The following is a 69,135-nucleotide window of genomic DNA, read 5'->3' on the forward strand; positions in this document are numbered from 1 at the left end:
AGAGGCTGTCACAGCACTGCCAACAGCAACTGTGCAGCCAGAGCTGCAGAATCTGTCACTGCTGGCCTGAAAGTGCCAGCCCTGGATGGAAATATCAGCAGGAGCTCATGCTCGTCCTCCCCGTGCTGACAAATCCCTGCAATCCCTCCTGCTGTGCTCTGTGGCAGCACTGCCAGAGGAGGCAGAGGATGTGACACATCCTCAGGGACACCTCGGGCTGGCTCTGGGCAGCAGGACCTTCCCTTGGCCCATGCTCACTTCTGCAGACAGCTATGGCCATGAGCCTCACACACTCCTTGCTTTTTGGGGCAAATGCCTTCAGCTTTGCTCATTTAAGGCTCTGCAAGGGGCCAAAGACCCAACCCTCTTTTTCTGAAAAAGCAGATGGTGGGCAGTTCTTCAGCCCACAGAATTAAAAATAAATTCTTTTGACCCAAGTAGCCTCCAAGCACATATTTTCGGAAGGAATTACTTTCCCACACATAGTGCACTTTCCCTCTTTTACTGCTAACAAAATCCCAGTGTTTGATGCAAACAGCCCCAGGATATGTTCATGAATAGCTCATCAAATAGCTCACAATCAGCCCCTTGAGAAAAGCAAAGTGTGTTTTCTAATGTAACCAGTTAGTTTGAGTTTTGAATGTTTTGCATTTGCAACTGAGACCCTGTAAGCAATTCTAATTGTTGGCAGTAGGTGAGATACTTCTGAACAAAGAAATCAGTTTTACCTGGCATTTACCTGGTCATACAAAAGAATGGATGTTTGGAGAGTGTGTTTTTATAATGTCATATGTTTAAGGTGGGACACACACAGTGTACAACATCTCTCCTTTATACTTTTCTTTTATAAATACATAGTTCTAAGAATTTATAACTTTTATTTGGCTTAAAAGATCAAAGACTCAGTAGTAAACACCTGTCAAGCCTCCTGGACCTCCGTTCTGGCCACCCAGGGCCATAGGGTGCTACTGCAATAGTTATTTTTCAGGCAACAGTAGCAAACATAGGCCCCAAGGCACCAACCTGCCCCCTTTCTGTATCATCAGCAATAGAAATTGGTTTTAAATTATGAGAATTTCCAACTCCCAAATGTCAAAAAGTATGTATTTTCACATGCAAACTATGATGGCTTTTGCTGATGTTTATAACATTTCACAGGGCCAAAGATGACTCAGATTTCTGAAGTTTTACAAAATAGAGATGCAAATGTCACAGGAAGCACAGCAAGGATAAAGGTTTAATCACCCTGAAAAAACCTCTCTTGCTGAAGTGTCCATAGAATCACAGCTTGATCCAGAGTGCACCAATAGCACCTTACCCTGTCCATGAGCCATCCTAGAAATGCAGAGCATGCCAGCCCCAAGTCTGGTTCTAGTGCCCGTTCTTATGCACAATTGTCTCCAAAATCTGCAGCAGCACAAGCCAAGGTGAGGGCAAAGCCCATTCTGAGGATGCCTTGGGGACCCTCCACGCCTGTTCCGAGCGCAGGGGACAGCAGGTTCTGCCACAGCAGCAGAAATTACATTACGTGTTAGTAAATGCAGCATTTAGAGTAGCAACTAAATAGTCCTATCTCAGAGTTAAATGTTCAATTCTTCATAAATGCAGTACCTAAACCAGTTAAATCCCACCTACACCCCAGACATCCACCTATACCTGCTTGTGTAAATTGTATTTTCCACTCCACTCCCTGGCCCTTCTCTCGCCACAGTCCTCAAGCCCTCAACCAGGCACAAGCCAACTTCTCACCATGCTGTTAGTAATCACCTGCCCCACCCACAGCAGCTGTGCAGGTCCCTGACTGCTGGGAGAACAGACTTGAAATGCAGACCCCATCCTCCACCACAAAAAAAAAAAAAAGAAAAAAAAAAATTCAGATTTTTCTAAATCATTTCAGACTAGTGAAAGATCAGGACATTGAGAGACTTGTTTATTACCTTCAGGCCAATCAAGATAAAGTTTATGTCCTTCTGTATCAAGGGAAGTCATGGCTTCATTTTGAAGCCCAGTTTTATGTTTTGTCAGCCCACTTTCCTTCCTCGTTTGTCCCTGCTCCCCAGGAGGCCACTCACTAGGCATATATAGAAATACCTGTGTCTGAAAACACATCTACATGAGTGCATGACTTGCACTGCAGCAGTTGAAGGCGTTGTTTTTATTGCACAAAGATCACAAACCTCTTCTAGAAGAACTGTAGAGTTCTTACTATGGAGCTGTAAGAACCCTGCCAGCACATCTGCTGCTAAAGCAACAATTCCAGCTTTGCAGTGGCTTAAGCGGGCTGAGACAGAAGTGTTGCTCCATCAATGCATAAACCACAACAAAGCAGTGGGGACAAGCCTTTGTTCCAAGTGTGACTGAAGCTTTGGGAAGCAGGTTTGCCTGCAGAGGGCACACAGAAGCATGACACCTTTGCCTGCTGTGCACCTACAATTTCTACACCATCATTATCACTGCTTGGGTGACTGAGCAAGCTGACAGTGTGTGACAGATTGTCTGTCGTGTACAGAAAGTCACAGAAAGAAGAAGGGAGGGAGAAAACAGGGAAGATGACAATGCAAAAGATGTTGAAGGAGTGTGGCAAGGATTGAGGATTAAGAGACAGAAATAAAAAGAGACCATACCCCTAAACTGTCAAGTGCTGAGGAGAAACTGCAAGTACTTGCATACTTCAGCTCACCACCTGGACTTGCATGCCTTGTCCACATTACCATAATTTCAATAATTTTGATTCCTGGAGAAGCTGCCAGGTCCCCAGTACCAGTCCTACCTCCCTTCCAGCAGTCTCTGTCTGGGCAGAGTTGAAAATAGATCAGGGATTATCTTTTACTCCATAAGCATTCAAGACAGCCAGAGAGGTTCCAGGAAAAGGCCATAGTGAGTGCCCAGAACAAAGAGATTTTAAGCAAGTGGAAGAAGGGAGTATTAATTGAGGATCACAGTTATATGTTGGGGTATAACCTTTCAAATATTTGTTGCTTTTGAAATAGAGATTTTTGGAGTTCACTTGAGTTAGCAATATGAATTAAGCATTTAAATTTTAGCTTGTAGAATTAAGTGTTGATTTTTTTCCTTTTACTTAAGAAATCATGGATGTAATTATCATGCCAGGCAAGAACAGGCGGGGCCAGGGGTTGGATATGCATGAAAAGGTTGAGCAATGTCATCTATATGGAGCACCTTTGTGAATAAAAGATTGAGCTCAGACCAGGGCTCAGGGCACAAGTTTTCAGGAGAGCTATCTCGCTTGTGCCAGGTGCTGACAATACAGACCCACTTCATAACTACATCAGGTTGTGGAGTCTATTTATTCCACCTATGGCTTCACTTTTCTACTGAAAACTGCAGGTGAGAAAGCCCAGGCAGAAAAGGGAAGGAGAAGCCACGTAAACAAACCCATAGCTCTATACAAGGACAGAAGCAGATTTCATCTTCACCAAGCTGAAAAGAGTGGTTTTATTAGAAAAAAAACAAAAGCAAAAATACCCTAACATCATATATATTCTCCCACCACATTCAGACATTACAACAATAAAAATGCACTATAAAACCACTGCATTAAATTGGTGAGTTAGGAAAAATAAACAGGGCACAGGTTAATCTATATAGATCTTTGGAAAGATGAGCAATTACAATCTGCACCCCAGCTCATGCTCAGTATTTACTATAATCTTAAATAACAATAAAGTCAAACACAACAGAAGACTGATGTTCCTACCTTCTGCTTCCAAACACAGCCACGGGTGGCAGCAGCTACCATGAGCTCCATTCTCCTGAGCTCACAGCGCAGCACAGCTGTTCCAGCCACACCAGCACGGGACTGGCCGCAGGTTGTACAGCCCGTGCCTGAGCCAGGATCAGAGCGCGTTTCCTCTCAGGTAAGGGGAGCCCCGTGCTCTTCCACAGCTTCTCCACCTTCTCCAGGAGCAAAGCAAACCCCACCACAGCTACAAAAGCCGATGCTTATCAAAGTTTTCCCTTAGCAGCTTGGAAGAGCCAACTCCCGCAGACTCCGCAGAGCGTCCGTCCCGGAGAGCCAGCCGCAGCTGCCCTGCTCTCCTTTCATCAGATCCGGGTGACACCCACCCACAGCCATTGAAAAGGGTCATTCCCAGCCTGGGAGCCAGGCGGGTCTAAGCAGCGAACAGTGATGATCATTAGAATCACCTGAGTAACAGCTGAGGTGACTTAGCTCCCTGCTTTGGACAGGCCCCTTTGGTGTCCTTGTGCAGTGGGGCAGTCCCTGCCCCGGCACTGGCAGGGCTGGAGGGCAGCTGGGAGCCTTTCCCAGCGCCTGGCAGCTTCTGCAGCTTTGGCAGCTGGGGCATGTCTTGTGTCTTCTGGAAACCTGCCACCACAGGGGGATCCTCAGGTAGCCTCGGGCTGGCATCTCTGATTTTTTTTGCAGTTCTTTTGTTTGTCTTAGGTCTGAGATCAACAAAAGGGCTTTTCCCACAACTTGCAAGCCGCTAAGTGAAATAATCTCGTTAATTCACCAAACACAATATTGCTGCCCCAAAGCAAGAACACACAGGCCAGAAATATGTCCATGCATGTGAAAAACACATATGAAAACTGATAAAGTTTAATAAAGGACAACAGGAAACAAGGACCATAGCGCAAAGGTTATTATGGCTGGATGCATCTGGGCACTCAGCCAAGCCCACGCTGTGTGTTGCATGAAGATTGCTGCATATGCATAGACCCTTATGCATAGCAAACTTTAGTTTACATGTTCCAAGAATTGTTTTGCATGGCTCCTCCTGTGTCTTAGAGCATGCATATTCCTTGGTTGTGGTTTTAGTCCATTCTTACCACCTCCAATTTTTGGACCTTGGTCCGCACCATCTTCAGACAGTGAGTGCTGACAGTGGGCACATCTGTAGCAGGTGTCTTCTTTCTATGTTCATTGGATGTTATCCCATTTAAGTAGGCATTTGAACACAAGCATACTTCTATCAGCTATTTCACTACTATGTCTAAGCCTAATTAAGAACTGAAATAAAAACTATATCTTTATAAGAAAGTTACTTTAACATCACACATATAAAATCTATTTTAATATTTGCAAAAAGCCAATATTAGAATATTATAATATGTATCTATAACAATCTATTGATAATATTGCTGAAAGAAGGAAAACTTTTCTAAATACCTAGTGCCTTTGGTAATCGCTAAAGGTAATGTAGCTTGGGCTCTACTACTGTTTACTCATCTTTCTATTGCACAGAAATCTTGGATACTTTAGTGTGTAGATCTGTATTTATGACATTCTCTGAAATGGAAGTGAGAGGAGAAATGGGCTAAATTCATATATCTGAAGTTATGTCTGAACATTTGCTGAGGTAAATCAAAGACTAAAGGACAGCTACTCTTTGTGAAGAATGCCAGAGCAAGTTAAAATATGTATTAACAGGCATAATCAACACACTAGAATTAAAAGAGCATCTCCACCAGAAGAGAGAGTCTATAAAATCACACTCTGCATCAAGAAAACATAATGTCTATCACTACATGGATTTGTCGCTTTGCACGCCCCTCTGCCAAGTGCAAGGGGCCTCAAGGACTGAAAGCACAGGGAGCCAAAGGGAGACAGCTGCACCTACGTCACTGGGGGCTCCTGGGGAAGCAGTTTCCTTGAGAATCAAGCTCCTCTCCTCCAAAGGCACTTCCCCAAATGTCTGCATTTCCCGGGAAACACCAACACACACTTCAGAAACCCTGGCAAGGCTGAATTCCTTCTGCTCCTTGCAGCACAGGCACTCCAGCTCGAGCTCATCTTCCTTCCCCCGGCTCTGTGTCACTTCCTTCCCCACGCCCACGTGTCGCTTTGGGCACGCAGCCCCGGGCCCCTACAAACACGAGCTGCCCGCTGCCTCTGCACGTGCCTGAACTCCTGCCTGCACTCATGGCAGCAAAACCAGGCTGTTCCCAGCCAGGGAGCGGAGCCCTGTTCCCACAGGAGGCTCTGGTCAGCCCCTTGCAGGACGCTCCGCTGTGCACGCAGCACTTCTCTTGCCCGCCCAGAACTCTCCTGGCACAGCAGAGCACAAGCTGGCCGGCTCTGGGCTCAGCGCTCACCAAACACGGGCACAGGAAGAGGCAGCGGCTGTTTTGCAGCCATGTCCAAGACAGCTGGGAAGGGTCCCCTGCCTCTGGTCTCACTTGGTTGGCTTTCTGAGTGGGCCTGAGGCAGGGGCTGCGATTCCTCACTTGTGGGGAGAGCAGAGCTGCCAGAAGCGCACCCAGCCTGCAGGCACTGCCTGACAGCGCTGCGGCCACTGGGACGCTCGCGCCTCTGAGTCACAGCCACTGCACTGCTGCTGCTGCTGCTGCTGCTTCATTTGCTTTGAGGCACACCCAGAGCTCACTGTTAGGCCACCATGGTCTCTGGTTCTGCCCTCTTCCTGTCCCTGTGTATGCATGGAGCCTTCCTGTGCTTTCAGCAAGCTCTTGGGGAGAACTTCCAGCATGGCAAGCTCCTCTGCCCTTGGTGGATGCTTGCCATAGAAGAGCATACTCAAGCTGGCTCTTCAAAAACCCAGGGTCCTTGTTCCCTTCAGCGTGCTCAGCACGACCTTCAACTCCATGGTGCTGTGCAACTGGAGCAGCAAGACAGGGACCTCTGCAGCCTGAGCTGCCCTTGTTCCTCTCTGCCCGTGCACAGACGATGGCGTGGAAGAGAACGGCAGCAGGGCCCTGCGTGTCCCCGGGCTCAGGATTTGTGCTGCTTCAGCTCCACAGAGGGAACCACGGGTGAAGTGAAAAAGCCAAAGTGTTTATTAAGGGAAGGCAAAGCAAAGGGGTGAACTGGGAGGGAAAAACGTGGGTGGGCAGAGCGTGGGAGCTGGAGGGAGGGAGCTGCCAACAGGGAGGGAGATGGCAGGAGCTCCTGGAGCTTGCCACAGGCTCAGCTGTGACCAGCAAGAGCTGGGCTTGGAGCTGCAGCTGGTCCCCTCTGCTCTGCAGGTGGTCCCGTCTTCAGTGGGAACTGGGGGTGGCCAAAGGACACTGGATCTTCTGAGCCTACAGATGAAGTTCGGCAGATCTTGTGCTGAACATCAGCTGGACAAATTGCTTTATAAAGGAGGGGCTTTATTAGCTCAGGGCTTGAAGGGCTCGAAAAGGGAGGAACAGAGAATAAAAAAGTCTTGACTAGCATTGATTTGTTTGTTGTTTGTTTTTTAAAATTTTCTGGTCTCTTGATAGCTTAAGAGTTCCAGTCTATCTATTTTTTACATTTCTTTGTTTTGATTATTTGTTTTTCTGATCTATGGAAATCTATAATATCTTCTCAGCTTTTTTTTGTTGTTGTTGTTGTTTGTTTGTTTGTTTGTTTGTTTTGTTTGTTTGTTTGTAATCTACATCATGACTGCCATGGTAAGTTACTTACCAGACAACAAAAACTTTATGCACTTTGTGTTTGCACTGCTGGAAGCTGTGTCAGCTGTGTCATGCTCCTTGTGTGCCCATAAGATGTGACAAGGAGCAGCTGTAGTGGATGTCAAAGGAGTGCAAGGAGGGGTGGAGGAATCAATTTGCATTCCTTAGAAAGAAGGGAAACAGAAGTACTGAGATGCTTTACACTACTTCTGTGATGGGTTTCTGGCATATTGTAATACAATTATCTACAAGCAGGAAATCAGCAGGCTGCTAAAAAATGACAGCAGAGAGCTGAATACCCCTAGTGCTGAAGGGCAAGGGATTTAATTTGTTCCTATGTTGGTAGGGATCTCATTCTGTGATAAGGTAAAGAAACAAATTGCAAGTAAAATAAATCTGTGCACATCCGTATTGAGACACTCTGACTGGCAAGGTGTCTGGATGTTGTGTGCATAAGAATCTCTAACCAAATACCAAATTCTAATTGATTTTCACAAGTGAATTCATACTGGATTTCACAAAGGCAGTTGTCAATGCTCTGCAGGTGAGCAGCTTCTTGAATTAGGAGAAACTCGCTCACTATTCTGAGCAGACTGCATTCTGAAAGTGCAGGTGAAAGAGTTAAAAAATCTCATCAAATACCACTTAGCAGAGAAAGGATTTCTAAAAATTGCATTGTAAATAGAAGCATATTTTTCTGATTTTACTTTCATTGTTCTGTAAAATTAGGATGACTTTTATGAATAATGAAGAAATGAATTTCTGTTTATTGAACATAAGAAATTCTTTTTTTCTTTACAAATGCCAGCATAGATTAAATACTATTTCTATATTTCAGAAAGCTGTGGGAGAGCTGTGGAGAGTTCTGTTTAAATCACCCCAAGTGATTTCTAAATAACTTCTAAATTGTTTAAATCATCTCCAGCCCATCAGAGAGGAAACTCTTTTTGTTAGAGAAGCAGCTAACTCTGTCTTTTCATACTTGAAATATCTGATGCTTTGAATAATACGTGACATTTGAATGCTGATTTTGCACTTGGGACCCAGATCATCTACCAATCTTTAGGGATATTGGGACCTGACATCCATCTCAGCAGCTTGCTTTATGCAGTAACCAGCTGCAAGCAACTTAAAGAACATCAGCTGTGAGAGTCACTCCTAAAACTTCCTGTCTCCAAAGTTAAATTATTTAAACAAATACTACAGTTTTTTAATAAGATGTAAAATGTATAAGGAAGCTTTCAGAATGGCTTATTGAGATATAAATTGTCTGTGATTGACTGGAAATACACCTAGGTGCTGTGATGGTACCTTTTTGCTATGGAAGTGTGAGCCTGTTGTTACTCAGGAATGACAGACTTCATTGTCAGGAACAAGAGGTTCCATAGAGCAAGGAGTTTCCAACAGTGCAAACCAGCACCAACCATTTTGCAAGTCAGGACAGCCTTCAATCATGTTTGTTTCTGAGTTTCATATTGGATGCTCTCATGACTGTTTTCTTTTCACGGACCCATCTGGAAAATGTGGAGATCTTGAGCTGTTTACACCGACTAATCCCTCAGGCTAGAACTACAGCAGAAAACAATACATGTGACAGACTCCTTAATCCTTTTATGATCTCCATCTTTAATAGGCATCCTGATGGCACACAAGAAACCTGACTGCAGAGTAGTCATGCATACAGAGCACATGTCACTAGTTGCTCAAAAGTGGGCCTGTGGGTATTTCAGAAGGAGTGGGTGGGTGTTTTCTATATCACATGCATGTGACAGCTCTCTTCATGTAGTAGGTGAATGCAGTAACTGATGTTCCACCACTAACATTTGTTTAATGTAGTCAAAGAAAAGCGTTTTTTTAACATTATTTGTTTCTATGTATTCTACTCTGTGTCGTAATGGATTCTGAAGGCCATAGTGACTTTTTGGTCTGTTTTTTTTTAAGAGGTCCAATAGCACAGTTAACACAGTTTAATTATTTCTCCATGTAAGAAATTTCACTCCATTTTCCGCTTTCCACATTCATTCAGTTTATTTTCATCAGGTGCCAGCTTGCTGTCCAGCAAACCAATCTCATTCCATATTGGTTTGTGATGAGGCCACAGGGCAAAACAATGCAAAAAGAATAGGAAAAAAGTGGCCAAGAAAAGAGAAGCCCTTGACCTCCTTCCTTTATGTGGCAACCTCGTTTGGCTGAAAGAGAAGTGTTGTAGTATAGATGAAAGTAATTGCTCTAGTACAAGAAGTATAAATTTATTTCTAGCTCCTCTCAGTGTGGAATTTGTGTGCTAGATTTGTATAGTTAACACTTTGTGACAGGAGTCATGATTAAGCAGAGAATATTTTCTAGTTGAAAAACTCGCGTGACCGATAGCTGGTGAAAACCCAACACAAGCAGAAAGTTTGTTTGGCCACCCTGTCTTAATAGTCTCACTCCTGAGTGAAATTGGCAAAATGAAGCCAAGATCTTTCCAAAGGCTAGGGCCTGTTTATTGAAAGTCATGACAAGCTCAGAGGAGAGCCCAGGGTGAGCCTGGGACCTGGGCGGCAAGTCCGAGTTCCAAGCTAACAATGCTGCGTGCTGCACAGGGTGTTTCCTTGGACACGGGCTGGGCAGAAAGACCCAGGTGCTCAGCACCCAGGGCTTTTAAAGTCTCTTAAAGCCACAGGAGTGATGCGCTCTCAATCCACCTGTTGCTTGCTCCTTGTCTTAGTTGTTGCTTGCTCCATAAGATGGTGCATCTCTGGCCAATCATTCCAGAGTTCCGAGGCTTCATTGGCTGGCTGGTCTTGCAATCATGTTTCATATTAATGTCATCATCTCATGAGGCAGTTTTCTAGAAAATTCCCTCACCCAGATCTCACCACCCCCACTCTACTGGGCATGCATTCCTATTTCAGCACATTTAACTCCATAACTTATTACTCTATAACTTATTACGTAAATTAAGTGTAACAATTTATTGCATTAATTAACAATTCATGGCCCCACCTACAAAAGCTAACTTTATTTATAACCCTACTGCAAAGAACTTGGAGCTCTGCTCCTGTACCTTTCTTGGCAGGGCTCCTGGGGCAGCTGGTTACTGTGCCAACACTACCTGTTCTTCTGTATCAGATACAGGAGTGATGAGAGAAAAAAAGAAAACACAGTCTAAAGCAGAGCTCCTGAAGAAGGGACAGCCACAGTGTGTCCTTTTGTTGTTCAGAAGCTTCTCACCATCGGGGAAGGGAGCAAACCACATCAAAACCTACCACTTTAAAGCTGAACTGGAAATCCGATCATCCTCTTGTGGTATTCGCATATTCTGTGGACAGAAAGAGACTTCATTCTCTGCCAGGATTTTCCTGAGAAGCTGTGAGAAAGCTCAGAGAAAACAATTCTTCTCTTAATCTTTGCACCTGTTGTTGTGCACATGTGGAATGTGTTCTGGAGGTTGTTTACCAAAAGGTAGTTTCCTAATTGGACTCTAGTGCTGGTGTTGGATTCCTTGACCAGTTGGATCCAGTGTGTTGGACTGGCTGGGAATGGAGATGGGTTTTTCCTAGTAGTATAGTGTAGTAGTGTAATATAATATAGCATAGCTTAATAAAGCAATTATTCAGCCTGTACTATACTATAATATAGTATAGCTCAATAAAGCAATTGCTCAGCCTTCTGCAGTCATGGAGTCAATGCACATTATTCCCCCCATTCGAGGGCCCCCTGCCACACAATAATCCTATAAGGATTGATCAATGGCCTTTAACAGAGAAAAAATTAAATATCCTTAAGAGATTGGTAAAGGAGCAATTACAGGTCCAAGATCACATCACACCCATGAATAGTCCCTGGAATTCACCAATATTCCTCATCCACAAGAAGACATCGGGCTCCTGGAGGTTGCTTCATGACCTGAGGAAGATGAATGGAGTGACTGAAGACATGGGACCTCTTCAGCCTGGACTTCTTTCTTTAAAAATGTCACATTAAAAATGTGACTTTATGGTCTCATTTTTCAATGGGACCTTTCTGAGAGATATCCTTTGTTGAGAATAGAATGGGTTTTTCTTCCCTACAGGTTCCAAAGACTAGTTTTACAGTGTTAGGGATGATAGCACAAATTGTCATTAAGGCCAGAACAAGATTGTTCAGTTTAGCAAGTCAAGAATTTGCAGTTATCTATTTACCACTGAAAAAAAGATTCTCTTGATTGGGCAATGCAAAATTCTGATGATTTACAATATGCATTATTAAATTTTACAGGTATTTGTTCTGTTCCTTACGTGGCTCACAAATTATTGCAAGCAAAATTGAGTTTTAGAGAGGAACCTATGTTAAGTGAGGAACCTTTAAATGCAATAACTCTCTTCCCTGATGGATCTGGGAAAAGTCATAAATCAGTTGTAATTTGGTTGAACCAAACATCTAAAACCTGGGAATCAGATTTTCTAATAATAGAAGGATCACCTCAGATTGTTGAGCTTGCTGCTGTGGTTCAGGCTTTTCAGCTCTTCCCACAACCTTTTAATTTAATCAGAGATTCTGTTGCTAATGTGGTTAAAAGATTAGAAGGATCAGTTCTAAAGGATGTTAGTAATGACACTTTATATTGTTGGCTTCCCTGTCTTTATACATCATTGCAATATAGAACTAATCCATATTTTGTTTCTCACATCAGGGCTCATTCTTCACTTCCTGGATTTTTAGTGGAAGAAAATGCGAGAGCAGACAAACTGGGAATGGTTATTTCAAACACTCTGCAAAACATTTTTGAACAAGCAAAACTGAGTCATGTCTTTTTTCACTCAAATGTGCAAGCACTTGTGCGAATCTTTCAAATTTCTAAAAGTCAGGCTAAAGCTATCATCAGTACTTGCCCTGACTGCCAGCTTGTGCAGCCTCCTGTTTCTACAGGAGCAGTCAACCCGCAGTGTTTGCAGAGCCTGCAGTTATGGCAAATGGATATCACTAAATACCTTTCCTTTGGTAAATTTAAAAATACTCATTTTTCAGTAGACACATTCTCTGGTGCAGGTTTTGCTTCTCTTCACACAGGTGAAACAGGTAATTGTGCTTGTCAACATTTTTTGCAAGCTTTTGCTTCATTGGGTGTGCCCCAAAAAGTAAAAGTCTGCAATGGTCCCGCATACATATCTCAAAAATTGGCCACATTTTTAAAGGATTGGACTGTTTGTCACCATTCTCCCACAAGTCAAGCAATTGTTGAGAGGACACATCAGACATTAGAACACATTCTTGATCAAGAATGAGGGGGGGAGTAGAGATCACACCACAGATGAGATTGAACAAAGCTTTATATATTTTTCATTTCTTGAACTTCTCTGTTGCAGAACCTGATCCACCAATTTTTAGGCATTTTTCAAATAACACTCAGGCGCAACGAAAAGAAAATCCCCCTGTTTTAATTAGAAACCCTGGGACAGGACAAATTGAAGGTCCTTTCTGATTAACCACTTGGGGCAAAGGATATGCTTCTGTCTCTACAGGTACAGGAATTAAGTGGGTCCCAGTGAAAAACATCAAACCATATCACACCCCAGAAGGTGTTGATGAGTCCAAGACTGTAGAAGCAAGTACACAGACGTGAGCTGAATAGAGGGATCACGTGTCACACCTGACATTCCTTGTTCATTGCTGGGACCTGCAAACTCTGATTTTATGCTGTTTATAAATGTGTCAATTGTTGGTTTTGTAGAGCTTTTTTGGCAAAAGTGTGGTTTTTGTTTTGTGACGTTATAGATCCCCTCTATTGGGTTTTCAAAAGTGAAGTTTTTATTAAAGGTCAAAAGCAAAGTTTTTAAATTGAGGAAGATATGGGAGGTTCTTTTGCCAAAAATTAGCTCACGAAAAGAATGGAGCAAAATTGAATGATACACTGATGTTGGTTGTTTTTAATTGTTTAACAATTTAACAAACTAATGCCAATATCACTGCAATAACACAGTGATATTAAACAGACGTTAACATCTGTTTAATATCACTGTTAAACAGATGTTAAGATTGTTGGGCATGCTACCCTTTGAAATAGAACAGCTGTTGATTTTTTCTTTTTCCTGGCACATGGACATGGTTGTGAAGAATTTGTGGATTGTGTTGCATGAACCTGTCTGATCATTCTGAATCCATCCACAAAAGTATACAAAAGCTGAAAGACTTGACAGCTCCAATTAAAGAAGATGCTGGATCCTGGTTAGATGATTTGTTCCTAGGATGGAGCCTTGCACCTTGACAAAGGGAACTTAGTAAAATAGGTCTATATGTGTTGGGTGTTTTGGCAGTGATACTGTAGTAATACCTTGCATACCTCATTGTTTGCCACAAATGATGGACAAAACTATCAAAGAAGTGTTTAGCATATAAGAGACATAGGTAGGAAATGGATTCACAGAGAGTTCGCAAAATCTCACAGAGATGGTGGATGAAGGTATTGACATAGAAGAAGGTTTTGAATTAAGACCTTGGAACAGGTGAGACTTCTTCTGACAATGACTTGTAATTGCTATCAGACATGACTTATGCCCTTTGAACTGACTGGACTTTCACAACATTAAAATTGCTGTGTTGTAAAATAGCAAGGCTTAATGTGAGCAAAAAGGATGCTTTAAGCAAGTAAAAAGCCGATATACTATAGTAAAGCTATGAAACGCAAGGCAGTTAATAAATGACATGGTTTTGAAGGGTTTTTTTTAGTCAAACTGAGAGGGAGAATTGTGGGAATCCTTAAAATCAGAAGGTTTTGGGAAAGCTGCAAAAGGCAGGGCTCAAAGACATAAGAACTGCGATTAGAGCTAATCAGCAGCCATAAGTCTGCAGCAAAATTACATAAGACGTAAAAAAGTAAGGACAAATGGAACAATGGTCTTTATAGTAACGCTTGGCTAGAATAACTCCCTAAGCTACAGAAAAGTATATCTAGTGAGATATTAGGAACTTCTGAGCTTAATAATGGAGCTCTGTGCATTGTACTTTAAGGCTTACAATGGGTATTTCATTCCAAATTAGCAAGCATTGTTTGAACAAAAGGTACCTGTGCTTCTAGGGGTTGGATAGAACTATTGTCAATATGCTTTTGCTTTGTGGGATTGGTCAAAAAAGTTTACTTTTTTAAGGTAAAGTAACATTAAGTTCTTTGTGTGCTGCCGGGGACATGAGCTGCTGGCATCTTCCCATTGTCATAACCATGTAATGAGAGTGGAAACCAAACAGCTGGAAAACAAACAGCTCGAGGTGCGTTCCTCAGCATTCCCGTCCCGTTCATGGATTGACACAGACCCCTGGCCAGCAATGCTCTCCTCTCAGGAAATGTGGAGGGACATGGAGTTATTCAGCTTTGTGAAGAACAGGCCCCAGGAAGACTTTAGCTCCACTTCCCAAAACTTCAGGGTGGCTTTGAAGAAAGTGGGAGACAGCTTTTTTAACAGGACCAGTTACAATAGGATGTGGTCTAATATTTTAAGGAATAGATTGTAAACAAATCAAGTTCTTATATGAACTGTCCATGAGGTGGGTAGACTTCAGGATGCTTGTCTGTGGTTTCCACTGAAGTGTATTTTAGGCAGCTGAATATCATAGGGTTATTTTACTGTTATATTATTTACTTAAGAATCAAAGACGTACCTTCACAACAACCCCTTTTTCCCCTTTTTTCTTTGTATAATAAATAAAAATAAGGACAAAACATGGGTTTTGAGCTCTGCCTGAGTCTCTTTTTCACTATGAGAACCTGAGAAAAACCTCTTCTGGATGAGGCTTTTTTCATTTCTCTCAATGGAAAAAGAGAATCTAGGTTTAATAATATATTTTTCTTTACCAGCCAAGTTCATGGCTTGATCAGGATCATGAGCTTGGTTGGGGGAGGTTTTTTGTATTTATACTTTAAAAACAAACTTTTACTAATATCTAGTGCACAAAAACTTTAGACATGAATAACAGTGCAAGCAATCCACCCTTCTCCCCTTGTTAAAAGTTATACATTTTGTTAGTGATTTAATAGATGACTTTTAACTTTTAAAATGTGTCTTGGTTTGAAATGACAGATGTCTGCTGACGAAAGGCAGAAACCTCCACTGAAATGGAAAATGTGAAACCCCTCCTTACAAATTGTTGTAGTTTTGAAATTAAGGGGGCCTCTCAGGCAAAGATGCGGGAGCAGGAACAACAGTTCTTTATTAGGGAAGAAAATAAAAGTCAAATAAACAATGCAGTAATACAAAACAACACTGCCAGAGTCAGAATACAACCTGACACCTGTCAGCGATGGAGAGAGACGGAAGACTGACTCAGTGATAGAATCCAATTTTATTGTGGGATACAAACACTTTTATATTATATACTACTTCAGGGAGACTAGTCATGTGTACTACAATGATTAGGTTAAAATCACATACACAAACTTATGCATATAACAACATCTCCTGCTTGCAGAGTTTAATGGGATTTTCTTTTTCTGGTAAACCTCTTTGATTTAATCTTCTTGCAATCTAAGTCTAATTTTCAAAGTTCCATTTGCTTTTGCCAAGGCATCCTGTTATCAAATCTCTTATGTTAACCCGGTCCAAAGTCCATCATCTGCCTTGTGTCCTCCAACACTCCAACAGACACCCTGTTTGTCAGGGGTTTGGTAGCAGTCCAATTGGAATGGTGGCTGCCATCCTCCTGGAGTGTCAGGTGTGGTTCTGTTGAAGCAGTGATCCCGTAGAAAGGTGTAGTCATCCTCTGATGACCCAGTGGTGGTGTGGATGGGCCTGGTCTTCCTCTGGGAATCCAGTGGAAAAGGCAGCTGCTCCTCTGGGAATCCAGTGGAAAAGGCTGTCCTGGTGTCCAAAATCTCAGATGATATCCAGTTAGGAATGCTTGGCTCCTCCCTCTGGGCAGAGCTTCTCACAGTGTGGGATGATGTAGTTTTATCAGTCATGCTGTGGCACTCAATGGCCCGATGTTGGGGTGCATTAGTTTTAAGTTGGTTTATTCCTGTACCCCCCATTCCTGTTTATGGTTTTGCCCGGGCTCTCTCTCTCTCCCTCTTCTGAATTGTCCCGTCAGTTACACTTTTATCTTTCCTAAATTCCTCCCTGACTGTCTGTCTGTTATTCATGGTCCTTGCCCACTCATCCAGAACATTCTGTCCTGGACATTGAATGATTGGATTAGAGGTCAGGGTTCAACCCCTAATTTATTTACACTGGACATCCGAGCTGTTTGTTACGCGTTATTCCCTCCTCTCAAAAATTTAGATTGGTCGCTGTGTTCTAGTTATAAGACCTTGCCGGGAAAGCTTTTTTGTCCGCGCCCGACGCACCTTCAATAAAACACCTCCTTTTTCCCTGTCGACGCGGTCCAAGCCTTTTCTCCTGCGGGACGCAGCCCAGCTTCTCTCCTCACGGCTCTGGGGGTTTCTCGCCCTTCTGAAGGCATTCCGCCTTAAATACTCTCCCTAGGAAGTCTCCTAGCGGGAGAGTGCCCTTCCCCCCTCACTGCTGCCGGCGGTGCAGCTTCCCCCCTGTGCAGCCGGGCGAGTCAGAGACCAAGAGGTCAGCAGTAGCCGCTGCAGCCCATTAACACAGATGTGTCCCCAGAGGGAGGACTGGTCATGGAAGAGATAAAGAAAACTGCCCAATTAAGAGAAGATAACAGAGCCACACCTCTAACAGATGGCAAATAGAATACACACATTATCTTGCAATCTAGGACAAAATGATGACAAGTGGTAGAACTTCAGTGAAAGAACTTTGCAACAGTAATTTGGTTATGACAAATTGATTTTTTTTTTTTTAAATGAGTATTTTAGTGGATATCCCTTGGAGCTTAACCATCCTTCTTGAAACAAGGCAATAATAATTAGTAGGAATACTAGGAAAACACATATTAATAGACACACAAGGAAGTGTGTCTATTGATGCACAGCAGTTATTGCCTGAAGAAGAAATAGCACATTTTCCCAATCATAGACCTATTGATTTTGGTCCTAACAATCGCAAACAGTCATAATGAGTATTGTACTATGAACTCTAAGGCATATTTTACAAACAGTTGTACATTTTTCTAACTTTTGTGTGATAACCCTTCAGTGTGTTTATTAGAGTTTTTGAAACATGACAGCCTTGATTTGAAAAGCTTTGTAGGGCAATGTTGGCTTTCTCTTGGACTTGGTGAGAAAGTGGCCCTCTCTCAGCTGCTGTGAAATGGCCATAGCATGTGGCCAGCAGCATCTTTTCAGGACGGCTTGCTTGCTATTGCTGACACGGCCCCACACCCTCGCATGCTTCTTTCCACTGTATTTTGTTGGTTGGGCCCCCACAGGGGCTTTTCCCACACTCTGCTTCTGGCTTTGGTGTCTGCAGCTCTTCTCAGATCCGACCTTGGAGGCAGGCTCGGGGGCAGGGCCACTCCCGATGCAGACACGCCGGGCTCCAGGGAGGGGTGACTTTGAAGCCAGCCCACTCGGTTTCCGTGGTGATGGGAATTGCGGCGGCCCCGGTGCGAATGGTGGGGGGCGATCTCAGTGGCCGCGTGGCACGGTGTAATGGCTGCGGAATTCCCCTGTAACCCGGGAGGGCTTGGAGCGGCTGCATGGTATGGTGTCCCCGGGGGGGAGCAGAAGCGTTCCCCACATGGTCTGCTCCCCCAGGGCAGGGCGGCGTGGTGTGCCCGCCCGGGTCGGCTGCCGGGGCTGTGGCGGCCGCCGTCTCTCCACGTGTCTGGATTGTGCAATCGGCGCCACCGGCCCTCTGGACGACATCGGTGTCCTTGGCTCGGGCAGCCCCTGGATGGTCTCCATTTTCTGGGATTCCCCCACTCCCTGGGGCTGTGCTGGTTCCCACACCCGCTCCACATTGGTCAGCCACAGTCCCAGTAGCAGAGCACGTTTTCACAGCAGCCGGGGCCTGCCGGCTCCCGCGGCAATGCCAGCTCACACACAGGGTGGAACGAAAAGGCGGCTGCACTGCTGCCCTTCCCCGTTTGCCTTTCAAAATCCAGTTCTTTAATAAGTCCAGAACAAGTGTCCATGGTTTTATAATACCGATGGCTGCATCATCGCCAAATGAGAATGCCTCAAATATATTTTGTCCAGCCCTCTCCCAAAAGGGCAAATCTAAAGCATTGCCTTTTGATATGTGCAGCTCATGGTTTTCGCACCATGTGAATAAAGCTTGTAGAGCTCGCTCATCGTGGTTTATTTCTCTTCTTTGAAGGAAGAAAATCAGTACCTTCGTTACAGAGTTTTCTGGTCCTGACATCCAAGCTCCCATGGTCTCCTAAGTGATTCCAGTCCACAAATACAGGGCTAGAAACCTCGCAGCACTTTATGCTACTTAGCAAAGTCCCAGGTTTTCAGCATATCAGTTCTGTCACCATTCCCAGCTCCCAGGCTGTATTTCTCCAATTCCAAACACCAATTTGGGCCTGTTGCTCTTGTAATCTGGTTCCCACACCATTTCCCAGCTCTTACGCTGCTTGCAATCTGGTTGTACACCGATTTCCAGCTCTAACGCCATGTGTCTCCTTTGCTCTGTGCTTCTGAGTTCTTATCACTCTGGGGTTCACCACGTGTTAGGTCATGTCTGGGGATTGTGGGTGCAGGAGACAGAGATCACTCAGCCTCGAGGTTTGTGTGGCACAGAGGGGGTTTATTTCCCAGCCTACCCCTCATACAGAACATTTGAAAGACCCAGTCTGCATATTCTCATTGGTCTGAACTGCACACCCCCTCAGCATCTGGCCGGTGAAATGCTTGCAGCTTCCTAAGAGATCTGACTGGGGGAAGCCCCTGGCAGTCAATCCCGGGGCTTGGCAGCAAGCTCATCTCTGACATTTGGGAGCACCAGCCAATGGGTGCCTTCTTTCTGTTCAGTTCTGTTAGGTCTCGGTTTGGTTTCAGTTATGTCAGGTTGAGACTAAAGGCATAAAAAGTGTGCCATGTTTACAATAAAGGGATCTCCTTTGGATGCATGAGGGGGTCTGTGTCACTTTGTTCCCCACTGCTGCATCCAAATCTGTCTTTTGGGAGTGCTAATTCACTAAACAGTGCTAATTCACTAAACAGTGCTAATTCACTAAACAGTCACTATACAAACAAGGCATGGGCTATAATTATCAAAAAACTTCGAATTGTCTCAAGCCGTTTTGTTTTGTTTTGTTTGTTTGACAGAACACCTACTTTATGTGTGAGGTAGAGAGTTCTATCTTACAGACTGCCTGAAAATAAGAGATACTGGAACCCCACCAGATCAGATCAATCAAAGCACTCCTAATCTATTAGTAAGTATTAACAAGGTCTGAACTTATATTTTCTGTCTCAAGACTTTGTATGTACATCCATCCACACAATACCACTGTGATTAACTACACTGACACACAGGTTTGCATAAAGATTATTTTCCCAAATACATTGGAGTATGGTAGAGCAAAAGAAAACCTTGATTGCAGTGTCTAAAGACATTGCATCTGGTTAAATATTCTCTTTCTGTTCACAGCTTTAAATTAAAATTTACACCTTTATAACTAAAGGTACTATAAATAAAGGCACTAGAGGTTCCCATGAACTCCACAGATCTTCCAGAGGTGTTTGAAGGCTAGGTCTGTAGACACAGAAGTGCTTCATCAGCAGGTTTTAAGTTGCAGAGTTTTCTGACTATTTGCCACCTGTCACTTCTGTTTACAGTGTCTATAAAATAATTTTCATGCTGAAAATCACTAACAACTACCTTCCATATTTATTCATGGTTAAGCACTCATGCCAGCTCCTATTGAAGTCAAGAGCAGGTTTCTGAAAATAGCACGAATAGGATTAAACCTAAAAGGTCTGGCACTGCTATCACTGAAATATTAATTTGCATGTTTTCTTATTTTTCAACCAAAATATGACCATGGCTTTTAATGTTGGGTTTTTGCAGCTAGTATGCAGATGTAATAATCACAGAACTGAGGTCATTTGATATTACAGAAAGGTTAAAAACTAGGCATGGGAAGGTCATAATGAAAATTTTTAACTAACAAAAACTGGTTTGTCCTGCAGCCTTGAACTCATGTCCTTATACCCTTCCCAAAAGAAAACCTATTCACTGAAGATGCATCATCATCCCAAAAACATGTTGAAATTAGGCTCATGATTCCCTCAGAAAGCTAGGAGGTAATATTTTGCTGCAGCCAAAAGGTTATTAGAAAAAAGAATGAAAGCTGTTGGTGCTAGGTGGTGTTAGTTCTGGTTTGCATTTGTTCCAGTTAATTTCTTGGGTGTTGCTGTGAGCTGGAAAAGGGTCAGGGTTGAACACCAGAATAAAAGAGAGGTAGGAGAAGAGGAGAGGGGACAGAAAAGTAGGCTGTCAGGAGAGAATGTAAGTTGCCTAGCACCCAGCCAAAGGGGAAGGGGACAGGGATCACCTGAGGCTGGGAAAAGCAATCAAAAGCAGCATTGTGTTGGTGTGTGTGTATGTTCAGCTCTCAGGAGACAGAGATACACAGCCGGCTCAGTTGAATCCTTACTAAGAAGAAGGTTCTCTTTTGCTTTAATGACTTTGTCTCCACTTAGTGGTAACTAAGAGTTTGTTTATTTCTAACACCTCTCTCCCAGCAGCTCAGAGCGGCACTGCACAGTGCTTGCTGTGCTCCAGAGAGCACAAAGCAGGCTGGCCTGGTGGGCCTGAATATTTCTGCAAAACACTCTGCATTTCACACCTTTGCTGTGGCTCAGGGCAGAACTGCAGGCCTGCAGGCGCTTCCTGGCAGAGCTGTGGGAGGCACTGGCTCCTGCAGATGTGAGCTGCCAAGCTGTCAGTGCCTCAGGCTGGCCTGGGTTGCCCTGGCAGAAGTGCCGTGCCTGAAGGACGCTGCCCTGTGCTCCAGCCTGCCCAGCAGCCCGGCTCCCTGCGCCGCTGCCCAGAGTGCTGCACACACTGCTGCCCTTTGCCAGGAGTCACAGGGCAGCCGGCACAAGAGTAGGAATCCTCAGCCAGGCCACCGGCCCTGGGCTGCCCCTGGCCTTCCTCTGCTCCTGGGCAGACTCCAGACGGCCAATGCCTCCAGTCTGGGCTGTGCCCAGCACGGCTACGCTTCCCCTCGGGAGCAGCCAGCTGCCACCTGGGCTCTGAGAGCGGAGGATTCGCCCGCTGCCAGGAAGAGGCACCCAGGGCCCGGCTGCTGCCTCCTGCAGCTCCAAGGGCCTCCTTCCAGCCTGCCTCTGCCCAGGCTCAGGCTGCTCCGGGCTCTGCCAGGCCTCTGCTGGGGCTGCACCCCGGCCAAGGCCGGGCCCGCTCTCACCTCACAGGCGCTGCCAGCTCTGCACCAGAGGAGACCTTTCAGAGCCCCCTCTCTGATCCTTCTGCTTTCTCACTTGAGCAAGGCTCTCCTTCCGCCAAAGACATTGCACTTAGGGATACAAATCCAAGTGGCAGGAACTCAAATGCTCCTGAGTCACAGCAGAGAGCCTGTATCCACATAGAGTATTTGGGCTGTCCCATTCCTCCTTTGTTTTTTCATGCAAATGCCATTGCCCTTTCTACCTCAAATAGAGGTACCACAGCAGACCAAAACCAGACACGTGGGTCATATTCCAAAAGCAGCATGGTCTGGAGAGGATAAATGAAGATGAGCATACCCCAATTTCACACCATGCCAAAGACACTGTAGGGGTGACTTCCACCTTTAAGAAACAACAGACAATTTACAAGGAAATCATGAGCTTATTCACAGAGTAAGAAGGAAGGAAATTACAAGGAGAGTTGTGGTTTTAAAAATTTTATTAATTTCAAATCCTACTCAGCAGACCTATTAGACAATCATACCCTAACCCTAAACCCCTAAGTTCTAACCCTAACCCTAACCCTAACCCAAACTCAAACCTAGTCATAACACTAACTCTAACTGTAACCCTAGTCCTAAACCTACTCCTAAACCTAGTACTAAGCCTAAGCCTAAGCCTAAACCTAAGCCTAAGCCTAAACCTAAGCCTAAGCCTAAACCTAAATCTAAGTCTTCTAAATGAGTTGATGTTCCAGAAACTTTATTTAAATCCAATCCTAATGTATACTCTATTCTCTTCAACAACTCTTCAACTCTTCAACAATCCTACTCTACATTTCTAATCTAAATTTCTTATGAAGATAACATCTTGAAATTATTGTTAAATTCTCGTCTCCTAATACTTCTTTTTCTTCTTCTGCAATTAAATGATGAGTGGTGCCAGGATGGAGGCTGGCTTGGATGATGTTACAAATGGATGCTGTCCACAGGAAAAAGAAAAAAAAGAAAACAACAAAGAAGAGTGGTGAACCATGACTTTCCAAGCTCAGTGCTTCACTGGCTCCATGAGGATTCCTCTAGTTCCTACAAAGACCCACAAAGTAGAACAATGGGACCATCTGCACCTCCATCTTTATGTGCAGGACCTTGCCATCACAGGCAAACCTGGCCCAGAATCCCACTCATCCTTTTATCAAGGTGTTTTCATCTTGCTGGGATTTTTGCCCTGCCAGTGCTCTAGAAATGGTGTTTCTGCCCTGAGGTTTCTTCCTTTCAGGAAACTCCAATTAATCACATAGGTCCCTGTATTTGAAAGACAGGCACTGTGCTGATTTCCACAGGGAGACAGAGCAGTGCCTACCTTTCCATGCCCTGCCCCTCCTGTGCTGGATGGCACCTTCCTTCCCAGCAGGGACAGCCCAGTGGCACTGGCTGCTGCACTTCCCTCTCTGCCACACAACCTGGCAGTAACCCTGGGGCAGTTCCTGTCTGCTTGAGCGTGCCAGGCAGCAGATGGGGCTGGGACAAGTCCCTCTCAGCTCTCCCTGTTTGCGTGCCAGAAACCTCCAAGGGTGGGCTGGGGGCACAAACCAGGGCCCCTCAGAGGCTGACAGTGAGCCCCCCACAGCCCCTCCTGCCCACAGCCAAATCTCTGACCACTCAGCCAGCCTGGCTTCCTTGGGTTCCTGCACCACCTTTGCATGTCTCTGTACCCTGCATTGCTCTACTTCAATTCTTTTGCCATTAGATAAAATGGGGCACCCCACCAAATTACAAAACAGGGCAACAGAAACCAGTCAGAGGACAGAGCACCTCTCCTCTCAGGAAAAACAGAGAGGGGTGGAGTTATTCAGTTGTGTGAAGAACAGGCCCAAGGAGATTTTATAGCCATTTTCCAAAATTCAATGTGGCTTTGAAGAAAGTGGGGGACACCTTTTTTGAACAGGGCCAGTTACAACAGAATGTGGGAAAATATTTCTAAACACAAATGGGATGCAATCAGAGTAGATCTTAGGTAGAACTTGTTTACTTAGAGCATTCTGCAACACTGGCACACGGGTCCCCAAGAGCTTGTAGGTGCCTCATCCCTGGAACCATTCCAGGTCAGGTGGCAAAGGGGTCTGAGCAATCTGATCTCTTTAAAGATGTTCCTGCTCATGGCAGGACACTTGCACCTGATGACCTTTACAGGGCCCTGCCAGCCCAGCCCAGTCTAGGACTCCTCACCATTTTCATTTGAAGAGCACCAAGAGTGCAGGTGAGGAGGAAGGGGGCTCATCTGATGCCTTGGACTTAAGTAGAGGAGGAGCCCATCCCTCACACCCGGTTTCACCTGTGGTCCCTTTGCATTTTACCTGCAGGAGTTCCTTGGCAGACCAGCGCTGCTCCTTGTCTGTCTGCAGGCATCAGCTCAGGAGGTCACACAGCCAAGGTGAAAACAGGTTGGGCTCCTGCAGCTTTTCTTTCCCTCCTGTGCCTATCAGGATTTGAGGCTGGGGAAAAAGGAAACAGGGAGGTTCCACCTGCTGCTTTGCCCATCTGTAACTTTGCCCATCTCCCTGAGCCCATTGTTTAAGCTTCATTCTGCAGTGGCAGTTTCTGCCCTGGCAGAGACCCAGAGATGACTTTCCTTCACCTACAAAAAACCCAAACCCCACATTTTTTCCAACATCCTACAAATCTTGACTTGGCAGCTGATTTCATTGACTGACCTAACAAGTGGGAACTACATCAGCAAAGCATGTTTGATTCTCTGAGAATTCACACCAGCTTGATAGGGTTTTTGGAAGAGGGACTTTGCTATACTAACTCTGCTATTTCCAAGGATTAGTACAAGAAAGGCATCTCTGCCATGCTTGTTGGTCCCTTAAGCAGAGCTGCCATAAAACAAAGCTCATCAAGTTCTCTCCTTTGTTCTTGAAAACCATGGTAATTGGAAGGAAAGAAAGGAAATCCACCAGGTATTCCTCAGGTAAGGAAACAAACATTTAAATCTCAAATTCCACACAGACACATTAAGATGCCTGCACAAATGTGTTGGGATGAAAATGCCTGCTTGGGCACACAGGAAACACCTGCAGCTCTGTCTCTCAGCAGTCGGAAAATTTCAGCTTCCCTTATGCAGCAAAAGAAAACTTTCCATGGTCAGAAGAAGGAGAGGTGCCATCCCTATGGTCACTCTCTGCTCATTTGGCTACTCAAGTCAATGCATTAATGGTAGGCCCATCCCAGAAAGTGCCAGGAAACAAACAGGGGGTTTTGGCAGGCTCTCCACATCACCAGGCTCTGGCTTGGTGATGAGGAGAACGTGGCTTGGGCTATGAGAAAAAACACGGTCACTAGGTGTTTCAGCATTACTGGAAAAGAAGCAGAAGAGACTCTGAGCCATTTACACCCTCATTCCCAGGCTTCCAGCATGTTTCCCAGTGAGAAGACACTGCACAGGGAATTAAGTTCCTCTCTAAAAATCATTGTTTTAGAAACTTTGTTGGCTTTGGGTTTCTTTTCTTCATTGCTGGAAATGTAACACCAGTTCTGAGAGGCTTGACTTGTGGTTTTAGGGGCATCTTCACAGACAGACAAGTGGGAACAATTTGAAACCCAAAGCAAAGTGTTGCCTCAGAAGAGTTGGGGAGTGTTTGCCTGTGTTAAGGCTTGAGCTGTCTGGCAATCCCCTTACATCCATGTGCAGAAACACCCAGCTGCTCCCCAGATCTCAGTCCCTCTGGGCACACAGGCCTCAGGAAAACGATTCCAGCCTTTCTCCTGCTCAAGAGCATCTAACCTAAGCTGAGCTCCAGTTTCTTCAGTAAAGTCAAGGACGTTCTCTTCCATGCAGCTGACAGTGTTCATGGAGCTCAGCAGGTCTTCCTGATATTCCTCAGGCCAAGGAATTACAGTGGAATTTGGCCAGACATCAGATGAACATTATCCAGTGTGGTTCATGTGGAACCAAGCTCTAACGCTGACAAGCCAAAGGGAGAGAGCTCATTCTGCTTTAGAAAGATGTCAGTTAGAAACATAAGACACAGACTTGGAACTACTCAAACCTCAGCGTGCAGAATCCATCTAAAATAGACCACAATCATAATGGCAAGGGGCGTTGGAGTCTTGATAAAAACGCCCACCACGATAATAATAACTCTGCCCTAGTGGCAGTGAAATCAATGGTGGCCAAATAGACTTTATTACTTTCCTCTTCAAACCAAAGGAAAATTTCCAAGCCTAAAATAGCCAATGTACTCTCCTTGATTAAAAGCAATTATAACAATTCATTCAAGTACGCAGACGTGAGCCAAACAGAGGGATCACAGGTCACGCCTGACGTTCCTTGTTCATCAGTGGAACCTGCAAACTCTGATTTTATGCTATTTATAAATGTGCCAGTTGTTGGTTTTGTAGAGCTTTTTTGGCAAAATCATGGGTTTTGTTTTCTTATGTTACAGATCCCCTCTATTGGACTTTCAAAGGTGAAATTTTAGTTAAAATCAAAACCAAAGTTTTTAAATTGATATATATGGGAAGATCTTTTGCCGAAAATTAGGTCATTAAAAGGATGCAGCGTTCCTCAGCAGTCCTGTCCTGTTCCTGATTTGTACACAGCCCCTGGCGGGCGATAATTCCCTTCCTTGCTAGTCAGGGAATAAGGCTCTATGATCTCTTCTGAATTGGCCATTCGTTCTTAAAGATGGAAAGTCCCCCCTTGTCGGAACCCAGGACATCCCTCTGGCAGCTCTGGGTGGCTCAAGCCCCTGGCAGGGGGCTCAGAGACCCTGGCATGAAGGCAAAGACACCTGTGCCTTTGAGGTGTCTTTGATTTTGACCCATGGAGTAAATTACCAATGTTACGTGAAGAGCTACAAGTCACGAGAGTTTAAGCAGAATAATAATTTGTCTCAGGGTGAAAGGGTAGAAGTTTGGGGTTTTTAGAATGGGGATTCTGGAGGTGACACAATCCGTCCTAAGGACGTGATTCATGGAGGTTCTTTTTCACTGATCTCAGGGTGCAAAAACTGACACGACAAGGGGATTTGCAGTAAAATCAAAATACATGTACTTTTATTAAATAGCCATAGCAAAGATGCGTTAGAGAGAAGGGGAATGAAGAAAGGGAAAAGAATAAGGAAAAGAAAAAGAAGAGAGGGAGGGCAAGGAGGTATATAGCTACCAGACGTGCAGATGACAAAGTCCCTCGAAGTCCGGTCGACGAAGAGGCCTGTCGTCCTCACGTCAGGGGAGATCTCAAAGGTATCAGTCAGGTCTAACCTTTTTTATAGTCCTTTTGAAATGGGGGAAGGGGACCCAATTTCAAAACAGTCTATTGATAAAGGGTACAAGGAGTCCATCAGTAGTCCATCAGGAACAGGTGTCGTCAGCAGCAGATGTCATAGGCAGGAACCATTGTCTTCTCGGTCCAGTGGTCGCTTGCAAAACTTGCTCCGGTCCCCACGCATACCTTCCCTCACCCTACGGTGGGGATTTCAGTCTTAGTCCTTTTGGGAAAAGAGGGGAGCTTTTCCAGGTAGGGGTCGCACGTCTCAGTCCTTGAGGGGAGAACCTTCTCCCATCTCAGTCCATCTGTCACGGTGGTTGATGTACAGTGAATGGAGGGTCCTTTTGTGGTGACCTCTGGGAAGGTCATTCCAGAGAGAAAGTCCAGCCAAGTCAGAAGGGTGGAGAAATTCCAGCACTAGCGTTGCTAGGTGATGCAGGCGAAGGAGAGCACACTGCCCCTTCTTGGGTGCAGTGTTCCATGAGTTGAGCAAACACACCCGTAGGCAATAATCTGGCTTGGTGGACCAGACAGACCTGGATTTTCAGAACAGGATCTTTCCCTTTCCCCGGTGGTCTTGGCTTTCATGACGATCGAGAGGCAAAAAATGAGGGAAGTTTCGGACAGACTCTCACACGACCCCGTGACTCACGATTGTCTTGAAAGGATCTTCATCAGCAGGTCTTCAAGTCTCCTTCACGCTGGTAGCACACCTCAGAAAATAGGGACAGTATGACAGAGGGAGAGGAAAAGAGAAAAAAAAAGATAAGAAGAAATAAAAGAAGGGCGAAAAAGAGAAGCAATTAGCAAAACAAAATCAAAACAACTTTTTTAGCAAATGATTAAATAATAATTGAAAATGATCAAAATAATAATTGGAACAAAATCACAAATTATTGTCTTAAATAATTGAAAAATCACAAATGGTAATCAAATAATCAAAATAAAATCACAAATGGTCAAAAGTAAAAGCAATAATAAAATGGATATAAATTTAACAAAGTCACAAAATGGAAGATAAAAAGTTATTTCAAAACACATCTACTGATTCATAATCGTCTTGTGTCAATTGTCTTGGGGACGTCCATAGTAAAAAGGACATCAGCCAAATTGTGTGCATTAATTATGGACGTCAGTCTTGTTAACCGTTTCATCATTCTCCAATTCATGACAAACAAGATTGCTGACAAAACAAAACCAATCGAAACCAGGATCAAAAGGACAACAATAGGATGACACATGGTGTTCAGGACACTTGTGGCAGTTGGTGACCACCCAAAAAGAGTATCCCACCACTTGTGCTCGGCATCTCTCTTTACTCTTTCCCATGACACGGTGTATTTGTTTTACATTGTGATGAACAGTTACTAGGGTCTTCTGCCCATCTTTCTTGATCTTTCCCAGAATCTCAGCCAAGTCTTGGTGGAGCAGCAACTGCTTTACCAAAGTGAGGTTCATCCCAATTGGAGTAGGTATCAATTTGTGAATCAGGGTGTAATTAGATTGCAAAAGTTGGTGAGAGGTAACTGGAGCTACATAAGAGAAATCACATCCTACAATTCTGGTAAAATTACAAGCACAGAAATTTGAATGATTCTTAGTATCCACTACTACATTTTCTACAAATACAAGATCACAGGCAGTTCTAATGCATGCACATCCATTGCCTATGTATATGAGAACCGTTTCAGAAGTCTCGTTAGGATGTATTTCAAAGTGACAGATATTCTGCTCTGTGTCCACACAGATGTCCTGGGCTATGATTCCATTGCTTTCACAGATGAACCCTTGTTGTTCACGGACAATACAAGATTCCAGATTGACAGTTTGCCATTTGTTGTTAATCTGACGGGCCCATTCCTTATGCTCCGAAGGATAGAGGATAGCTCCGTCATGATTTATCCCTAATGCTATAATAGGAAAAACCAAATGTACTGAAGCACTACGTATGGTTAACACAAAAGCTGTGGCCGTGTTTGAAATGGGGTTATAAGTGAAATTCACCAAATTCCACCAGGATTGGAATTCTCTTTCAAAGTCAGTAGCACTGTCGCAGATTATTTTTCAAATTTCAGTGGGAAAAGTGCCTTCTTCACCTTCTTTTATAATTGAGGCAGCAACTGACTGCATCCACAATTGAGCCTGAATACAGCTGAGAGCCAAAGAAACATTATTTTGTGTGGCATTGAGTGCATCAATCACCAATTTGTGGTCGTTTACATTTACCTTTTCCCAATTTGGTAGTATGTTTGATAGCAGCCACTGATGTGTTAAGGATGATTGCAGTGGTTGCTGTAATTTGGTCAGATTTTCACTCATAGCGGCCAATTTGTTCAAGTTTACTTAATTTACATGTTAAGTGTAATATTATCACTTTGTGTTACCATAAAGGGAAAGGAAAACAATATATTTGTTGTATAATGCTAGTGTTATCATGGTTTCTCAGGTCTTCATGTCCCACGGAGTTCTTCTGTAAAAAATAAGCACAACAGAATCTGCCACGAAGAGGCAGAAAGAGTTAGAACAATGGGATTGTCAGAGAGGTTTTTAACACCAGTGGTACTTCCCCTACAATAGGGGGTGGTCCACCAAAAACAGGTTGTCCAGGGTAATGTGCGGGGTTCTTGAAATCATCTGGTCTGTGTAGTGAAGGAATTATGCTTGGAGCTGTCAGGCAAAAAGCAGTGATTTTAGGACACCCATTTGCCCCTGATCTATCGTAAGGGGTGTGAGAAGTCCATTCAATCCCTTCACCTTTTGCCCAATCCTGTGCACTTTTGACTGTAAAGTGAGAAACATTATCAGATTGAATTTCTTGTGGGGTTAGGAAAATTCCAAACCATCCCTGTATTGCTTTAACAGTATTATTTCCTGTAGCTCTTTTAAAAGCATCGGCCTGAAACAACACAAATACAAGTGCGGCATAGGACTTGATGTTAATACTGACAAGAAAATAATTCTGTCCCTTACACTGGAAAATACTACAAATGGTTAACAGTTCCTCTACCTGAGCACTGCCTTCTCCCTCTCTGTTAGCAGAAGTGGGGAAGAAAGGAGGGGTTGCTTTAATCACAGAGGCAAGCTTGTTTTGGCTGCTACCCAAGCTCTCAGTTTCTTGTATTGCTAAGTTTTTTTCTACTCCTGTGAGAGTTAAGCCAACCACAGACAAACCTCTTTCCCAGGTAGAGTATCTTCTCTCAGCATCTTTGAAACCATGGGAATAAAAACCAACAGGCCTTGTCGGACCCTCGGGACCCCGCTGCCCAATGTGTACTGATAACCCTGAGGAGGCAAATCCCCACTCTACCTGAAAGGGATCTGTAGGATGGATAGGGTCCAGTGCTTGGTGAGCTGTTGCTTCAAAAATCAGCGATTGCAGTGCTTTCTCTTGAGAAAGACTCCAATCCCATTTTATCCCTTTTCTCGGCAAGTCATAAGAGGGAACAAATGGGTTATTCTGGTTACTAAGAAGTTTATCTGGTGTTTCTATAGGGGACATAGCTGCTATGGGTTTTTGAGGGAAAATTGCTATAGGTTTAAGTGTTTCTGTAAACCTTTGAATTAAAGAGGTCATAATTTTAGACTTTACAGGTGATTGCATTGGTGACTAATAGCTTGTAGCTGCTTTTCTTTCATGCATTATTTGCAAGCAGGCAGCTTTGTGAATGTTTTCCAGGAGCTGGTTAGGGGTACCAGCTATGGTTAAAAGGTTTCCCCTTTCCGAGGGGTTAAGCCCCTCTGTCCAATAAGCTATATGCTGAATTAGGGACCATGGGATGCGTCTGTCTCCCGTTGGTAAGAACACTCCATGTCCCCAGTACCCACCGGCTTCTTGTTCTGACAAATGTGTTTGAACTTTCCCAGTGAGAGATTTTGTTTCAGTTTTGTGGGAGAGAAGCCCATACTGCTTTGCAAGTTTTGTTAATTCAGTAGCAGTGTATGGGATTTCTTTAGTGATTATATGTGGGTCAAAATCCTCATCATTAATATAGTTGCATTCTGTTTTAATTTGAGGTTTCATGCTATTGCAACAACAGTGTTCCCCAAAATTTTTCATCAGAACTAATTCTTTTTGGGGGTAATTTTGATTAAGGTGAGAAGTTTCCTTCTCCTCTGTTTCTTTTGAGGAATCAAAGTTCTGTGAATTTTTAACATGTACCTCTCTCAAGGCAGCCCGTAATAAATTATTTTCATTTCTTTCTTCATCTAATTGTTTTTGCAAAACTCCAACTAAGTTTTGAAGGGAGTCTATTATAGCATTTTCCTCACTTCTTCGCTTAAAGCGAGTTTCTGTGGCTGCTGTGAGGCAGGCTCCCAAAACTGAGCAGAGGATGGTTTTATCTTTACCAAGTTTAAATTTTGTTTCATGCTGCAAGAACATATTCTACCAACAACATTTTCTAAATTAAACCAATTGTTCTTTGCCCAGGCCTCTCCGCCTGGTGAAGGTTTTGCATTGTGTTTAGCAAGTAGTGTGTAAAATTCAGTTTTTGCCTTGGCACCAAAATCTTCATTCATCTTGTGAAGGGACTAGGGACCACAACAGGGAGGTGTTTTCAGTTACACAATCACACACTGTGTTTTCCCTTCACTCAACTTTTTCCCTGGGTGGCTGAAGAGACAGAGTCAATCTGGGAGGCCCTGCTTAGTTTCTTCAAGGTGTCTCTTCCTTCCCAGACAGTTAAACACTCACACACAGTTGAAGAGACAGAGTCAATCTGGGAGGCCCTGCTTAGTTTCTTCAAGGTGTCTCTTCCTTCCCAGACAGTTAAACACACTCTTACAACAGAAACAGGGGTTTTTTTGTTGTTTTTTTTTTTCCCTTTTGCACCAAGAGATCTTTTGTGATATTCTGGAGACAGAACCCTCAAAAAGAGTTTGGAGAATGCTTTTTCCGCCTTGGTTCGTGCAGTATGCGGGAAATTCAAATCACAGCCCTTGCTTTCTAAATCAGTTCAACCCCTTTCGGGAAACTTGACGGTTTAGGTGCGGCTGCCGTGAAACGTCCTTCCCCTGTTACAAACTACACGTAACCTGCAGACTCCTCCGTCCCCAGAACCCAAGATCCGTGACCCAAGATCCAATTTATGACACGATCCGTCCTAAGGACGTGATTCGTGTAGGTTCTTTTTCACTGATCTCAGGGTGCAAAAACTGACACGACAAGGGGATTTGCAGTAAAATCAAAATACATGTACTTTTATTAAATAGCCATAGCAAAGATGCGTTAGAGAGAAGGGGAATGAAGAAAGGAAAAAGAGTAAGGAAAAGAAAAAGAAGAGAGGGAGGGCAAGGAGGTATATAGCTACCAGACGTGCAGATGACAAAGTCCCTCGAAGTCCGGTTGACGAAGAGGCCTGTCGTCCTCATGTCAGGGGAGATCTCAAAGGTATCAGTCAGGTCTAACCTTTTTTATAGTCCTTTTGAAATGGGGGAAGGGGACCCATTTCAAAATACTCTATTGATAAAGGGTACAAGGAGTCCATCAGTAGTCCATCAGGAACAGGCGTCATCAGCAGCAGATGTCGTAGGCAGGAACCATTGTCTTCTCGGTCCAGTGGTCGCTTGCAAAACTTGCTCCGGTCCCCACGCATACCTTCCCTCACCCTACGGTGGGGATTTTAGTCTTAGTCCTTTTGGGAAAAGAGGGGAGCTTTTCCAGGTAGGGGTCGCACGTCTCAGTCCTTGAGGGGAGAACCTTCTCCCATCTCAGTCCATCTGTCACGGTGGTTGATGTACGGTGAATGGAGGGTCCTTTTGTGGCGACCTCCGGAAAGGTCATTCCAGAGAGAAAGTCCAGCCAAGTCAGAAGGGTGGAGAAATTCCAGCACTAGCGTTGCTAGGTGATGCAGGCGAAGGAGAGCACACTGCCCCTTCTTGGGTGCAGTGTTCCATGAGTTGAGCAAACACACCCGTAGGCAATAATCTGGCTTGGTGGACCAGACAGACCTGGATTTTCAGAACAGGATCTTTCCCTTTCCCCGGTGGTCTTGGCTTTCATGACGATCGAGAGGCAAAAAATGAGGGAAGTTTCGGACAGACTCTCACACCTTGTCATCTCCTTTGCTTCTTGCATTCCCTTGCTGCAGGGATGGCAGCAATCAGGCTGTCAGAAGAGGCTTAAGAGAGGCTCCGCTGATTGCAGAAATGGATGCTGCCCAAAGGGAAAAAGAAACAAAACAAACCAAATTAAAAGAGACAAAGGAAAAAGGAACCATTTTTCCAAACTGAGTTCCTAACAGGGCTGAGCTGGATTCCTCCAGCACCCAGATATACACAGACATGGGACTGAGGGCACCAGCAGCACGTCTGCCTTCATGTCCAGCATGCTGCTGGCACAGGCAAACACGGCCCAGAACTGCACTAGTCCATTCCTCATGGTGTCGTCACTTGCTGGGTTTTTTGTCCTGCTATCACTGTGGGATTGCTGCTTGCTGTCCTAAGGATTTATTCCTTTCAGGAAAGTCAACAGACTTATTCAAGCTCCTCTTTTCTACAGACATGGGCTCTTTGAGTGTCCAAGAGAGATGTGGGGTATAAGGCATTCCTCAAGAGACTCCCAAGAGCTCTGAAAAATGTTGATCCCACATGTTGATCTCAGGAAAGCTGGACATGCAGGTTTTCAGCAGCAAGCCAGGAGCAAGGACACAAGCATCAGGGTGCAGATGTGCTCAGCTCTGGTTTGCAGGAAGAGCAGTGTCTGCCTCAGCACACCCCACTCCCTCCTGTGCTGGCTGGCATCTTCCTTCACAGCAGGCACAGCCAAGGAAGTGGCCTGGTCACCAGCTCCTTGTCTGCCACCAAACCTGGCAGCAAAGCCACAGCCATTCTCATCTACTTGATGGGGCAAGGCAGCACATGGGGCTGGCACAAATCCTGCACAGCTGTGCCTGTTTGGCTGGCAGAAACCTCCAAGGGTGGGCCAGGCGGGACAAGCTGGGTGCTCTCGGATGCTCACAGTGAGCTCCACCCCAGCTCCCCCATTCCCACAGACCAATCTAAAACCGCTTGGCAGGGACTGCTTTCATTGTGTTCCTCAAGCCCCATCCCCAGCATTGCAATACTTCAGTTCCTTTGCTACCAGGCAAACCTGAATACAGCACCTGAGAGCAAAAGAGGGACACAGAAATGACCAGAAGGTGGGAGCTCTCCTCTGAGGAAGGGCTGGGAGCCTTGTGCCTGTTTATCCTGGAGAAGAGCAAGCCCCAAGGAGACTTTTCAATATTTTCAGGGACTTCTAGGAAAGTTGGGGACATTTCTTTTAGCAGGACCAATTGCAAGAGGACAAGGGGGAACGGCTTTAAGCTAAAAGATACTCAATTCAGATTGGCTCTGAGGAAGAAACTGTTTGTGAGGAGAGTGCTGGAACACTGGCACAGGCTGCCCAGAGAGCTGGGAGGAGCCCCAACCCAGCAACATTCAAGCTCCGCTTGGTTGGCCCTCTGAACAACCTGATCTACTTGAAGATGTCCTTGCCAGTGGCTGGAGTTCTGGGCTAGATGACCTTCACTGGGCCCTTCTAACCTCAAGCAGTCAAGATCCTACTTGGTTTTCATTTGAAAAGCACCCAGAGTGGAGATTACTCTGTGGGGGGCCCATCTGATTCCCTGGAGTTTGGCCAAGGAGCAAACCCTGGCAGGGAACAGCTGTTTGGCCCGCAGCCGCTTTGCCTTGTACCTGCAGAAGTTCCTTGGCAGAGCCTTGCCTGTCCACATCCCTCTGCAGGCAGCAGCCCAGAAATTCACACAAGCCAGGGGGTAGCCTGAGCTGGTGCAGATTTGGAACCCCTTGCTTGCCTATCAGGTAGCTGGCCTGAAGCAAAAGGAAACATGAGACTCTATGTGATTCTTCCATATCCTTCAGGGATATCACCTAGACCCCATCTTTAAAACTCCACTCTGCAGTGGCAATTTCTTGCCCAGCAGATGCTTAGAGATGAGCCTTCTCTCCCAAAGGAAAAAAGGCCCCAGTGCAGCCCCAGCTATTCCAGCACCAGGTCTTGCCTTGACGGCTGATGTGAGCCCCAGAGACCTTTTTTGAAGTGGCCCTTGGTGGAAGCACTTCAAGCTGTGGGAATGGGATTTTCTCTAATGGACTGAGAGCAGAAGGACACGACTATCTGAGCACATTTCCACCTTACCTTGACACTGGTCTCCTGCATATAAGGAGCCTCTCCTGTGGCCATTTCTATTCCCACAATCCCAAGGGACCAGGTGTCCACTTTGGGGCCGTAAGGCTCTCTTCTCACCACCTCGGGTGCCATCCAGTAAGTGGTCCCGACCATCGATCTCCGTTTCCTGTGCTCAGGGCTGAGCACAGCACAGAGGCCAAAATCAGCTGAGGAGGAAAACAAACACTGCTTCAAGTAGGAAACCAAGGAAAAGGGCTTCTCACTCTCAGTCCCAGAACGCAGTGCTTAATGGAGCTGGAAAAGCAGCTGGGCTCTCCTTCCTCAGGGCTGCAGCCAAGGACATGGGCAATTGTACAGGTAACAACCCGCCCAGGATTCCCACAAAACCTTGGCTTTTCCTCATTGCCCTGAACGTTTACACTGTAACTCTCTCCCTTTGGAAGGAACACCCACAAACCAAAGTTACTCTGGATACCTGGTTGCTCTCTAGACCACTCAGCACCTTCCAGCTGCGGCCTGGGCTTGCACAGCGCTCCCTGCACTCTCAGCAGCCACTGCTGGCACCCGGCACCTCTCCAAAGCAGCCCCACACCGCCTCCCCGCAGCGCTGCGCCTCAGCAGGAATACCCACCCAGCTTGACGGAGCCATCCCGGCCCAGAAGGATGTTGTCACTTTTGATGTCTCTGTGGATCACCTGCTTGGCATGAAGGAAAGCCAGGCCTTGCAGGCACTGCCAGGGGAAAAAGAAACAGGCGGCCAAAAGTTACCCTGATCTGATTTCATCACATGAAAAAGGAGGCTGCTCCTGAAGATTCTCAGATCTCCAAGGAGCAGTGAGTTCTGGCAAGAGGAAGAGCTTGCTGCTGCAGCACTAGGAGAGCAGGATCTTTCCAAGGGAAGGCATATTAGCTTTGGAGGGGGAAGCATCAGTCAGTCGTTGCTCCAGACTGTTCCCTGCAAAGCCAGTCAGAATGAGCGCTGCTGCAGCGGATGCGCTCTCCCCGTCCGGACGACAAACAATGGTTTGCCAAAAGAGGAAAACGTCCCTGCCTTGGATACCAAGGGGATCAGTGTCGGTCGGGAGACTGGAGGACAAGGGTTCTATGGCTGCCTCAACAGCAGACTTGGAAGTAGCTCTTTTGTCAGTTTGCAGCAGCAAGCACCATGCTGGGTGCCGTGCCATCCTTTGGAGTGGAGACCTGTGACAGATGAGTCTCTCTTTGGCTTGGCCTCTGGTTTAAAACTCTCACAGCAGCACCTTTGCACTTACAGGCAAAGAAGGCAGTGCAGAAAGGCTCTGGGCAAAGGCTTGGGGAGGCAAAGTGCAGAACAGAAAATAAAAAGGAAAAAGAGACAGAGAGTTCAATGATAGTGGATAAGAGTGAAGAACAGAGTACAGGAAGGGCAGGGACACTGGCAGGCAGTTCAGTCCAGATGCTCTTTCTTCTCTGAAGCAGAAGAGCAACACAGAAAGAAAGCTCTGAACATGGAATCACTCACTTTGCAGTGCTTTCAAAGGACTAGCCTTGTCCAAGCCATCCCAAGCACAAGCAGGACCCCTTACCTCCCGACACACTGTTGCTATGCGTCCTACAGCCATCCTTCTCACGGTGACCACATCAGCTAAGGAGCCTCCATCCATATATTCCAACACCAGCAGGACAGCCTCATCCACAAGGTAGCTGCAAGAGGAAAGCAACAGCGTGGAGCTGAACGTGCACAGCTAAATTGCTGTGGGGAAGAAAAGACTACAGCTGAGTTTTGTTTCCAGGTCACTGGTAAATGAAGATGGAATCAAATGAAGACACACTCCACCTAGGCTAGCCAGTGCCTGCCATCTGTGCCACCTAAAGGAGGAAGGCACATCCATGGAAAAGGAGACGGCTTAGGTGGCAAGCAGTGGGAAAAGGAGGTTCAGTGAGGAAAAAGATAAATCTGGAAGTGGACACATCCCAGCAGCTGCTTCATCATCTTCAGACACAAATTGCACCATTCCCTCCAGCAGCAAGGAGACACAGTTTTCACAGCTTTTACTAAAGGCAAGTGGTTGTGCAGCACTGCCAACACCCTTTGGAAAACCTTGCAGAAAGGACAGTCACAAACAGGAAAACAATTTCAGACCTGGCAAATTATGTGTCTCCTAGCCTAGTCTTTTGGCATGCAAGGCTATGGAAAATAGTGGGAACAGCACAAGGTGCATAACCTCTGGCATGTTTTCTCCTCCAACACTTAGAAAAAATCATGCCCCAAACCAGCAAAACCACATGCAGCAAGTGAACATACAGGCTGCTGGCTTAGTAAGAGAGCCAGGTTTCTGAGAGCAATCTTCAAGCTGTTTATGTCAGGAAGCATTCATGGGGACAGAATGCAAACTCCTCCCATGCCTGGTGCAGGAGTGGATTGATGTTCATTGAAAGATCCATTTTCTGCCAGTGGCTAAAGAGCTTTTAAATCTTTGCCTTGCAAGTATGGAAATGAACGTTCCCAAAAAATCACCAGAACTACATACCTTTCTAAGTAGCTGACAATATTGGCGTTCTTATTTTCTCTCATGAGCAGGATTTCTTTTAATACTCCCTCACAGCCCTGGTGCTGGAGATAAAGTTCCTTTACAGCCACCTACAATGACATTCAAAAGCTCTTAGGGACAGACATGACCAGAGCCTCTTTCTCTGGCCCTCATGGGCCTGGATGCCTTGTCACCTCGGAAAAAAGGGACTCTAAACCATCAACCACAAAGCGCTAACACCACCCTCTGCACCTGCAGGCTTCTCAAACAGACTTTATTTAGCACTACTATTATCATTTACACACGCTTTGGAAGCCAAAAGTAATTTTTCTCCTGTGAAGAGATGGCTGCCAATTCAATTGTGTGCCAGAGTAAACACATAAAACACGATGGGGAAAATGCTGTCAAAAAAGAACTGCAAAGCGACTCAAGGTAAAGTTACAATCCCAGCACATCCTCACTTCTTCAGTTTGGCTTTTGCAACTTTGAAGAACAATCTTTAGACTTGAAATTATTGAATGGGTTTAAAAATGAATACCCCTTTCTGTGGTACACTATGGATGTGCCCCAGGTTCTAAGTACAGGGCTTGGGGCTTTTGGACGCCTCTGAGACCTCCCTCCAAGTGCAGTTCCTGAGCACAGCTCTGCAGGTGGATAAGGAACTACCTTCTCTAATTCCTTACTATTAAGGAAGATGGAATGTATTTCCTGAGAGTCAAAAAGGAGAATTCAGGACTTGGAACTTCTAGCCCCAAAGAGCAGCAAGACTCTCCAAGACACCACCATGCCTGTTCAGAACAGAGAGCATCTCTCTAGTGGAACACAGGATCAACACAAGGTTGTATTATTTAAGGCTCTTCATCAACTTCTTCTCATTCATCTGTGCACGTGTCTCTGTGTGTGTGTGTGTGTGTGTGTGTGTGTGTGTAGGTGCGTGTGTATGTGAACTAGGTTCCCTAGGACTGAAAGGCAAAACTGTGCTCCAGACAAGATCTCTCTTTCTGAAGGGCTTGCATTGTATTTTCCAACTGAATCACGTGATAGAAAACAAAATATCTGTGTCTGATCCTGGGCTTAAGAGGAATTGGGCTGGAATGATGGCTCTTGCCATCAGCTAATCTATGCACATTTATCCAGTAACTCCAAGCTAGCGTGTCCTCTGAAAGACACCACGGCCATCCTTGCATTCATTCAGGTAGGTAGGAAGGACAAAGTCTGTCCCAAATGCATTTTGCAGCCTGCCTCTAGACAGACTGCTTCTGCAGAACAGCCTCTGCAGCAAAGACAGGCGGCCCAAAGCTCTGGCCACAGATCACATCACAGGGAAAGCACTCAAGAGCTGCAAGATCTGCATGGGCACTCACCGCTTGTCCTGTGGCAGTGTCGAAGGCCTTATAAACAGCTCCAAAGCCCCTAGAATCAGAACAGTGGCAAGAACAGAGAAGTTGTTCAGTGCTGAGGAGCAAAAGGCAGCCCAGGCAGGAGCTCTGTGCTGCCTGCAGTGTCTCTAAAACACTGGGCTTTGTCTACTCTTCAGCCAAGGGCACAGCAGCCCAGCAGCCGTCTGCCATGCAGAGTGTCCAAGAGAAAAGCTGGCTCCCACAGGAAGAAAAAGGGCTGCTAGAATTCTCCAATACACACACTAACTTATGCATGTGGGGGGGGTTTCTTTGCCTTTTTCTTCTTGTATCTCTGCCTGTGACGTGCCTTTCCAGGCAATGAAACACACAGTGCTGCTGGGCCTTCTCACTGCTCTCCTTTCATCCTACCTGCCAAACTCAGGCAATGCCACACAGCCTTTCTTATTTTCCTGACCACTGAATATTGTTTCCAGAAAAATACTACTAAGAAATGCTACTGAGAGCTGTTATCTGACAGCTGTCTGGTGGGAAACAACACACAAAACCTGCTCTCTCAGCTTTTCCTTCCTTCATGAGTGTGGCCATATTACTTTGAATCATACAAAACCATGTCTCCTGGGAAAACAGGCAAACTGGTGCCCCATCTTGGAGGGACAGGAGGGCTTCCAGGTCCTGCTCCTTGAGGCAGCCAAGACATTGTCAGCATCCAGTCATCTTTGATGATGCCTTGTACTGCCTCAGTAGTGAGACAGGGACAATCTAGAGCCAGGCTCTGAAGATGCTTGCAGCTTGCCTGACTTCCCACATGCTATTGCACCACCAAAATTCCTGGCCTGTGGTTCTGTAGAAATAAGTGTGGCTGCACTCACCCACTGCCAAGATGTTCCCATCCAGTGTACTTCTTTTCTGGATCTTCCACACTCACCACACACCCTGAAAGAAACAAAATGCAAGAAGCAAAGTTCAAAACAGAGAGATTGAGCTTGCAGGAGATCTGAAACCCAGCTCCACTCTCTGGGGCTCTGAGCAATTTGTGGTCTTTTGGCTAACGATAACATCAACAAGAACAACAACAACAGCAGCCCCAGCAAAACAGGCAGCTCTGCACAGAGTCTGATTCTCCCACACTCCTTTGCAGGGTTGCCTTGAGGGGAAACTAAGCCCATGGAAAAACCATCAGAGCAGACAGAAATCAGAAGACAAACAGGCACCAAGGCAAGCGGCTGTCATCTACAAATGGGAAGGAGGGCTGAAAAATCAGGAGTCTTCATTTTCTTGGGAAGAAACACTCTCTTGGGAGATTCAGCACAAGATTACATACTTCCAAAGATTCAGTGCACCCTGGGATCTGGGATGAATTTTTATCAACATCTGCTTTTTGCAGAGCAGAAAGAATATTGCAAAGTGAATTCCAGGAGAGGAGGGGATGTTCCCTTCCTCTCAGCAGTTTGCCTAAAGAATGCCTTGACATTTTCAGAGAACAGCAGCTCATGCTACATCCAAGAACAATGACTCTAAGAATTAGAACACTTTTCATTTAGGAGCAGGCTAAGTTCTGAAGACCACTTTGCCCGTTCCTCATTTAGTGAAGAACTACAAGTGCTGGTCTTCAGCCTGGGCTGCAGCAGCCACAGGCACTGGACTTGGCCCCTTGAACAGCACCCACGTGCCCCATCTTCCCAAAGGGCACAGCCCAGACGGGTCACAAGGACAGCGCCGCTCCTCAGGCGCTGCCGTGACACAGACACCTGCACAAAGGAGATGCTGATCCTCTCACCAGCCCAGGCAAAGCTGCAGCAACGGGGCGGCAGCTGCAACCCCACAGCTGAGGAAGGCTCCAGCCCCTGCAGGCACAGCAGCTGTCAGTGGCAGGGCAGGTATGACAAAAAGCTTGGCAAAGCCTACGAACGGCCACTGACAGCCACTGTCAAGAAGCCAGAGGCACACCCAGCTCTGTTACAAGCTATTGACCCCACTCAAGACAGAACATGGTTGTCTTTCTCTTCAGACCCACGGAGGAGTCAATCAATCCACCTTTTGTCCCAACAGCTGATGGCAGACACTGAGTAAACTGGGCTCTGCTCTGTGCCTGACCCGTCAGTCCCTGACAGCACTGCACTGGCAGCCCTTACTAGTTGTAAGAAGCAACTCAGCTCTACTGCAGAGTCACCAAGGCCTTGGTGTGCTTTCCTCAAGTGCAGGAATCTGTGCAGGGATTGAGGCCAATGCTTAGTATTCCAAGAGTGTTTATCAGCTGGGCATTAGCAGTGACAAAGTGCCTGGTACTGCAGGAACATGCAGCAGAGGGGCTGCAGGCTTCCTCCCGAGAATTGCCTGCAGGGCACTTCTATCTGGAAATGCCACATGGATGTGTCTCTTTGATGCATCTTCCTAGGCATACAACTAAAATATCAAACAGGGATTGTCAAAAAAAGTGTGGTGGTTTTCTTCTTTTGGGGCACTTTGAAAACAACTCTTCCTATCTGATACCTCGGGATTGTTCTAACAATGTAACATTTTAACTTTTAGGGCACATTGAAAAGACCTCTTCCTCTCTTATTTGTGCTATCATTTGATGTTCTCATCCAGAAGGTCAGGCTAACCAAAATGTAGAATTCTTATCAAACCCAAACTGTAGAAGGAACAGTAGAAGTACTAACAGTCATAAAAACAACACCAGCATTAAACCAGCCCCACAGACAATCAAGTTCTGGGAAGTATTTTGTCTCCAATGGCTGGTGACAGGTCAGGAGTCTAAAGGGAATCTAGGAAGCCAAATGTTCTCATCAGTTTGGCCAGACTAGCACACACATCTTCACGGAGGCATTGGCTGGGTTGCAGCCTTCTGCTGCTTGCAAAACAATCCCTGCTTTTGTCTTCACTGCACAGGGAAGCTCAGGCAAAGCCCACCCACTCCCAGCTGCCCTCAAAGGCAAAAGGAACGCCTCAAAGTGCTGTCTGGCTGCCCCCAAGCACAACACTGGCTTCTGTAGAGATCCACAATATCTGTCTTGTTGCCATGATAATTTAGGAAAAAAGCCTCTGCTAGGATTTTTCCTGTTCTGAAGAGCTGAGAGCCTCAGGAAAGAAATGTAAACAATGGCTATCTGCTGCTGTGGAATGCCACGGGTGCATCTTCCATTAGTTCATGTAGATTGTTTTCAATCAGTGACCAATCACAGCCACCTGTGCCAAGGTTGTGAGCAGTCACAGGTTTTTGTTATTGATTCCTATTCTATTCTTGTCTTGGTAGCCTTCTGATCCCTTTCTCTCTGTTCTTTTAGTATAGTTGTAATGTAGTATTTTAGTATAATATATACCATAATAAATCAGCCTTCTGATCAAAATGGAGTCAAGCCTCGTGTCCTCGCACCAGGGATCTCAGTCTAAGCAAGAATTGGTGACCCCTGGACGTGTGAAACTGATGGTCACCCCAAGAGTGACCATGGAATCTAGCCTGGAGCTGAAGAAACAAGACCCTGAAGATGGGCAGAGTTCACAGCCAAGGCAAACAGGAGAACCTGTTGGACTTTCCTGGAGATTGTGTCCAGAGACCGCAGAGCAGCAGAGCTGCACAGCTGGATCCACAAGGATACTGTCTAAAGGTACTGTTATTTTTTCCCTTCCTGAAGATCCTGCCATTCGCAAAAGGTGGGAGGAAAGTTGGAAAAATGTACCTTCGGAAGCTCAGGTTCCGTTTACTGCGTCAGAGGAGAAAGTTATTAAACTCTGGTGCAGATGGGGACGCAGGGACAGAATTCCTCAATGTATGTTGGAGAGACGGTGTTATGAGTTCTTCAGATGGGCAAAATTTCATAGATTTATTACAAATGTCGTAGACTCCCTTGATTTACGTTTTTGGGAGTTCATGGCCGCTCTTTTTGACTGGACAATAGTCCAGCGTGTTCAATGCCCAATGATGCATGCAGTGCACGTATTGATTTATGGCGTTATCTTGAAATGGGGACGGGCTGCGGGGAACATCATGGCTCGGGAGCGCAGTCGCGTTCTATCCCCGCCAGCTTCGGCACGAGAGAAGCCTCTCAAAGAAGACGAACCGCGAGTTTGCATTCCCCCCGCACTGCCCACAGCTGAGCAAAAGTTTTTCTCCGCTCCCTTGGAGCAAACAGATCTACCTTCTCCCCCGCTCCTTCTCTTGGGGGGGATGAAAAACCGAACCCGCCGCTTTCCGGGCCGGCCCCGCCCGCTTCGCCGCGAAATTCTCCGCTTCCCCCACCCCGGGAGGGAGCGGATCCGGCTCCGCCTCAGCCAGCCCCGCGGGAGGCGCCGGACCCCGCGGCTCCGCCTCAGCCAGCCCCGCGGGAGGCGCCGGACCCCGCGGCTCCGCCTCAGCCAGCCCCGCGGGAGGCGCCGGACCCCGCGGCTCCGCCTCAGCCAGCCCCGCGGGAGGCGCCGGACCCCGCGGCTCCGCCTCAGCCGGCTCCGCCCGCGGCCCCGCAGCCGCCCGGGCCAGCTCCGCCGGCTCTGATAACTGCGCCTGCGCCGCGGCACCCGGAACCGCCTCCCGCCGATCCGCCCGTGTTGCCAGGCAGCGCGATCAACAACAGTGATTCCCCGGCTGTGCTGCTGCTCCCGGGAGCTGCAGGAGCTGCCTCCGTGTCTTCTTCTTTCTCTGCATCCCAGCCGGCAACGGAATTCGCAACGGTGCAGGCGGCGCCTGCGCGGGCCGACCCCGCTCCGAGCCCGCCGCCCCCGCCTGTCCCGCCGCTCCCTGCCGATCCAATTGCAGTGCAAGAGCTTGCTGAGAATAGTGCTGAGCCCACGGGACCGCCTCAAAAGTCGACACCAGCGCCCGTGCTGCCTGCACCACCCACCCCAGTTGTCCCGCAGGTTTCCGAAACTCCATCATTCACATCAAACCCTGCGAAAAGCCTATCCTTCCGTAAAAAAAAGCATAACCCTCCAGCTGACTGCAGGAGCAGTTCGGCTGGCTGTGTTCAAAATCAATATAGTTTTTAAATCACTTCGCGTATAGTCGAGAGCTTCTCCCTAGAAGTTAAAGTGCCTGCCTTCCCCCGAGCGCCCCAGCGGCGTGGGGGAGTTGGCTCCTGTAACATCTACCTCTAGTTCCCAACCCAGTAGAGATAAAAGTAGTGCCAAAAAGCAAAAAGCAGAAAAAATAACATTTACCTTACAAAAACAAGAGACACAGAGCAAAGCAAGCACTGCTCGCTTGCTCTGGAGACAAGAAACCCTCAAATCTAAAATAACAATTCCTGAGAAAACTTCTCTTCTCCAGCTGCCAGTGTGCACCAGTGCTTCTAAAAAAAAAACATTTCGTCATTTCTACTCTCAAAACACTAGCAGCATAGTCCTACCAAGTTCTGAGCGTGCAGAGCCCGCCTCACAAGCTAGTTCTAAGCCGTTTAACTCATTTCCCTGGGCCGGGGCCATCGCCCCGTCCAGTGCTGAGTTCAAAAACTTTGCTTTCCCCACAAGAACCTAGGCCACCATTCTGTGAGCCAAGTCTGAGTTCTCTGGTCCGCCCACCAGGACCAGAGCCACCCAAGGGTCCTAGAGACACTCTGCTGCTGCTACTCTTCTTCTAATGAAAAAAAAAATAAATAATAATAATAAAGAAAAGTGGAAAGAGCTAGCAGCTCAAAAGCATTGAAAAGCCAAAAATTAGCCTCAGCCCAAGTGGTTCAATGAAGGGCTGTGGCCAGGGCATTCCAGAAATTTTCTCTGAATTGTTTCATGACTGTCAATGAATTGTTTGCTAATTCTTGTTTTCTTTAGCAGTTCTTTGTTTCAGAATTCTGCAAGCCTGTTTCAGGACCAAAGGGGACTTCCAGAGATGTCAAAAAAGAACATCTTCAGTCCATGGACTCTGTCCTGAAATTCAGCTGCTTGGACTTGAAACAATGAACTTTCCTTGCATGAGTTTTTGCATTTTCTTATTTTTTAAGATTGTTTTAGTGATATGATATAATTAGATGTTTGATAAGTGAAGAATTTCCCTGAATGTTCTACAGGTGAAGAATTTCCCTGACCATTCCACATCAGCAAATGATTGAGATTTTGATTGGCAACAGATCAACCTCAAGAGGTGTTCTCTCTTCTACAAAGCCCTAGTAGAAGAAATTGCAAACATTTCTTTTTCTATTTAATTTAATAATTTAAAAGGGTGAGATGTTGCCATGACAATTTAGGGAAAAAGCCTCTGCTAGGATTTTTCCTGTCCTGAGGAGCTGAGAGCCTCAGGAAAGAAATGTAAACAATGGCTATCTGCTGCTGTGGAATGCCACGGGTGCATCTTCCATTAGTTCATGTAGATTGTTTTCAATCAGTGACCAATCACAGCCACCTGTGCCAAGGCTGTGAGCAGTCACAGGTTTTTGTTATTGATTCCTATTCTATTCTTGTCTTGGTAGCCTTCTGATCTTCTTCTCTCTGTCCTTTTAGTATAGTTGTAATGTAGTATTTTAGTGTAATATATAACATAATAAATCAGCCTTCTGATGAAAATGGAGTCAAGCCTCGTGTCCTCGTCCAAAGGGTCGCAGTTTAAACAAGAGAGCCTCACACTGGTTTTGCTTTCAAACTAGGACACAAATCCATCTCTTTATTTGAACACAGGAATGGGCCATTGCCTACCCTGCAAGCGGGAGTTGGAGGGGCGGGGAGGGTGGGGTGGGGTGTCACCTTCTGTGGTAATCGGCGGAAGAAATGCAGCACTCAATATGAGTGATCAGCAAATCTCAAAACTTTATTGATAGGCACATACATTTATATTGGTGTTAATGAGGCTAATACATATTGCAAAAAGCGAGCTCATTATTGGTTAGTTACTTATCAGCTAACTACGCCTACCTTATCATTCTTGAGGCTACTATGCTGCAGCTGTTTACATATTTTCTTCATGTTTCTAACTAACGATCCTCTCCCCCATCCTGATGTTGCACCAAGGGCACAGTGCCCTTGCCACGTTTGGACACTGACTGCTGACTCCTATCCTCGTCTCCTTCTTGCTTAATTAACGGTATTATGTCAGTGTGACCTTTGTTAGCTAGCCAGCTGTTCACAAAATCCTCCACAACCTTCAGTGTTGCCTAGAGGGCAAGGCCAGGGGGCTCAGGGGCAGAGGAAGGGATGTGTTGGTCTCAGGAGGTGCTGGAAGGTGCTGGGCTGGTCCTGGGGTCCCTAGCGGAACTCGGGTTGGCTGGGATGGGACAGACGGAGAGAAAAAAAGGAATAAAGGAAGCTTGGGGAGGCCCATGGGGAGAGCAGGTGGCAGTGGGATCTACGGGGCAATAAGACGCTTCCTTGTCGACGGCTCTTCTGGGGTCCTCTTCACAGAACACTTGAGAGGGCTGTCCGGGCCGTTCCTGCTGCTGGAGGAGCTGCTCACGCTCTCTGGGTGTGAGGTGCAGCCACCGTCTTTCAACTCCTGTCCCGAGGTGCTCCTGTGCAGAGAGGAGGTGGCTGAGGCCCCAGCTGCCAGTGGCACACAGGGACCCTCGTGCACAGCAGGGCCCAGAGCTGGCAAGGCTCCCCAGCACGGCTGGAGCTGCTGGCACAGCTGGGCCCAGCTGGACAGCTGCCCCTCAAGGCCCCGGCCAGCAGGGCACGGCTCTGGGCAGGGTCCCTGGCCAGGAGCGGGCCCCAGAGCACCTCTGCCTTTCAAGGGCAACCTCGGCCCTGCTCTTTCTCTTCCCCACCTCCCTCTGCCTCTGCCCCGTGCCCCTGGGGCTGCTCTTGGCCAGGCAGCCTCAGTGGGAGCCAGCACTGGCTGCAGCCCCAGCGGGGCCCCCAGGACAAGGCCCAGCAATTGAGAGGCCAGTGGAAGCACTGGGCAGCAGCAGAACCCTCAGCAGAGTTATTTGGACAATCATGGACTGGCCACAACCCCACTGCAGTCTCAATGGGAATGTTCCCTGACCACGTTAGACTTTCAAAAGAAGCTGTTTGAGGGGGAGAGCAGCAAAACACTCACTGTTTTCTCTTCCCGATTCCAAATACCGGATTCCAAAGAAGCACAACACGAAGACAAGCTCCAAACAAAACAGAAATGCCAGTATTGCTAGCCAGTAGCCTGTTTCCTGATAGAAACCCCTTCCGAGGCCATCCTGGGCATTGGGAACAGGTCTTGTGGTGCCGGCTGCATCTGTGGGAGCGATGGGGACCGTGAGACCATGCTGTGCTGCACTGCTGAGCTGGCAGCACGGTGGATACGGGCAGGACGTCCTCTGTTTCCCCCAGAGCTGGGGCCTGCAGGCACCTTGCCGGCCCTTGGCACAGGCTGTGCCAGCCAACAAAGCCCAGCAGGCCGGGAGGAGAGCCCGGGGGCAGCGCAGCTGCTTGGGCAGTGGCTGCTGCCAGGGACACAGGCCAAAGCCATCCCTGAGCAGCCACTGCCAGCCCTGGCCCTCCCTGCCCCGTGACAGCACCCCCAGCCCCAGGGGACAGGCTCAGGCCCTGTCAGGACCCAGCGCAGCCCCTGCTCACTCGGGAGCCAGGGCTGGTTCTGGCCCTGGGCTGGCGGCAGGGCTCCCGCTCGGGGCTGCTCCTGTGCCTTGGGCCTCTGGGCACTCAGGGCCAGCTCCGCAGCAGCTGCAGCGCCAGGGACGTTGCTGCACCAGTCCCGTTTCCCTGGGGCTCTGAACCAGCTCCAGAGGCCTGGAAGCCGAGGCGCCTCCAGCTTTGGCTGCTGCCGGGCCGGGCAAGGGCAGGCCCTGGGGGAAGAGCTGCTGCCACACAGCCCCGGCCAGGGCTGAGCCCGGCACAGCAATTACCTGCTGTGCCTGTGCCCGTGTCTGGCTTTGCCTTCCTTCCTGCAGCTAGGGCTGCCAATGAGCCACTGCTTCTCCCTGAGTGTTCCTCCTCCTGAACAGCCTTTTGTTCCATCACTTGAAAAAGGAAAAAAGGGACAACTGGATCAAATGGAAATATTCCCCACTGGGGAGGTGGCACCTTCAGGAGGCAATGCTTGTCTAAGTCACAGGTAAAGATCAAGAAAAAGCCCAGGTAATTGGGGCTGGGCCAGTGCACTCCCTTGTGCAAACAGCTGCACCTCCTGATCTTCTCAGAGACTGGGAAATGGCAGGTGATCTCAGGCCCACAGTACAGTTGGGGCACCCTATCAGCTAATGCCAAATTCCATCCTGCAGAGGCTGGGGAGGAATTGCAGCCAGGCCAGGCTGGGAAACAGCCCTGCAGGGTGTGAAAGCAGCAGCGGGGCAGCGAGGCTGCCATGGATCCCTTCCTGCTGCGCCGGGCACGGCGTGTCCAGATGTGCAGCCAAAGGCAAAGGCTGCTGAGTCCCAGGGGAAGCATGAGAGAAATGCACCCACCTTGTCCTCGGGTTGCTTCCTTCTGTGTTTGTCTCCAGAATTCATCTGAGTCATGAGACGTTTTGGCGGCAAATAATTGGGTCTTTCCTTTCGGAGGACCTTAAGAGAAAGTAGTTCCATTTCCCAGGAATGGATCCCACAAAAGCGGGACTCAGCCTGTGGGGTCAGCAGGGTCACACTACTCACCCATGCCATGGGAGCTGGGTTGGGGCCAAGCATCTGGCCCTGGGGCTGGAGAAGTCCTCCCTGCAGACACACCTGTAACTCAACAGCCACAGAAGCTTCTGCCATCTCTGCTGATCTGCACGGGCACCACTGAGCTGCAGCAGCGGTGAGGGGATCATGCAGGGCGCGGGCACACACGTGCATGGTTCTCTGCTGGCACCTGCAGCGCTGCCTCCCTGGCCCAGCTTTGGGCTCTGAGCTGGCAGCTCTCCCAGGGGAAAGGCCTTGACCTACCCTCAGCATCTCCCAGAGGCTCAGTCCTGGATGTGGGGCCTTCACCGGCAGGTTCAGCTGCAAAGAAAGGCAGGACAGAAGAGCTCCTGTGGCACTGCAGGAGATCCTCAGGCTGCCCACAAGGCTCAGCCCCGGGGCACAGCCCTGGGCCCGGCCCCTTCCCTCTCTGCTCTTCTCTGTGACTGCACAGAGCACACGGAAGGACACACTGGCATTGCACACGGGAGGAAGATTGAAAGCTAAATGCTCCTTCCTCCCACTGACAGTGATCGTGTGGGATCCCTCAGGGATGCAGAAGGGAGCAGGGAAAGATTCTCAGAATCCTTCAGCCCTTACATAATGTTAAGGGAAATGGTTTATAAATGAGCTTTGGTTGCATTGATCCTGATTATTCACTCAGGAAAGACAGAATGAAAACTTGCCTCCAGCATCCTCCAGGAAATTCAAACCATCCTTCATCAGGACTTCCTGAAAACCCATGTCACGACTCCAGTCTAGAAGGGAGCAGAGATCAGAACCATATCTGTGGCATGCTGGGAACCCCTAATGCGACAGGGAAAAGGGCACTGCAAGGGGGTCGGGTAAGGCTATGGGACCCAGATGGGAATGGACATGGCCAAAGCTGCACAGGGGCCTGGGGAGCTCTGGGCTGGCTCCTCATCACTCTCCACACTCTTTACCTGCCCTCAGCAACATCCCTGGGAGGGGTGGCTGGAGTAGCCCAGGGCCCTGGGGCTCTCTCCCTCAAACTCACAGAAAATCCTCCCTAAAGCCCTGGGGGAAACTGCAGCAGGCAGTGCCACAGCTATGCCTCCCTCCTACACTCCCTCCTGCCCTCCTTCTGCTGGGACAGCTCCCAGATCCCAAGGGCAAACAGCCAGGCCGTCTCAGGACACACTGCAGCCTTGCTCTCCCCCTCTGTCCTTTCCCCACCATGGGCACCCCGTGCAGTCACTGCCAGGTTTCAGGACATGTCTCCCATGGAGGGACCCCAGCAGGACTGCTCAGAACCCGAGTGCCCTGAGCCTGCTCGGGATAATTCCCCTGGGCTGTGCCGGTCCAATCCAGGCACTGCCCGCACTGCCAAGCAGCAGAGAGGGCAGCTCAAGCCTCAGCAGGGCTCAGGCCCAGAGGCACAGCAATTACCTCCTGTGTCTGTGCCTGGCATGGCCTCCCTTCCTGCAGCAGAGGCTGGCACGGAACCACTGCTTCCTCTGGGGAGTGCTTCCATCTGCACAGGCTCTCCTTTGATTTCTGGAAAATGGAAAAGAGACAGCTGGATCAGATGGAAACATTCCTGACTGGGAATGGGAAAGGTGAGGCATCACTTGTGAAAGGAATGGATAAGGATCAGGAAAACACCCAGGATTTTGGGACAACCTAAGGCTGCTTCCTTCCTCAAACAGCCCCAACATCTGATCTGCCTGGACATCAGGAAATTGCAGGGGATCAGAGGGTGGGCATGGACTGTGGTGCAATTGGGGCTGTCTGTCAGCTGATGCCAAATGCCTTCCTGCAGAGGCTGGGCAGAAGCTGCAGCCAGGCCAGGCTGGGAAACAGCCCTGCAGGGCGTGAAAGCAGCAGCGGGGCAGCGAGGCTGCCATGGATCCCTTCCTGCTGTGCCGGGCACGGCGTGTCCAGATGTGCAGCCAAAGCCCCTGGCTGCTGAGTCCCAGGGGAAGCATGAGGGAAATGCACCCACCTTGTCTTCTCTGCAGACATTCCTTCAGCATTTGCCACATGATTTCTAATGGGTCCTGGAATTTCTTGCCTGCCATGTCTTTGGTCTCTCCTGTTGGAAGACCTTAAGAGAAAGTAGTTCCATTTCCCAGGAATGGACCCCACAAAAGCAGGGCTCAGCCTGAGGGGTCAGCAGGGACACACTACTCACCCCTGCCATGGGAGCTGGGCTTTTGTGCAGCATCCAAGGTAGGAGTTGGTGATGTCGTCCCTGCAGACACGCCTGTAACACAACAGCCACAGAAGCTTCTGTCACCTGGTCCTGACCAGTCAGTCAAACATTACGCCTTGGTGGGACAGTGAGAACATACCTGCAGAATGCTCGGGGGGCTTCACAACATCAGAGCGCCAGGGTAATGGAGAATCCTTCCCAGCCTCCCAGTCTGGAAGCAAACCAAGATGAGAACTGTTTCCATTGTGTGCCAGGGCTGGCTCTGGCCCTGGGCTGGCGGCAGGGCTCCCGCTCGGGGCTGCTCCTGTGCCTTGGGCCTCTGGGCACTCAGGGCCAGCTCTGCAGCAGCTGCAGCGCCAGGGACGTTGCTGCACCAGTCCCGTTTCCCCGGGGCTCTGAACCAGCTCCAGAGGCCTGGAAGCCGAGGCACCTCCAGCTTTGGCTGCTGCTGGGCTGGGCAAGGGCAGGCCCTGGGGGAAGAGCTGCTGCCACACAGCCCCGGCCAGGGCTGAGCCCGGCACAGCAATTACCTGCTGTGGCTGTGCCCGTGTCTGGCATTGCCTTCCTTCCTGCAGCAGGGGCTCGCACCGAAGATGGAGTGCTTCCTTCAAGAAATGCCACCTTCCACTGAAGCACTATGTCCATCTCTTGACAAAGGAAGGGAGACAGCTGCATCAGATGGAGCTGTTCCCCACATGGGCAGTGGCCTCAGAGGTAATATTTGTGAAATTTATGGAGCAGGAAAATGGCCAGTTTCCAGTGGCATAATGAGAGCTCTTCCACCTCCAAACAGCCACCCTTTTCCTAATCTGCAGGGCTGGATATAGTGGGGGATCTCAGGGTGTGTTACAGTTTGGGCTGCCTGTCAGCTGATGCCAAATGCCTTCCGGCAGAGGCTGAGCAGAAGCTACAGCCAAGGCCAGGCTGGGAAACAGCCCTGCAGGGCGTGAAAGCAGCAGCGGGGCAGCGAGGCTGCCATGGATCCCTTCCCGCTGTGCCGGGCACGGCGTGTCCAGATGTGCAGCCAAAGCCCCCGGCTGCTGAGTCCCAGGGGAAGCATGAGGGAAATGCACCCACCTTCTCTTGTCTGCAGGGGTTCCTTCAGCTCTTGCCTCATCTGTTTGGATGGTTCCAGGGATATCTTATCTGTTGTATCTTGGATTTTCCCTGTTGGAGTACCTTAGAGAAAAATATTTCCATTTCCCAGGAATGGATCCTACAAAAGCAAGGCTCAGCCTTTGAGGTCAGCAGGGACACACTACTCACCCCTGTGATGGGAGCTGGGCTTGCGTATAGCATCCAAGGTAGGAGCTGGAGAAGCTGGAGAAGTCCTCCCTGTAGACACATCTGTAACACAACAGCCACAGAAGCTTCTGTCACCTGGTGCCTGCCCGCTTGTCTACAATTCTTCCTTGGTGGCACGCTGAGAACATACCTGCAGGAGGCTCCAAAGGCTTCAAAACTTTATTCATCCAAGCTGATGGAGAAGCCTTCCCAGCACCCTCATCTAGAACGGAGCACAGATGAGAACACTTTCCAGGGTGTGCTGGGATCCCCTTCTGCCACAGAGAACTGGGCACTGCAAGGGGGGTCGGGTAAGGCCGTGGGAGCCAGATGTGAATAGACATGGCCAAAGCTGCCCAGGGGCCTGGGGAGCTCTGGGCTGGCTCCTGGTCACTCTCCACACTCTTTCCCTGCCCTCAGCAACATCCCTGGGAGGGGTGGCTGCAGCAGTGCAGGGACCTGGAACTCTCCCCCTCACACACAGAAGAAATCCTCCCTAAAGCATGGGGGAAAACTGCAGCAGGCAGTGCCACAGCTATCCATCCTGCCCTCCCTCTGTCCCTCCTGCCCTCCTTCTGTGGGGAAACCCCCCAGATCCCAAGGGCAAACAGCCAGGCCCTCTCAGGACACACTGGAGCCTTGCTCTCCCCCTCTGTCCTTTCCCCACCGTGGGCACCCCGTGCAGTCACTCCCAGGTTTCAGGACATGTCTCCCATGGAGGGACCCCAGCAGGACTGCTCAGTGCCCTGCGCCTGCTCGGGATAATTCCCCTGGGCTGTGCTGCTCTAGTCCAGGCTGTGCCCGCACTGCCAAACAGCAGAGAGGGCAGCTCAAGCCTCAGCAGGGCTCAGGCCCAGAGGCACAGCAATTACCTCCTGTGCCTGTGCCTGGCATGGCCTCCCTTCCTGCAGCAGAGGCTGGCACAGAACCACTGCTTCCTCCGGGAAATGCTTCTTTCTCCGCAGGCTCTCCTTTGATTTCTGGAGAATGGAAAAGAGACAGCTGCATCAGATGAAAACATTCCTGACTGGGAATGGGGAAGGGGACAATTTCAGGAGGCATTACTTGTGAAAGGAATGCATAAGGATCAGAAAACACCCAGGATTTTGGGACAACCCAAGGCTGCTTCCTTCCCCAAACAGCCCCAACATCTGATCTGCCTGGACACCAGGAAATTGCAGGGCATCTGAGGGTGGGCATGGCCTGTGGTGCAATTGGGGCTGTCTGCCAGCTGATGCCAAATGCCTTCCTGCAGAGGCTGGGCAGAAGCTGCAGCCAGGCCAGGCTGGGAAACAGCCCTGCAGGGCGTGAAAGCAGCAGCGGGGCAGCGAGGCTGCCATGGATCCCTTCCTGCTGTGCCGGGCACTGCGTGTCCAGATGTGCAGCCAAAGCCCCCGGCTACTGAGTCCCAGGAGCAGCATGAGGGAAATGCACCCACCTTGTCTTCTCTGCAGACGTTCCTTCAGCATATGCCACATGATTTCTAATGGGTCCCGAAATTTCTTGCCTGCCATGTCTTTGGCATCTCCTGTTGTAGGACGTTAAGAGAAAGTAGTTCCATTTCCCAGGAATGGATCTCCCAAAAGCACGGCTCAGCCTTTGGGGTCAGCAGGGACACACTACTCACCCCTGCCATGGGAGCTGGCCTTTTGTGCAGCATCCAAGGTAGGAGTTGGTGAGGTCGTCCCTGCAGACACGCATGTAACACAACATCCAGAGAAGCTTCTGTCACCTGGTCCTGACCAGTCAGTCAAACATTACGCCTTGTAGAGATAGTGAGAACATACCTGCAGAATGCTCGGAGGGCTTCACAACATCAGAGCGCCAGGGTAATGGAGAATCCTTCCCAGCCTCCCAGTCTGGAAGCAAACCAAGATGAGAACTGTTTCCATTGTGTGCCAGGGCTGGCTCTGGCCCTGGGCTGGCGGCAGGGCTCCCGCTCGGGGCTGCTCCTGTGCCTTGGGCCTCTGGGCACTCAGGGCCAGCTCTGCAGCAGCTGCAGCGCCAGGGACGTTGCTGCACCAGTCCCGTTTCCCCGGGGCTCTGAACCAGCTCCAGAGGCCTGGAAGCCGAGGCACCTCCAGCTTTGGCTGCTGCTGGGCTGGGCAAGGGCAGGCCCTGGGGGAAGAGCTGCTGCCACACAGCCCCGGCCAGGGCTGAGCCCGGCACAGCAATTACCTGCTGTGGCTGTGCCCGTGTCTGGCATTGCCTTCCTTCCTGCAGCAGGGGCTCGCACCGAAGATGGAGTGCTTCCTTCAAGAAATGCCACCTTCCACTGAAGCACTATGTCCATCTCTTGACAAAGGAAGGGAGACAGCTGCATCAGATGGAGCTGTTCCCCACATGGGCAGTGGCCTCAGAGGTAATATTTGTGAAATTTATGGAGCAGGAAAATGGCCAGTTTCCAGTGGCATAATGAGAGCTCTTCCACCTCCAAACAGCCACCCTTTTCCTAATCTGCAGGGCTGGATATAGTGGGGGATCTCAGGGTGTGTTACAGTTTGGGCTGCCTGTCAGCTGATGCCAAATGCCTTCCGGCAGAGGCTGAGCAGAAGCTACAGCCAAGGCCAGGCTGGGAAACAGCCCTGCAGGGCGTGAAAGCAGCAGCGGGGCAGCGAGGCTGCCATGGATCCCTTCCCGCTGTGCCGGGCACGGCGTGTCCAGATGTGCAGCCAAAGCCCCCGGCTGCTGAGTCCCAGGGGAAGCATGAGGGAAATGCACCCACCTTCTCTTGTCTGCAGGGGTTCCTTCAGCTCTTGCCTCATCTGTTTGGATGGTTCCAGGGATATCTTATCTGTTGTATCTTGGATTTTCCCTGTTGGAGTACCTTAGAGAAAAATATTTCCATTTCCCAGGAATGGATCCTACAAAAGCAAGGCTCAGCCTTTGAGGTCAGCAGGGACACACTACTCACCCCTGTGATGGGAGCTGGGCTTGCGTATAGCATCCAAGGTAGGAGCTGGAGAAGCTGGAGAAGTCCTCCCTGTAGACACATCTGTAACACAACAGCCACAGAAGCTTCTGTCACCTGGTGCCTGCCCGCTTGTCTACAATTCTTCCTTGGTGGCACGCTGAGAACATACCTGCAGGAGGCTCCAAAGGCTTCAAAACTTTATTCATCCAAGCTGATGGAGAAGCCTTCCCAGCACCCTCATCTAGAACGGAGCACAGATGAGAACACTTTCCAGGGTGTGCTGGGATCCCCTTCTGCCACAGAGAACTGGGCACTGCAAGGGGGGTCGGGTAAGGCCGTGGGAGCCAGATGTGAATAGACATGGCCAAAGCTGCCCAGGGGCCTGGGGAGCTCTGGGCTGGCTCCTGGTCACTCTCCACACTCTTTCCCTGCCCTCAGCAACATCCCTGGGAGGGGTGGCTGCAGCAGTGCAGGGACCTGGAACTCTCCCCCTCACACACAGAAGAAATCCTCCCTAAAGCATGGGGGAAAACTGCAGCAGGCAGTGCCACAGCTATCCATCCTGCCCTCCCTCTGTCCCTCCTGCCCTCCTTCTGTGGGGAAACCCCCCAGATCCCAAGGGCAAACAGCCAGGCCCTCTCAGGACACACTGGAGCCTTGCTCTCCCCCTCTGTCCTTTCCCCACCGTGGGCACCCCGTGCAGTCACTCCCAGGTTTCAGGACATGTCTCCCATGGAGGGACCCCAGCAGGACTGCTCAGTGCCCTGCGCCTGCTCGGGATAATTCCCCTGGGCTGTGCTGCTCTAGTCCAGGCTGTGCCCGCACTGCCAAACAGCAGAGAGGGCAGCTCAAGCCTCAGCAGGGCTCAGGCCCAGAGGCACAGCAATTACCTCCTGTGCCTGTGCCTGGCATGGCCTCCCTTCCTGCAGCAGAGGCTGGCACAGAACCACTGCTTCCTCCGGGAAATGCTTCTTTCTCCGCAGGCTCTCCTTTGATTTCTGGAGAATGGAAAAGAGACAGCTGCATCAGATGAAAACATTCCTGACTGGGAATGGGGAAGGGGACAATTTCAGGAGGCATTACTTGTGAAAGGAATGCATAAGGATCAGAAAACACCCAGGATTTTGGGACAACCCAAGGCTGCTTCCTTCCCCAAACAGCCCCAACATCTGATCTGCCTGGACACCAGGAAATTGCAGGGCATCTGAGGGTGGGCATGGCCTGTGGTGCAATTGGGGCTGTCTGCCAGCTGATGCCAAATGCCTTCCTGCAGAGGCTGGGCAGAAGCTGCAGCCAGGCCAGGCTGGGAAACAGCCCTGCAGGGCGTGAAAGCAGCAGCGGGGCAGCGAGGCTGCCATGGATCCCTTCCTGCTGTGCCGGGCACTGCGTGTCCAGATGTGCAGCCAAAGCCCCCGGCTACTGAGTCCCAGGAGCAGCATGAGGGAAATGCACCCACCTTGTCTTCTCTGCAGACGTTCCTTCAGCATATGCCACATGATTTCTAATGGGTCCCGAAATTTCTTGCCTGCCATGTCTTTGGCATCTCCTGTTGTAGGACGTTAAGAGAAAGTAGTTCCATTTCCCAGGAATGGATCTCCCAAAAGCACGGCTCAGCCTTTGGGGTCAGCAGGGACACACTACTCACCCCTGCCATGGGAGCTGGCCTTTTGTGCAGCATCCAAGGTAGGAGTTGGTGAGGTCGTCCCTGCAGACACGCATGTAACACAACATCCAGAGAAGCTTCTGTCACCTGGTCCTGACCAGTCAGTCAAACATTACGCCTTGTAGAGATAGTGAGAACATACCTGCAGAATGCTCGGAGGGCTTCACAACTTCAGAGCGCCAGGCTAATGGAGAATCCTTCCCAGCCTCCCAGTCTGGAAGCAAACCAAGATGAGAACTGTTTCCATTTTGTGCCAGGGCTGGCTCTGGCCCTGGGCTGGCAGCAGGGCTCCCGCTCGGGGCTGCTCCTGTGCCTTGGGCCTCTGGGCACTCAGGGCCAGCTCCGCAGCAGCTGCAGCGCCAGGGACGTTGCTGCAGCAGTCCCGTTTCCCCGGGGCTCTGAACCAGCTCCAGAGGCCTGGAAGCCCAGGCGCCTCCAGCTTTGGCTGCTGCCGGGCCGGGCAAGGACAGGCCCTGGGGGAAGAGCTGCTGCCACACAGCCCCGGCCAGGCCTGAGCCCGGCACAGCAATTACCTGCTGTGCCTGTGCCCGTGTCTGGCATTGCCTTCCTTCCTGCAGCAGGGGCTGGCACCGAAGATGGAGTGCTTCCTTCAAGAAATGCCACCTTCCACTGAAGCACTATGTCCATCTCTTGACAAAGGAAGGGAGACAGATACATCAGATGGGGCTGTTTCCCACTTGGCCGGTGGCATCAGAGGTAATATTTGTGAAATTTATGGAGCAGGAAAATGGCCAGTTTCCAGTGGCATAATGAGAGCTCTTCCACCTCCAAACAGCCACCCTTTTCCTAATCTGCAGGGCTGGATATAGTGGGGGATCTCAGGGTGTGTTACAGTTTGGGCTGCCTGTCAGCTGATGCCAAATGCCTTCCGGCAGAGGCTGAGCAGAAGCTACAGCCAAGGCCAGGCTGGGAAACAGCCCTGCAGGGCGTGAAAGCAGCAGCGGGGCAGCGAGGCTGCCATGGATCCCTTCCCGCTGTGCCGGGCACGGCGTGTCCAGATGTGCAGCCAAAGCCCCCGGCTGCTGAGTCCCAGGGGAAGCATGAGGGAAATGCACCCACCTTCTCTTGTCTGCAGGGGTTCCTTCAGCTCTTGCCTCATCTGTTTGGATGGTTCCAGGGATATCTTATCTGTTGTATCTTGGATTTTCCCTGTTGGAGTACCTTAGAGAAAAATATTTCCATTTCCCAGGAATGGATCCTACAAAAGCAAGGCTCAGCCTTTGAGGTCAGCAGGGACACACTACTCACCCCTGTGATGGGAGCTGGGCTTGCGTATAGCATCCAAGGTAGGAGCTGGAGAAGCTGGAGAAGTCCTCCCTGTAGACACATCTGTAACACAACAGCCACAGAAGCTTCTGTCACCTGGTGCCTGCCCGCTTGTCTACAATTCTTCCTTGGTGGCACGCTGAGAACATACCTGCAGGAGGCTCCAAAGGCTTCAAAACTTTATTCATCCAAGCTGATGGAGAAGCCTTCCCAGCACCCTCATCTAGAACGGAGCACAGATGAGAACACTTTCCAGGGTGTGCTGGGATCCCCTTCTGCCACAGAGAACTGGGCACTGCAAGGGGGGTCGGGTAAGGCCGTGGGAGCCAGATGTGAATAGACATGGCCAAAGCTGCCCAGGGGCCTGGGGAGCTCTGGGCTGGCTCCTGGTCACTCTCCACACTCTTTCCCTGCCCTCAGCAACATCCCTGGGAGGGGTGGCTGCAGCAGTGCAGGGACCTGGAACTCTCCCCCTCACACACAGAAGAAATCCTCCCTAAAGCATGGGGGAAAACTGCAGCAGGCAGTGCCACAGCTATCCATCCTGCCCTCCCTCTGTCCCTCCTGCCCTCCTTCTGTGGGGAAACCCCCCAGATCCCAAGGGCAAACAGCCAGGCCCTCTCAGGACACACTGGAGCCTTGCTCTCCCCCTCTGTCCTTTCCCCACCGTGGGCACCCCGTGCAGTCACTCCCAGGTTTCAGGACATGTCTCCCATGGAGGGACCCCAGCAGGACTGCTCAGTGCCCTGCGCCTGCTCGGGATAATTCCCCTGGGCTGTGCTGCTCTAGTCCAGGCTGTGCCCGCACTGCCAAACAGCAGAGAGGGCAGCTCAAGCCTCAGCAGGGCTCAGGCCCAGAGGCACAGCAATTACCTCCTGTGCCTGTGCCTGGCATGGCCTCCCTTCCTGCAGCAGAGGCTGGCACAGAACCACTGCTTCCTCCGGGAAATGCTTCTTTCTCCGCAGGCTCTCCTTTGATTTCTGGAGAATGGAAAAGAGACAGCTGCATCAGATGAAAACATTCCTGACTGGGAATGGGGAAGGGGACAATTTCAGGAGGCATTACTTGTGAAAGGAATGCATAAGGATCAGAAAACACCCAGGATTTTGGGACAACCCAAGGCTGCTTCCTTCCCCAAACAGCCCCAACATCTGATCTGCCTGGACACCAGGAAATTGCAGGGCATCTGAGGGTGGGCATGGCCTGTGGTGCAATTGGGGCTGTCTGCCAGCTGATGCCAAATGCCTTCCTGCAGAGGCTGGGCAGAAGCTGCAGCCAGGCCAGGCTGGGAAACAGCCCTGCAGGGCGTGAAAGCAGCAGCGGGGCAGCGAGGCTGCCATGGATCCCTTCCTGCTGTGCCGGGCACTGCGTGTCCAGATGTGCAGCCAAAGCCCCCGGCTACTGAGTCCCAGGAGCAGCATGAGGGAAATGCACCCACCTTGTCTTCTCTGCAGACGTTCCTTCAGCATATGCCACATGATTTCTAATGGGTCCCGAAATTTCTTGCCTGCCATGTCTTTGGCATCTCCTGTTGTAGGACGTTAAGAGAAAGTAGTTCCATTTCCCAGGAATGGATCTCCCAAAAGCACGGCTCAGCCTTTGGGGTCAGCAGGGACACACTACTCACCCCTGCCATGGGAGCTGGCCTTTTGTGCAGCATCCAAGGTAGGAGTTGGTGAGGTCGTCCCTGCAGACACGCATGTAACACAACATCCAGAGAAGCTTCTGTCACCTGGTCCTGACCAGTCAGTCAAACATTACGCCTTGTAGAGATAGTGAGAACATACCTGCAGAATGCTCGGAGGGCTTCACAACTTCAGAGCGCCAGGCTAATGGAGAATCCTTCCCAGCCTCCCAGTCTGGAAGCAAACCAAGATGAGAACTGTTTCCATTTTGTGCCAGGGCTGGCTCTGGCCCTGGGCTGGCAGCAGGGCTCCCGCTCGGGGCTGCTCCTGTGCCTTGGGCCTCTGGGCACTCAGGGCCAGCTCCGCAGCAGCTGCAGCGCCAGGGACGTTGCTGCAGCAGTCCCGTTTCCCCGGGGCTCTGAACCAGCTCCAGAGGCCTGGAAGCCCAGGCGCCTCCAGCTTTGGCTGCTGCCGGGCCGGGCAAGGACAGGCCCTGGGGGAAGAGCTGCTGCCACACAGCCCCGGCCAGGCCTGAGCCCGGCACAGCAATTACCTGCTGTGCCTGTGCCCGTGTCTGGCATTGCCTTCCTTCCTGCAGCAGGGGCTGGCACCGAAGATGGAGTGCTTCCTTCAAGAAATGCCACCTTCCACTGAAGCACTATGTCCATCTCTTGACAAAGGAAGGGAGACAGATACATCAGATGGGGCTGTTTCCCACTTGGCCGGTGGCATCAGAGGTAATATTTGTGAAATTTATGGAGCAGGAAAATGTCCAGATAACAGTGGCATAATGAGAGCACTTCCACCTCCAAACAGCCACCCTTTTCCTAATCTGCAGGATTGGATATTGTGGGGGATCTCAGGGTGTGTTGCAGTTTGGGCTGCCTGTCAGCTGATGCCAAATGCCTTCATACAGAGGCTGGGCAGAAGCTGCAGCCAGGCCAGGCTGGGAAACAGCCCTGCAGGGCGTGAAAGCAGCAGCGGGGCAGCGAAGCTGCCATGGATCCCTTCCTGCTGTGCCGGGCACGACGTGTCCAGATGTGCAGCCAAAGCTCCCGGCTGCTGAGTCCCAGGGGAAGCATGAGAGAAATGCACCCACCTTGTCCTCCCTGCCGCATTTCCTTCAGCTCTTGCTTCGTCTGTTTGGGTGGTTCCAGGGATATCTTGTCTCTTGTATCTTGCATCTTCCCTGTCAGAGGAACTTAGAGAAAAATACTTCCATTTCCCAGGAATGGATCCCACAATTGCAGGGCTCAGCCTTTGAGGTCAGCAGGGTCACACTACTCACACATGCCATGGGAGCTGGGTTGGGGCCAAGCATCCAGCCCTGGAGCTGGAGAAGTCCTCCCCGCAGACACACCTGTAACTCAACAGCCACAGAAGCTTCTGCCATCTCTGCTGATCTGCATGGGCACCACTGAGCCGCAGCAGCGGCAGTGAGGGGATCGTGCAGGGCGAGGGCACACACGTGCATGGTTCTGTGCTGGCACCTGCAGCGATGCCTCCCTGGCCCAGCTTTGGGCTCTGAGCTGGCAGCTCTCCCAGGGGAAAGGCCTTGACCTACCCTCACCATCTCCCAGAGGCTCAGTCCTGGATGTGGGACCTTCACCGGCAGGTTCAGCTGCAAAGAAAGGCAGGACAGAAGAGCTCCTGTGGCACTGCAGGAGATCCTCAGGCTGCCCACAAGGCTCAGCCCCGGGGCACAGCCCTGGGCCCGGCCCCTTCCCTCTCTGCTCTTCTCTGTGACTGCACAGAGCACACAGAAGGACACACTGGCATTGCACACAGGAGGAAGATTGAAAGCTAAATGCTCCTTCCTCCCACTGACAGTGATTCTGTGGGAGCCCTCAGGCCTCCAGAAGGGAGCAGGGCAAGGTTTCCAGATTCTTTCAACCTTAAGATTATGTTAAGGGAACTGGTTAATAAGTGAGCTTTTGTTGAATTGATCCTGATTATTTACTCAGGAAAGGCAGAGTGAAAACTTGCCTCCAGCATCCTCCAGGAACTTCAAACCATCCTTCATCAGGACTTCCTGAAAACCCATGTCATGATTCCAGTCTAGAAGGGAGCAGAGATCAGAACCATTTCCATGGTGTGCTGGCATCCCCTTCTGACTTAGGGAACTGGTCACTGCAGGGGTTGGGTAAGGCTGTGGGAGCCAGATGCGAATGGAGATGGCCAAAGCTGCACAGGGGCCTGGGGAGCTCTGGGCTGGCTCCTTGTCACTCTTCAACCTCTTTGCAGGCCCTTTGCAACATCTCCGGAGGGGTGGCTGGAGTAGCCCAGGGCCCGTGGGGTCTCTCTCCCTCCCACAGAGGAAACCCTCCCTAAAGCCCTGGGCAAAACCATCCCCAGCGCTTCCCAGGGAGCAGGGAGCGCTGTCCCAGGAAAGGGCAGCCAGGCTGCCGGCTCACCTGCTCGCCGCGCTTGCAGTGGAGCAGCCTGGGCAGCCCTGGCAGGCAGGGCCACGGCCAGGAGCAGCAGGAGTAGGAGGCGCAGAGCAAGGGCCATGGTGCCTTGTCCTCCGCCAGTCCCGCAGCTCTTGCTGCCACCGCTGTCCCGACACCGCTGTCCCAACGTCAGCACCGCTGCTGCCACCGCCGCTGCTGCCGCAACAGTTGTGCTCAGGGACTGACTGCTGGCTCCCCGTGCTGCTGTGCAACCACGGGGCTCTGGCACCTCTGGCACCTCTGTGACCTCAGGGCCTGCTGAGAGCTCAGCCTGCTGTGACCCCAGAGCCCTGCTGTGACCTCATGGCCTCAGCTGTACCCCCAAAGTGTGCGCCCATCCGCATGAATGGACGGCCCTGATTGTAAATGGTTTGCTTCATCAAAGGGCCATTGCTCAGCAAAACCTTTCTTTTGCCTGCTGACATTGCTGGTCAGGCTGCGTCCCTCAAGATGCTCTTGATTGCTGCAGTTCAAATTTATTTTATTGATTCCATTTCAAGTCTTGTTTAAGAGCTCTGTTGTGCCCCCATGTTTTTCCTGAGTTGGTTTACCTGTGGGTTTTACCCTCCCTCCAAACTGTCCCTCGTGCCCTTCCCCACCCCTTGTTCCAGCTCTTTCCCTGCCTGTCAAGGCAACCCAACACCTTGGTTCCCAAATCTTTGGGTAATCCATGACTGCAATTCCCCTGTGGAATTCCCCTACTCCTGGAAACCCCATTGGCCCTTGTGACTCATCCTCTCCACCCTCCTACCCCAATTGGCCCCAGACACTTATTGTAATCCCCTCACTCCTCTCCTGAGGATTCCCTATTGGTTCATTGTTTGCATCCACGCCATGACTTGTATGTGTACAAAACCCCTTGGGCAGTACAGCTAGGGGCTTCTCATCCTGTTCTCTTCGCCTGGACTAAGCTGTTCCTTGCGGAACCTGAAGACAGGGAGCCTCCTCCTTTCTCCTGTGCCTCGTCCCTGTCGTGGCTTGTGTCTGGCACTGGAGAGCAAGTGGCACTAAAGGCTCTGCTTCTGGTAAATCCCCATAGCGAGGCAGTTCCCGACTCCTGCCGTAGTGCCGGAGTTCTAAGAGCTAGCCCAGGTTCCAGCACTCACTTCACTAATGTACCGAATGTCCCTTCTTCAGTGCCTGCTCTGGTGCTCTGCCAGCTCACACAGCAGAGTGTGATTCACATACTGCAGCCCAGAGTTAGGTTGTTGCAACATTGAAATGGGTGTGGTTGGCAGGATGGCTGGGCATAAATCACTACAGAACTAAAGCAAGTGCGTGCACGGTCCCAGGCTGGACTTGAATAGACACAGGAATTGTGGAAAGATGAGGACAAGATAGCAGAGAACAATGGAAAAAACAGCTGAAAGGAGGACATGCTGAAGGAGTTATTTGTGCACATTTGGGGCTATATTTTCCTTGGGTGCAAAGCAAAGTGAAAAGCTCCTAAATGCCCAAAAGATGAGAACTGTGTGTGGTAAATAGATATGATTCATGCTGACAAGATTGAAAGAGTAATCAATACTGATAAAGTAATTAATATTTGGAAATAATAAAACAGTTAAAGGTGTAATGCCAAGCAAGAAAAGGAATGGAGGGTTCCCCCCCCCCCCCCACCGTTCTCCTGCAGATGTTCAGAACAGGAGGAAGCAAGAGATAACAATGACTGAATTTAGTTGGAAGAGAGGAGAATTTGGTTGGACACCAGGAAAATGTTGATTATATGAGATTCACTGTTTTAATGTTAGAACACACTATTGGCTTATACTGTAGCAGCTTGGTGCGCATGTGTAATCCAAAAGGTGAACTCCAGGACATGGAGGAAGAGGAGAGGCCTTCCTCAAAGAAGATCCCCAAAGAGTGGTACAACTTACTTAAAGAAGTGTGGAGCATGAGTGGTAAAGGTGATGATGAGGGCAGTGATACAAGTGTGATGAATTGAAAATGGGAGGAGATGGTAAGGACATACAGCATAAAAAGGGGAATGTTGGCTTGACAAGCTTGTACGTGAGGTGACGGGGGTCCAAAAGCCCTGCACTCCGTACCCCACGCATACCCCGTGAGGTTATTTTTGCTTATATGCTATTATCACGACCAAATTATTCGTAATTTATCCGAAATGATATTGTCAATATTTTGAGTGTATTCAATTGTGTATATATTAAGCTACATAATTCAAATTGCTGTTTTATTTCATTTTGTTTGGGTTTGTTTTTTTGTTTTTTTTGATTGGATAATTGGGCAAATATGACCTGTGGAATGTCCTCCACAGCAGAGTGTCAGACCTCTGGATCTTTTTAAACAATTTTATCAAGGTGGATCTATGGCAGCTTCAGCTGGTGCCTCTGGGGGATCTTGAACAAAGAACCCCTGAGCTTTTCTACCCTCCCAGGTGAAGTGTGATAGTCTGGGGTCTTCCTGCTGTGTCCGAGTGCCGGGCCACTGGCTGGCACCACAGGTCCCCAGACCCTCTGCTGAGGCATCCCTTTCCTAGAGTCAAGTTTAGTCTGTCACATTTGGCTTTTCTCTGCCGGTGCAGCGTGACCCGGCGGGGCAGCTCCGCCTCGGCGCCTCGCCACCGCCATCCCGGCACGGCGGCTGGCCCTGGGCCGCGGCAGCCCCGAGCCGCACGGGCCCGGGAGGGACTGCCGGAGGTCCCCGTCCCCTGCGTGCCTCAGCAGACACTCCAGCTCCACTGCGTGCAGCAGGTGGGACACAAAGCACCTGCACGCTTATGAGAGTCCACAGCTCTTTCTACATGTGAAATGAGACCCCAGAACCCCGACATGTGCCTCAGGAGAGATCCCAGCACCCTGCATGTTATGAATAGAAAGTTGTATTTTTTTTTAAGTTTCAGAGTTAAAAAAAACAAGTCAGACCGGTCAGACTTCTTTGGTTTCTCTGCCAAAGAAAAAGTTCTTAATTACCCGTTAATGGCCAGTGATTAACTATTGTTTCCCTGATGCTGGCCGCTTGCCAAGAAGACACCAGGAAAGACCCTCCAGGGTAAAGAGAATGGGCAGTGACACCAGAGCCAGCATGCAAATGAGAAATGCATTGCACCCTGGGTTTTTACAGTTTTACAGTTTTTACAAGAAAAACCCCTAAAATCACGAGCCAACAAGTGACTTAAGTGACGTCTAAGGATGGGAGCATAGTCCCATACCTGCTTGGACCTTTTTGTTTCTCACCCTAACCTAAAAAGATACTGATTAAAGAGACACCCTGGGTTTTTAAACAAACAAGCTAGGACTCTACGACTCTCCCGTGAGGACAGAGTCCCCAGCTCTGTCTGCAGACCAGCGGACAAAGCTGCATCATCCTCCTCCTTCGTGCCACGCCTGGGAGCAACGGCGGTGTGGGCACGACCTGTCAATTTCTCCCCACCTGAGCTGATTCTTCTTAATAAAGGCATTAAAAAGGAGAAAGATCTCCTGCCCATTTATTTCACTGCACACCTTGGGAGAGATCCCAAACCCTCTGCATGCCTCACACAGGATTCCAAATCCCTTGCATGACTTGAAGTGGACCCCAGTGCCCTCCATGCCTCAGAGGAAACCTAAAATATCCCTGGGTGTGCCGCAAGGGACCCCAGCCCCTCGTGCACCTTAGGGGGACTCCAAAGCCCCCACGTGCCCTACAGGGAAGTCCAGGCCAGCTGTGCCGAGTGTTTCGACCTGGAAATAAAGTCTGGTTGCACCTGGGTTGTTGTGTCTCTGGGGCTGCTATCCAGCCCTGTCAGACCCTGAGGCCACACAGCCCTTCCCTTCCCTTCCCTTCCCTTCCCTTCCCTTCCCTTCCCTTCCCTTCCCTTCCCTTCCCTTCCCTTCCCTTCCCTTCCCTTCCCTTCCCTTCCCTTCCCTTCCCTTCCCTTCCCTTCCCTTCCCTTCCCTTCCCTTCCCTTCCCTTCCCTTCCCTTCCTTCTGGCCCTGGCTGAGAGCAGCAGACCCTGTGCAGCACCCTGCATTGGTGATGGCCCATCAATTAGGTCCTATCAAGTGTGTGTTAATTAGGGAGGAGCTTTGTTTTGCCTGCTGACATTGCTGGTCAGGCTGTGTCCCTGGAGATACTCTTGATGGCTTCCCTCTTTTCCTGGGCATGGCACTGGAGGAGGTCTGGGCCCAGATGATCCCACGGAAGGAAATGTCCCTCAGCCCAGGGACGCTCAGCATGGGCTGCCCCATCCCCTCGGGGCCCCACCGCTGGTCACAGTGAAGCCATATGCTAAATAAATAGACTCCACTGTCGCCCTGGTTTTTAATGTTCTTCTAAGCCTTCTGATGTTTACATTCTTGTAGCAAACTTTCCTAAACACTTTATGTAAATAACTTATTGTTTTGCATTCTTTTCTGCAGAGGAGAAATTTGATGGACTGTTGGTTTGTCCAGTGTCATTGGAGAGGTGGCACTTTCACCCTCCAATCCACTCTCACTTTTGGAAATCTGTAAATGTTGGAGTCAGAAATTCAACTCCCCTCTTTTTTACCTTGGAGAGATGCGTGTCTGCGTTGTTTTATTTCATGTCCTATAGCGGCACTCCACAACCTGATGTAGTTGTGAAGTGGGTATGCGTGTCAGGGCCTGGCACAAGCGAGACGGCTCTCGTGAAAACTTGTGCCCTGAGCCCTGGACTGAGCCACATCTTTGTTCACAAACATGTTCCATATGCAATACCTTACACAATCTCGTCATGCACATTCAACCCCTGGCCCCGCCTGTCCTCCCCTCACATGGCGATTAGATCCACGGCCTTCTGGGCACGTGTTGTTTCCTGTGGTGGTCACACTGGGGTCATTGGTGGTCTCTGAGGTCGAAGGCTGTGGTCTTGCTCATGACTGAACTTTTGAACTTTTCTCCTTTGTGCATGCACTGTGGTCCCCTGGTGCTTATCTGAGTAGGTCTGTTGGTTTGGATCAGCTTGGAGACAGAGGAGCTCCTTAGTCTAGGCTTCCTGCATTCCCTGGTCTTCTCCTGGTGTTATGAGTAAAACAGTTATCTGTAGCTATGATATTTTATTAAAAATCCTTTCCTGGGATTTTTCCCCTCATGAGGAGCTGAGGGCCTCAGGAAAGAAATGTAAACAATAACTGTCTGCTGCTGTGGAATGCAACAGGTGCATCTTCCATTGGTCCATGTGGATTGTTTTCACTTGATGACCAATCACAGCCAACTGTGTTGAGCCTGTGAGCGGCCCAAAACCTCCATTTCAACAGCAGCCCCGGCCTGGCTTCTGCCTGCCCACACCGTGGGCATCCACAGCTCCTCCTGGGCATGGAGCTCAGTCAGTGCTGGGGCTGGGTGGGCTTTGCTGCTGCTGCCACCTGGACCCTGGGGTGACCGCTTGTCCTGGGTTGCAGTGTAAAGATGTATTCTAATGCCATCCTCAAGAGCTGCTGAAACCAGGAGGGGCATTGTTTCTTCCTTATCTCCTGTTAATGGGCCCATCAATGTCTTGCCACATGACTCAGAGATAACTCCCTCCCAGAGCCATTTCTGTTTTATGGCTAATCAAGGACCCACAGCATGAGGCAGAATGATATCAGCCCACTGTGAGATGCTCTGCCCATGGGGGAGGAGCTAAGCATCCCCAGCTGGATATAATCTGGGTTTTGGGACACAACAAGCAGTCTTTCCACTGGATTCCCAGAGGAACCGCCGCCCTTACCCACTGCTTTTCCAGAGGATGAGAGCTACCAGATTGTTTCTACAGGATCACCACTTCCACAAATCCATTTCATCTGGACTGCTACCACCACCCTAACTAGCAGGGTGTCAGCAGGCTGTATTCTGAGCCTGTCAGTGGTTTTTCTTTTGTATCATTGCATGTATTTTGGGATTTTTTCCCTTTTCCTAATAAATTGTATTTCTGACTTGGAGTCTCTCACTGGTTTTGCTTTCAAACCACAACACAGATCCTTCTCTTTATTTCAAGAGAGGAATGGGCCGTTGCCTACCCTGCAAGCGGGGGGCGGGGGGGGAGGGTGGAGTGGGGTGTCACCTTCAGTGCTGCCTAGAGGGCAAGGCCAGGGGGCTCAGGGGCAGAGGAAGGGATGTGTTTGTCTGAGGAGGGGCTGGAAGGTGCTGGGCTGGTCCTGGGGTCTCTAGAGGAACTCGGGTTGGCTGGGATGGGACAGATGGAGAGAAAAAAAGGGATGAAGGCAGCTTGGGGAGGCCCATGGGGAGAGCAGGTGGCAGTGGGATCTACGGGGCAATAAGAGGCTTCCTCGTAGTTGGTTGTTCTGGGGTCCTCTTCACAGAAGACTTGAGAGGGCTGTCCGGGCCGTTCCTGCTGCTGGAGGAGCTGCTCACGCTGTCTGGGTGTCAGGTGCAGCCACCGTCTTCCAACTCCTGTCCCGAGGTGCTCCTGTGAAGAGAGGAGGAGGCTGAGGCCCCAGCTGCCAGTGGCACACAGGGACCCTCGTGCACAGCAGGGCCCAGAGCTGGCAAGGCTCCCCAGCACGGCTGGAGCTGCTGGCACAGCCGGGCCCAGCTGGACAGCTGCCCCTCAAGGCCCCGGAAAGCAGGGACGGCTCTGGGCAGGGTCCCTGGCCAGGAGCGGGCCCCACAGCGCCTCTGCCTTTCAAGGGCAACCTCGGCCCTGCTCTTTCTCCTCCCCACCTGCCTCTGCCTCTGCCCCGTGCCCCTGGGGCTGCTCTTGGCCAGGCAGCCTCAGTGGGAGCCAGCTCTGGCTGCAGCCCCAGCGGGGCCCCCAGGACAAGGCCCAGCAATTGAGGGGCCAATGGAAGCACTGGGCAGCAGCAGAACCCTCAGCAGAGTTATTTGGACAATCATGGACTGGCCACAACTCCACTGCAGCCTCAATGGGAATGTTCCCTGACCATGTTAGACTTTCAAAAGAAGCTGTTTGAGGGGGAGAGCAACAAAACACTCACTGTTTTCTGTTCCAGGAATACCAGATTCCAAAGCAGCACAACATGAAAACAAGCTCCAAACAAAGGACGCCTGCCAGTAACCCTAGCCAGCAGCCTGTTCCCTGACAGAAGCCCCTTCCGAGGCCATCCTGGGCATTGCGAACAGGTCTTGTGGTGCCGGTTGCATCTGTGGGAGCGATGGGGAGCGTGAGCCCGTGCTGTGCTGCACTGCTGAGCTGGCAGCACGGTGGATACGGGCAGGACGTACTCTGTTTCCCCCAGAGCTGGGGCCTGCAGGCACCTTGCCGGCCCTTGGCACAGGCTGCGCCAGCCAACAAAGCCCAGCAGGCCGGGAGGAGAGCCCGGGGGCAGCGCAGCTGCTTGGGCAGTGGCTGCTGCCAGGGACACGGGCCAAAGCCATCCCTGAGCAGCCACTGCCACCCCTGGCCCTCCCTGCCCCG

The 69,135-nt window shown here is 49.3% G+C and overlaps 5 long non-coding RNA genes across 7 annotated transcripts; all 5 read right to left on the bottom strand.

The window, feature by feature from the left end:
- Positions 1-811: 811 nt before the first annotated feature.
- On the bottom strand, positions 812-1,718 carry LOC135307628 (uncharacterized). Its single transcript, XR_010368331.1, has 2 exons — positions 1,657-1,718; positions 812-1,501 (listed from the first exon to the last, which is right to left on the bottom strand). It is a non-coding gene; the product is annotated as an uncharacterized LOC135307628 (long non-coding RNA).
- A 30,724-nt stretch (positions 1,719-32,442) lies between these two features.
- On the bottom strand, positions 32,443-40,560 carry LOC135307631 (uncharacterized). Of its 3 annotated transcripts, XR_010368335.1 has the most exons (6): positions 39,765-40,560; positions 38,899-38,947; positions 37,535-37,644; positions 35,656-36,707; positions 35,034-35,230; positions 32,449-33,047 (listed from the first exon to the last, which is right to left on the bottom strand). It is a non-coding gene; the product is annotated as an uncharacterized LOC135307631 (long non-coding RNA). The 3 variants fall into 3 exon arrangements; XR_010368333.1 differs by having other exon boundaries at positions 32,443-33,047; positions 37,535-38,947; XR_010368334.1 differs by lacking the exon at positions 32,449-33,047 and adding an exon at positions 34,627-34,705 and having other exon boundaries at positions 37,535-38,947.
- A 6,337-nt stretch (positions 40,561-46,897) lies between these two features.
- On the bottom strand, positions 46,898-48,730 carry LOC135307145 (uncharacterized). The gene is made up of 5 exons (XR_010367872.1): positions 48,669-48,730; positions 48,396-48,467; positions 48,210-48,308; positions 47,652-47,765; positions 46,898-47,023 (listed from the first exon to the last, which is right to left on the bottom strand). It is a non-coding gene; the product is annotated as an uncharacterized LOC135307145 (long non-coding RNA).
- Positions 48,731-50,376: 1,646 nt separating this feature from the next.
- Positions 50,377-51,224, bottom strand: LOC135307146 (uncharacterized). Its single transcript, XR_010367873.1, has 4 exons — positions 51,111-51,224; positions 50,720-50,791; positions 50,560-50,631; positions 50,377-50,472 (listed from the first exon to the last, which is right to left on the bottom strand). It is a non-coding gene; the product is annotated as an uncharacterized LOC135307146 (long non-coding RNA).
- A 9,234-nt stretch (positions 51,225-60,458) lies between these two features.
- Positions 60,459-60,979, bottom strand: LOC135307452 (uncharacterized). The gene is made up of 3 exons (XR_010368171.1): positions 60,918-60,979; positions 60,642-60,713; positions 60,459-60,554 (listed from the first exon to the last, which is right to left on the bottom strand). It is a non-coding gene; the product is annotated as an uncharacterized LOC135307452 (long non-coding RNA).
- Between the last annotated feature and the right edge of the window lie 8,156 nt (positions 60,980-69,135).

The sequence above is a fragment of the Passer domesticus genome, chromosome 9, assembly GCF_036417665.1.
Source record: "Passer domesticus isolate bPasDom1 chromosome 9, bPasDom1.hap1, whole genome shotgun sequence".
NCBI lineage: Eukaryota > Metazoa > Chordata > Aves > Passeriformes > Passeridae > Passer > Passer domesticus.